General features: G+C 44.9%; 3 protein-coding genes and 2 long non-coding RNA genes across 6 annotated transcripts; all 5 read left to right on the top strand.

The window, feature by feature from the left end:
• The first annotated feature begins 19,697 nt into the window (after window positions 1-19,697).
• LOC311429270 (uncharacterized protein) lies at window positions 19,698-26,605 on the top strand. Its single transcript, XM_084540366.1, has 6 exons — window positions 19,698-19,782; window positions 21,320-21,437; window positions 22,566-22,653; window positions 23,051-23,235; window positions 23,742-23,850; window positions 26,575-26,605. Exons 1-5 carry the CDS (start codon window positions 19,725-19,727, stop codon window positions 23,830-23,832), a joined length of 540 nt encoding a protein of 179 aa, XP_084396492.1. The 5' UTR covers window positions 19,698-19,724; the 3' UTR covers window positions 23,833-23,850; window positions 26,575-26,605.
• A 13,596-nt stretch (window positions 26,606-40,201) lies between these two features.
• Window positions 40,202-42,100, top strand: LOC311429269. Its single transcript, XR_014688211.1, has 4 exons — window positions 40,202-40,315; window positions 40,806-41,030; window positions 41,522-41,663; window positions 41,976-42,100. It is a non-coding gene; the product is annotated as an uncharacterized lncRNA (long non-coding RNA).
• Window positions 42,101-43,504: 1,404 nt separating this feature from the next.
• LOC311429267 (uncharacterized protein) lies at window positions 43,505-47,113 on the top strand (the record flags this gene model as incomplete). Its single annotated transcript, XM_084540364.1, has 7 exons — window positions 43,505-43,616; window positions 44,017-44,154; window positions 44,812-44,994; window positions 45,097-45,291; window positions 45,736-45,884; window positions 46,858-46,898; window positions 46,992-47,113. Exons 1-7 carry the CDS (start codon window positions 43,512-43,514, stop codon window positions 47,111-47,113), a joined length of 933 nt encoding a protein of 310 aa, XP_084396490.1. The 5' UTR covers window positions 43,505-43,511.
• On the top strand, window positions 46,997-51,643 carry LOC311429268 (uncharacterized protein). Of its 2 annotated transcripts, XM_084540365.1 has the most exons (9): window positions 46,997-47,164; window positions 47,553-47,687; window positions 47,785-47,928; window positions 48,018-48,219; window positions 48,305-48,445; window positions 49,790-49,916; window positions 50,170-50,309; window positions 51,001-51,447; window positions 51,537-51,643. In XM_084540365.1, exons 3-8 carry the CDS (start codon window positions 47,851-47,853, stop codon window positions 51,213-51,215), a joined length of 903 nt encoding a protein of 300 aa, XP_084396491.1. In that variant the 5' UTR covers window positions 46,997-47,164; window positions 47,553-47,687; window positions 47,785-47,850; the 3' UTR covers window positions 51,216-51,447; window positions 51,537-51,643. The 2 variants fall into 2 exon arrangements, 1 of the variants encoding a protein (XP_084396491.1); XR_014688210.1 differs by lacking the exons at window positions 46,997-47,164; window positions 51,001-51,447; window positions 51,537-51,643 and adding an exon at window positions 48,805-49,000 and having other exon boundaries at window positions 47,554-47,687; window positions 48,018-48,445; window positions 50,170-50,259.
• Window positions 51,644-52,956: 1,313 nt separating this feature from the next.
• LOC311429271 lies at window positions 52,957-54,864 on the top strand. The gene is made up of 3 exons (XR_014688212.1): window positions 52,957-53,082; window positions 54,106-54,339; window positions 54,765-54,864. It is a non-coding gene; the product is annotated as an uncharacterized lncRNA (long non-coding RNA).
• Window positions 54,865-55,056: the final 192 nt, after the last annotated feature.

Here is a 55,056-nt window from a genome sequence, read left to right as displayed (position 1 = left end):
CAGGTTTCTGCAGATTTATGGGTTACCTGACATCTTTGGGCCAAGCTTTCATCTTACTAGCCCCAGCCCTATTTTTGTTAAGATGGGGCACTAAAATGCCCAGAGCGTGTTGTACCTTTTTCCACTGAGGTTTGTGACCTCTTCAGTGTCACTCTGTAATCGAGCCAAGAGTGAGCATCAAATGATGCTGTTGGCTATGGGAAGAGTTTGTGTGTATGCATGCTGATGAGATCTTTTTAATGGAAGAAGGAGGGAAGACTCCTTTCAGGAAAGGGGCAATTGGGTGAAAACATCTGGATTATTGCACTTCATTTCAAAGGATGTGATAGGTTACTGTGGTACTTGAAATAAAGCTGTTAAAAAAAAAAAAAATCTGTAAAAAACATAAATAAGGACAAGATATCCAGGTGCATGCCAAAAAGTACACAAAAGGGCTGAGCTTATTTCTTTGTTGGGTCTGAATGTGTTTTTAATGCAGTATTAGAGCTGAATGGATTTGTTTTTCCCCCTGACAGTGTAAACAATTCCTATGAAAGAAACATCCAGGCAGCACTTAAGGAAGCATGGTTTTCTGAGAGATTTTGATATAGTTGCCTTTACCTCAGACTCGAGTTTTGTTAGCAGTTTGTTTTCTATTAATGAACCTTCATGCTTCCTGATTTGAAACGAGGAAGGCTTACAAAGCCCCTGAGCCTGTGTTTACTGTAGGCTCCTTTGAGCTTTATATTGGGCTTTTATTCCACATAAACCTGCTGAAAAGCTGCATTTTTGCAGGTTAATGAACACTCACAGGTGGCAGTGTAGCCTGAGATACTTGGGGATAATACACAAAGTGTCATACCCAAGTGACTGGGCCCCACCGATGGAAGGCTGAAGCAGCTGCAGTTAGACTTCACTCTGTTTGACCTGGTCTTGCCTCTGTGCAAGGGATGAACATTGAACCTGGGCGTAGGATTTGGATCTTTTGGATCTCTAAAATCACAGGCACTAATTCACTGTGGTGAAGGCTGCTAAATATCTGGGGCTTTACATTCCAGCTGATGCCAGTCCTGTTGCAGCAGAGTGCCCCAGACCTCCCTAGTGCACGTGGAGCTGCTCCAAGGTGACTTTGTGCCACAGATGTATTTGCTGTGGAGCTGATAGATACAACACGAAGAAGAGGTCATGCGTGTGTGTCCTACCTGCCGCAGTGTAGCCCTGGAGCATTGATGTACCCCTGCAGAAACTAGGTGACGTAACAGCATCCTGCAGGACTTTCAGAGCCTCTTGCCAGATGCTGCTGCTCCCCAAATCCCCTTGCTGGTACGGCGATGGTGTTGCCTTGTGTAATCTGTCTGTGGGCTGAATTGCTAGAGAAGTGGAACAAGGAAACAAAAGGCTTTTACTGTTCAGCATGCTGTCTGTTTCCCCCTGTGACCTCCCTGCAGCACCTAACGCGTTTGTAAAGAGACTGCTGACCTGGGGCTTGTTAATTAGTGTCCCCGTGTGATCCGAGCGGCTGGCCTTCTGCTTGTCAGGTCAGGTAGGCTGTAAAACCAGGCAGAAAGTGCTGCCTTTCTAATGAACTGTTAAAAATAAGTACCAATTAAAGCATTAAATAAGCTCTTCTCCTGAACCAGCCATTTTTGTTGGTTATTAAATTAGATTGCAACACAAGAAAAGCCATTAGCAGGGACCATTTGTAGCAGAGGGGTATTGCTCTTTGTTTGCATTAGCCTAAGTAGACAAGAGGAGCTGATAGCTTTGTGGGTTTGCTTGGGAGGTAGGTTAACAGCAGGAAGGTGAATGCCTGCCATGCAAGTGTCTGGCGTGATTGCTTCAGATGGGCAGGTGGGGACCCAGAGCCACATATGGTGTGCACAAATTGATGTGATGGACCTGAGGCTCTTGAGGGCTCGCCCATCAGAAGAGCCTGGGGGGGAAGCTAGGAACTTTCTTCACTGCTGTGGGGCTTGTTTAAAATCTTAGCGATGGCAGTGATGTGCCTGTAAAACAAGGCTGTGTGAGGCAAGCAGTTAGGAAAGTTGGGGGATATGAAGCGAGGTGGAAGCATTAGCAGGAGTTGTATGTCAAGGGATGGTTCTTCTGTCTGATGTTCTCAGTGTGTTGTGTAGTTAGTATCATCTTCTCAGCTTGGGGAAATGAAGACATCCTGTCTGACATAATTGATGTTATTGCAGAACAGCGAGGGAAGGACCTGACTTCAAGCTCCTCAAGAGCTACTAAATCCGAGCCCTTAACACCTCTGGCGAGGCCACATATCAGTACCATGTTCAGTTTTGGGCCCCTCAGTACAAGAAGGACATCGAGGTGCTGGAGTGTGCCCAGAGAAGGGCAACGAAGCTGGTGAAGGGCCTGGAGAACAAGTCTTGTGAGGAGCAGCTGAGGGAGCTGGGGTTAGCTTAGGAGAAGAGAAGGCTCAGGGGAACCTTATTGTACTTTACAGTTACCTTAATGGGGGTTGTAGTGGGGTGGGGATTGGGCTCTTCTCATCACTTGGTGCTTGGGAGGGGAGATGGCCTCAAGTTGTGCCAGGAAGGTTTAGGTTGGGTATTAGGAGAAAAATCCTTACCGAAAGGGTTGTGCAGCACTGGAACAGGCCGCCCAGGGAAGGGGTTGAGGCACCACCCATGGAGGAAATACATAGAGGTAGGACTGAGTAGCATGGTTTGGTGGTGGACTTGAGTACTAGGTTAAAGGTTGGACTAGATGATCTTGGAGGTCTTTCCCAACCTGAATGATGTATGGTTCTATGCTTCTAAGTGCAGTCAGGCTTTTGCTCATTTGAGTTCCTGGGGATAGAAGATGGTTAAAAGTGGAGTGGTGGCAAGTGGGTGCCTTGTAAACTCTCAACTGAAGCAGTTTCCTAGCTTGGCAGCTCAACTTGCCTGGGATGATGACAAAAAGCTGTCCACTGATGGCTAAATCAGCTCAGCTTCTGTAAGCGGAGGACTGGGCATTGCAGCTGTTGATGCTGCAACATTTAAAGCAAATTCACAATAAAGCTGAAAAATTTTCAGGGATTCAGGATCTGGAAGGATATAATACTTGAGGGAAGAGAAAACCAAAATGTTACTGTGGCAGGTCTCTTTACCTTCTGTAGATACACACCTCTGGGGTGACTTTTCTTTGTAACTGCTGTGTATTGAGACTCCAGATGTCATTGAAGTCTGTGGTGCTGGGCCCAAAAGGAAAAGGACTGGAATTTAATAGGAATTGAGACTCATGCAATTTTTATAAAGATGTAATCAAGTTGTCTAAATTATTTGTTTAAATAAAGCCTTGTAGAGTTTAATGGAAAACATAGTTCTCTACAGGCCTTACTGATACACTCCTGGAATTTCTGCAGCAGGGGTTTGCTCTGTATTAAATTTGAAAGTCTTATAGCAAGACTGGCATTTTCCATTAAATTCTGCAAGGCACTACAGGAACGCCTCATGGTATTTGACAACTTTAAAAATACTGCAGTGCATTCTTCTCTGAGGAGCTCAATTGTTGTCTTGGAACAGCTGGTGTTTTTGAAGGTCCCTGGGCTCTGTCACTAACCTTTGGGGAAAGGTTGCTTTTTCACGGAGCTCTACCTTTGCACTGCTGATTCCAATCCCTTCTAGGGGGGGAAGGCAGGCTTTGAGGAGTGGCATCTTGCAGTGAGTTCTCTATGGAAGATGTAGCTTAGTAATTGTGTCCTGGCTGGGGGCGTTCGTGTGTGAGTCTTTAAAAATTCACTCACTCGGTAGAGAAGCAGTACCTGGACTGATGCTGATGTTATATATGTAATCCAAAATGTCAACTTAGGCTTTTGCTTGCTCTTCATAGTAGTAACTGTTGCCACCTTCTATTAGATTCTCTTCTGTGGCTTCTGTACAGCTATGAAAACATAACACACATTAAGGAAGCTTACCTCTGAACCTAATTGTGGTATGTGAAGTGTCTTTTGCTCCTCATGTGTTTCTTTTAGGACAACTATCAGTATTTCTATTCTACTGAGTGAACACAGAGCATAAAGCAACTTACTCAAGGGCGCTCCAATCCCTTTGTGAAATAATATTCAGTGCCCCCATCCTGTGCAGTCCAGCCCAATTTTCTTTGTGTTTACTTGGCATGTTAGAATGATGCTTCCAACTTCACAGATCATCAGCTGGGGGCTGAAAAATCAATTCTGTCTCCCTGTACTCCCACAACCAGAGATGGATTTTGTCTCCATAGGTGAGTACTAATAGAAGCTAGCAAGATGGACTGCTTCATGCTTTCAAGCATGCTAGCAGTGATAAGGATGGGTAGTGTGATTGGCCTTGCAGAGTTTCCATTTTACATGACTGTTGTAAATGGATGCACATTTCTATCCATTGAATTTTACCTTTGACTTGAATCAGGGCAAAACAGTTCTGTGCATGCATAAAAGGTGCTGGGATGATGGATGTGCTGTTTTTTTTCCTGTCTACTCATTGCATCTATCAGTCAGATCACTACAGATTAGACAATGTTTCAAGTACTCAACTTTGACCTGTAATAAGCATTAATGTTCACTGGCTCATTTAGTCCTTGGCGTCTGTTTACCAATAAAACCACTGATTGCCTGTTTTGGGGAAGGCAATAGAAGCTTTTTTTTATTGTGAAGTTGCGTACAACTTCATCCACTGAATAGCTATCATATGGTAAACCTTCTCGTCACTACTGCTGTGGGCTAGTTTCATACTATGACCATATGCTTCTAGGAATCATTTCTTAGTGTCACTCTCCTGAGTTTGTGAAGCTGTGTCTTCAACAGAACGCACACATGCCACTTCTGCTGCCCAGCCAATGTCACCATCCCTACCAGCACCAACAGTAAGTGCGATGGTTCGAGGTGTTGCAGGCTAAGTGACACTTTCTTCTGGCTTGCAAAATGTTGGAAGGCAGTGCTGGTTTGAAGTTTTGATGGTGTCGTGAAACGCCAGCTGTAGTCTGCTGTGCATCTAAATAGATCATGAAAGGGAAACTAGGTTCAAAGCCAAATGGGTTTTCACAACAAAAGCCACACCATTTGGTGGCATAACAAAACATTTTGGCTGTCATCTGACTTTGATCTAATACAGCTTTTCAAAATCATGTTAAATTACTTGTACAGGCTTAATAAATTGAATGACTTTGTTAGGATTGGAACGGTACATTCCTAATGTTTGTGTCACCTGATCTACATCATTGTGTGCGTGTATTATCCTATTAAATGTGAAGGGAACCTAAACCCAAGAGATGAGGTTGCAGGCTTATGCTGGTGCTGTTGCCACTGTACAGAGCAGTGTATTGCGAAGGTCTTCAACTGTTGATAAAAGAAGCAACTGATGGTATTATGTAGGTTGGCTAGATCAAATATTTGTATGCTACAGAAGCATTGTTGTTCTGCTGAGACTTGGGTTGTCTACCCAATGTTATGCTTCCCTGTATATCTGAGTCACAGAATATCATGAGTTGGAAGGGACCCATAAGGATCATCAAGTCCAACTCCTGGCACCGCACAAGTCTACCGAAATGTTTATACCATGTGACTAAGTGCACAGTCCAATTGCTTCTTAAATTCAGACAGGCTTGGTGCAGTGACTACTTCACTGGGAAGCCTGTTCCAGTGTGCAACTACCGTCTAGGTGAAGAACCTCTTCCTGATGTCACAGAATCACAGAATTTCTAGGTTGGAAGAGACGTCAAGATCAGTGAGTCCAACCTCTGACCTAACACTAACCAGTCCTCCACTAAGCCTTGTCACTAAGCTCTACATCTAAATGTCTTTTAAAGACCTCCAGGGATGGTGACTCCACCACTTCCCTGGACACCCCATTCCAATGCCTCACAACCCTCTCAGTAAAGAAGTTCTTCCTAATATCCAACCTAAAATACCCCTTTAGCCCGTTCCCCTCTCGTCCTGTCACCAGGCACGTGGGAGAATAGACCAACCCCCACCTCTCTACAGCCTCCTTTAATGTACTTATAAAGAGTGATAAGGTGGCCCCTGAGCCTCCTTTTCTCCAGGCTGAACAAGCCCAGCTCCCTCAGCCGCTCCTCGTAGGACTTGTTCTCCAGGCCCCTCACCAGCTTCGTCGCCCTTCTCTGCACCCGCTCAAGCACCTCGATGTCCTTCTTGTAGCGAGGGGCCCAAAACTGAACACAGTACTCGAGGTGCGGCCTCACCAGAGCTGAGTACAGGGGGACGATCACCTCCCTAGCCCTGCTGGCCACGCTGTTTCTGATACAAGCCAGGATGCCGTTGGCCTTCTCGGCCACCTGAACACACTGCTGGCTCATATTCAGCTGACTCTCAACCAATACTCCCAGGTCCTTCTCTGCCTGGCAGCTCTCCAACCACTCATCTCCCAGCCTGTAGCTCTGCTTGGGGTTATTGCACCCCAGGTGCAGGACCCGGTACTTGGCCTTGTTGAACTTCATGCAGTTGGCCTCAGCCCATCGGTGCAGCCTATCCAGATCTTCCTGCAGAGCTTTCCTACCCTCAAGCAGATCGACACACGCACCTAACTTGGTGTCATCTGTGAACTTACTGAGGGTGCACTCGATCCCCTCATCCAGATCATCAATAAAGATATTAAAGAGGACTGGCCCCAGCACCAAGCCCTGGGGAACGCCACTAGTGACTGGCCTCCAACTGGATTTGATTCCATTTACCACGACTCTTTGGGCCTGGCTATCCAGCCAGTTTTTAACCCAACAAAGCGTACGCCAGTCCAAGCCAAGAGCAGCCAGTTTCTTGAGGAGAATGCTGTGGGAAACGATGTCAAAAGCCTTGCTGAAGTCAAGGTAGACCACATCCACAGCCTTTCCCTCATCCACCAAGCGTGTCACTTTGTCATAGAAGGAGATCAGGTTCGTCAAGCAGGAAACTGAACTCCCCTTTGTGCAGGATAGGCATGTCCACTGTGTCCTGGGGGCAGCAAGATGAGCCTCAGTCTTTATTTCAGGTTTTAGTTGCCTGAGCATCAGGTAGGAACTTGTACTGAGTAAGTAGAAGAAAGAACCCGTGAGCCTTATCTCTCAGGCAGCTGCTCAGCTGGCAAGCTGCAGATGTCCCCTAAGAGGGATGCTCTTAGAAATTTCATAGACAAACAATAATTAAAGCAATAACCATTCTGAATATAAATCTGTTCAGAGCTGGCATTTAAATTATTTTTCCCCTGAAATAGGGATGGGGAAAGGAGAACAATTAAAACAATCTTCATAGCAAATGCTGTGTGAGTGATGTTGTGGCTTTCTAAAGGAAAACTGACCATCCAAAAATCTAAACAATGCTTTTTGGAGTTCTGACATTCATTTTTCAAATGTAAATAGAACGTGTCATAACACAGGGAAAACAAGGATTTGGGCTTTGTAGGTTGTGTTGTGTTTTGTTTTTTTTTTTTCTACTAGGTATTTTTGACCCAGTGAAATTAAGTAATCCCTTTCCTCCTTGAATTTCCAGTAAGAGAATCTAGCACATGATTGTGTTCTTGGAAATTGGTCGTACAAGCTTTCTAGGTAAGCTGGTGATTTAGAACAAGTCCAGCTGTGAGCGATGGGTATTTCCTGTAAGAGACTGGCTGCTGGGATCTCTTGGAACAGTAACACAAGTCATTCAGTGCCAAGTGTTGCAAATACCTGCTGGTTAAGGAGCAGGTGGAGGGTTGGGGAAAGTCTGCTTCAATTCTGTCCTTGACTAAATATTCTAATGAAGAGATTTTAATAAGGGCCCAAATTCTGCCATTCTTATTCAAGTGGGTAAAAATAGCTAAAAGTACAAAGTGGCTTCTTGCCCGAAGCAGTTTAATTGACGAGGAATGTCCAGGTGTGCTGCCTTGGCTAAAAGCAGTTGAAAGTGATGGTGAAGCATGCGAAAGGCATTCTTTGCTACCTTAGTTCCACAGAAGCAATGGTGCATAATTTGGAATTCAGCTGTACAGAATCACAGAAGGATTTGGATTGGAAGGGACCCTAAAGATTATTTAGTTCCTGCCCCTCTGCTGCAGGCAAAGACCCCTCACATTAAACTGGGGTGCTCAAAGCCCCATCCAACCTGGCATGACTTCCTAGAAAGGAGAAGTGCTTGCTCAGGTAAGGCTCTACTCCCCCAGCTCAGAATATCTTGGATTTTTCCAGTTGTGCCGGCATAATAGAAAAATGAAAACAAGCTGCTTTGGCTCTTGTTCCAGCTCCTTTCAGCCACCCTCTTTTCTATGAGGAAAGCAGTGAGACAGGGAAGGTAATGCTGTAACAGGAGGAGGCCAGTGCAAGATAAATGGGAAGGAGCTGAAAGGAGAGAAGCTGGCTAATTAAAACGTGACAGCAATAACCAGGCAACTAAACTAACCCCTGGGTTAAACTGTCACAACACTGAAAGTTAGAAAACTAAATGCAATCCCTGCGCTGCGTCAATGAAAACCACAATTTGGCCCCTTTTTAAACAAAAGGAATCCTCCTGCAGAGAGGATTCTCAGGAAAATGCAGTGAAAAATGGAAGGAATGCAAACTAGGGAGAGACAGGTTGTTAGTATGCTTTCTACTACAGACGTGAGATTATAAAGAATGAAATCAAAGCACTGACCGTTTCAGCAGAACTCATAAGATGTGACAAATTACCTTGTTTTGCTTGGGTTCACACCCTTTTAATTCCTAATGATGTGTACATGCATATAGTTTTCCTCTTGATGCTGAAAAACTCGGGCAGTAGAACAACAGCATCCACATACACTTCTGCTGCCGAGCTCTCTAGCAAGCAGGAGATAAGCAGTGTTAGTAGCCCCACTGTAGATGAAGGGAAAAATGACCTGGACAATCTGTAGGATTCTGTTAGTAGTGCATCTTAGTGATAGGACTTGATATCAAGCCTGGTAAGTTGGAGTAGGTGAAAATTTTGCTATTGTCAATTGCCCCACATTCCATTTTTCTTGGTGTCTGCTGATCCTTCTCACGTGAAGTGCTGCATGAGAACATCAGATCTCTTTCTATGCCACAAATGCTTCCTTGGCTTTGGTTCTTAAGTCTGAGGAATGGGTGTGTTACCCTGAGTTCATGAAGTGAGAGTTCTGGAAACATCTGTAGCCCAGGAAAGTGACCATTAGGTCAGCTAATTGACTTCGTGCAGCTCAGAATTTGGAGTCCAGTGGGAGTTGTGTCTGGGTCAAGCATAGCTCCTAGGAAGGCACCTACATTTGGGCTGAATGCATGGAGACGGTCATCTGGTCACTTCCTTCAAACTATAGTGGTTTTTTGTTGTTGTTGTTTTTTCATGGAAGTCCTCAGTTTAGACGAGTTTGATTTAAAGGTTATCAATTCTTGTTATGTCTTAGGTTAAAATTCTGTTAGTACCATATGCTTTCTCCCCATGAAAATAGTAGGGTGCTCAAGTGACTTTGGCCTACTGTTGAAGATTACCAAATTTCCTCAGCCTTTCTCTAAAGTCTATTCTCCCCCTGGAAAAATAACCATCTTGTGCAGTGTTCTGGTGTAACAACTCTCATTAGAAGTTGGTGTTTAGTTCAGTGCTGTTACTCCTTCCTAATTGTGTATGCACAGGTCTGTCATCAGCCCCAAAACTGCAGGACGTTGGACTCTTAGTGAATGTCAACAGAAAACTGAGCAAGGCATCTGGCATGAGATGTGAAGGCAGGCCCTCGTGTCCCACTTGCTGAGCACTTTATGGCCTGGTGACACCTACCCTGCGTTCAGGGTGGACCACCTGCCCTATAAATGTAGTGTAAGACGTAGTGTACTCAAAGTATGAAACAAGCCTTTGCAATCAGTATGAAAGAAGCTAACAGTGAGCTTGCAATTTTTTCTTTATGCTGTATGCTACTCTGTCCATTTTGTTTAAGAAGCTAAGCTAACATACTACCTCCAGACCACACACGAGCGAGTAAGAGATGCTGTAAGTGATGGGAGATGCTAAAGGGCTTGTTTGACACAGCTGTAATGACACTGCTGATAACAGGGAAGCTGTGGTTCAGCATAGTCTTCTCAAACAGCACATTACTCAATGAGTGGGAAACGTTTCAGCAGAATTAATCACTACCTAGAAAACAATTTCATGCTAGGGTAAACAGGAATTTTAAAAAAAATTAAACAAAAATCATGTGCTGGCTCACAACCCAAGCCTTGGCTTTCAGGAACAAATGGAAAAAAAAGGAAAGATGGGTACCTCAAAGTGTGGCTGCACATCTGCTCCACAGATGATGTTTTGGGGGTGAGGTAAAGATCAGTGGGACAGTTGCCAACTGATCATAGTTTTATAAAGTACTTAGCTTCCTGCAATAATTGACTGGGTAAATACACAGCTTAAGCCATGGGGAAGGAGGGATAATTGTATTAAGAGCGAATGGGAGGACACATTAGCACCTTGCAGGTTTAGGATGCAACACAAAAGGTCCAAGCGTACACCCAAATATTTAAAATCAGTTTATCTACAAATAAGTTTATCTGCTAGTCTCTGAAGGGCTGTGCAGAGCATTTTAGCCTGTGACAGATTTTTCTGTATAATAAGCTCTATTAGCTAGAGGACTACACAGATGGAAGAAACTTTGAAATGCATCACTTCTGTGGATCAAAAGCTCACAGATAATAGCCCCAAAGTCAATACTCTGGTGCTCTGATGCTTGCTGGATCTAAAAAGCTTTTTTTTTTTTCCTCTTTTCTTTTTTTTGAGGTATTAGTCTAATGCATTCAGTCAGGTGCTATGGTAAAGTGGGTAGCGGCTGAAACTGCTTGTGTGCAGAGGAACCTGGTTCATGTTGAACCAGGAGGAGGTCCTGAAGCTAAGGAGTTCAGTGACTTAGACTTGAGTTCAGTTCCTGCTGTGCTGTATGTGTCCTTTGTGGTCTTAGACAAGGCAATACAAGGAAGATGAATGGCAGCTTTTACTGTTGTCCTATAACACTGCCACTTGGAGAAGGTTCATGGCCGTGTAATGGAGCAGGAGCCACAACTCCAGACAGCTGCCTTCTGCGCTTCAGGGCAAGTCCTTTACAGATGTAAGAAATCAGCTTGGTAGAAAATGTGTAAGGCTACAACAGCACGTTGTAAATGCCTAAAGGGTTAGATGTATGGTTAGCATATGATGGCATAGAAGCCCTGAAAATTCCTCTTGGTGTTTGCATCGTGTGCCTCAGTATCTCAAGTACAAGATGTAATTGCTGCCCTGCCTCATGACATTCATGTGGAAGAGTATGCTAGGTAAAGAGTTTGCAAACAAATGTAATAGCTCTCACATTATACTGGGAACGCTGTTCCCTGCCAAATGATCTTGATTTCTGCTTCTATTAAAAACTTGTGTCTAAAACTGGAAGTTCCCATTGAACAAGTTTTTTCATGTGTCACTTTGAAGGATCTTCCAGACCCACAGAAAGGATCTTCCAGGAGAAAGTGTATACTCTGCAGTGCTGCTTCCTGAATGAGCCACAGAACAGAATAAACACCAGTATATGCAGTGTAGCTGTTATTGAAAGAAATAGGTTATTCTAACAATTGTGGAGCTAGGGCAAGTGAAGAACTCTTCAACTCATCATAACCAGACTGGAGATAGCTCTGGAGGCTGTGCTATGTTCTTCTTAAAAATACGATTGCGATTCAGAAAGGCGGTGGCAAAAGCTAGCTGAAGCTATTGAAAGGGAGAAGAGGGTTGAATTCAAGCACTTGAATGAAAGGAGCCTACACAACTGGAATGATCTTAACATCTTAAAATACTTTTTCTTCAATAGGTAAAGTTGTGTGACACCTCTACAGAAAGTAAAAGTAGAAAAAAAATGAAGTAGCTATTGAGATATTTTAGCCTGTTAGAAATGATGATTCTGAACTATTTCAGATGCTATTCTGGAGGGTACATCAGTATTGCATATAAAGCTTAGTTTTATTTCTTCTGTGTTCTTAACATTTCTACCTGCTGCAAGGCATCTCTTGAACTCCACCTGTAGTTATATGATACAGGCTGTATAAACCTCCCAGGAATAAACAGGCACCCAGCCACCTGTGAGTGGCAAAATGAGTCATATGCTGAAAAGACCCTGAAATCAGGATCCTGTGGTTGTTTACTAGCTTCAGGAAGCTAAAGGCGTTATTTAAATGTCTGCTTCCCCTCATCTCAGGTGAGATGGGGAAAGGCATGAATGCAAAACCAAGCTAATGGGGTAGCTAAGTCGTTAGATAACTCGTTAGAGCTCATATCCTTGCTTTGCTAACTGCTTTCAGACTGCTGTTGTTGTAACAACCTGTGATGAGAGGCAGCAGAGTTGCGAGGAAGAAGAGGTTCAACTGACTGCATCCCTGCTTGTCGATGCGTGTGTGCTAGAAGGCCAGGCTCTGCTCTCCTCTCTGCAGAGGTGCCTACAAAGCCATGCAGCACTTGGAGTGGTTTCTTTAGCATGCATAAAATCCAACCTTCCCAGGCACCCTGGAGGTGTGTGATGGTAGTGCTATGACCATCTCTGACAAATCTTGTGCTGCCTGGAAGGTGGTAGTGTGTTCAGTATCTCTGCATTCAGCTAGCTGCGCTATTTAATATTTAATGGTTTTGCCTTTCAATTAAATTCCTGATGGGATATGACTAGCCTGAAGTTTTCTTCCTGGCTGGACAGACACAGTGGCTTCGTCTGTCCTGTTAGAAGCCATTTGTCACTTTAATGGAATTCTCAGATTCAGATAGCGAGCATCTAATTTTTCAATACTTCAGGATGAAGAGACTGAGAAATCATTGAGTGCCTCTGATGGGTTATGTGAGGTCCCTTAATATAACACTTGCAGCCTTTGATAAATTACTAGCCTGATGTTTTTGAAAGGCTAGTTTTTTCTTGAAATATCTTTTCAGTCACTCTGTATGCTGCTGCTGGCACTCACTTCAGTCTTCTTTTTTTCTAGGCTTTGACACTTGAGCAGCTGCTTTGGCCTTGGAGACTTCTGACAGCCCAATTTCCCAAACTAAAACCTTTTTGCAAGGTCTGAGCAGGCTTTAAAAAGGGAGTTACTTCAGCTCCTGTGTGACAGGATCCAGATTTCTAGAGGGTGCAATAGGCTTTAAGCTTATTCTCATCTGGAAGAAGTAAGACTCCCTTTTTCCTAAGGGCCACTTGCCCCATTCTCTTGAGTGTAAGTCAACAGTGATCATATTGTGGTCTTTTAGTACTTAGAGCAGAATGATGATTGTACTAATTAAGAATTCAGGCAAAAAGAATATCTAATGGAAGCGGAGGGGGCAATTTCAAATGACATGTTGCAAACTTTTCCAGGTCAGCAGCTAATGCTGCTTTTCTGTTTCAGTAGCATTTTCTAATAAAATGCATGACAGTGTCTTACCGAGGAAAGCTCTGGTGCTGCAAGGAGCCTTTGAAGTTAAGATCCTTCCTGGACTGCACACCACTTCATGCATGTTACAGGAGTGGGAATCTGTTGTTTTGTGTTTTTTTTTTTTAAACCTCTGCTTTGTTCTTTTGCAGTTTGCTTTGTACTTTTGAATCCCGTACCTTTCCATAGCTGTATTTACTGGAGGAGACCATGCTATTACAGCACCTCATTCACATCCACGCAGAGAGGAGGGGAATAAACAGCTGCAGCTGGCACAGTCAACGCGCAGTTGGGTTTCCACTCTGTGGAGATTTGCATTAAATGACCATGTTTGCCCTATCTTCTGCTGTAAAAATAACAAACAGTTTTCTACTCCTGTTTCATAGAAAATATGTAAATAATGGCACTGCCAACCACCCAACTGCAGCATTCTGTAACAGGGCTACTATAAAATGGCCTCTAACCTGTAAGAGAGAACATTCCTTCTTCAATACTGCTGTACTGTTACACCCTAGCAGCACTTAGCCCCTATTTACCCATCATACCCTCTCCAGGTACTGGTTTTACAGCCAGACTGATCTAACACTGGGGGGCTTTTGCTGTTTTCAGAGTCAGAAAACACTGCTCTGATTTCAATTATGGGAGATAAAATTAACAAGGCTGCAGCTGTTTAGTGGTACTTTTTATTAATCACAAACATGGTGTATTTTATTAAAAATATTAAATGAAGATCTACTGCAGTACATGTGGGCATCACTTTAATAGCACCAACTGTTTTATTACCCCAGTCTGATAAAATTGGAGATGAAATTCAGCTATGGACTTAAAATTCACACCCAATAGCACTGTTTTAGTTCAGCCCTTTTCTGATTCTAACCTAGAGTGATTTTTCTGAGCTGGGCCAAGAGACAACAAAGCATTGAGATCCTTGAAACATGCTCAGAGAGTAGCCAAAGATCTCTTCTAGACCACGAAGTCTGAGCAGAAATATTTTTGCCTGCTTTGTGGCAAAATCCTAGAATCCCAGTGTTGCTTTTCCAAAATATTTTCTTCTTTGCTGGTCCCATTCAAGGCTAAGATTTCACCAGCACACAATGGAGGTGTAGCCAACCCTGTTTATTATTCTGTAGGCTCAGAAATATTCCCCGTGTTCCCTTTAACAAGCCCTCTGTATGTTTGTCCTGCTTTTTCCTGTAGGTAATTTCAGCATCAGGTTGCTTTGGTAGCTAGGCACTGGCCCGCTTCCTCTCATTTCATTTTCTGAAGAGTCAGCTCTGATTCAGTGAGCTTACAGCCCAGTCCTCCTGCTTAAGGAACAGGCAGCAGCACCAAGTCAGCATCACTGATTACATTTCTGTCTATTCACTTACTTCAGAGCAACGAACAAAATGCATTTGTTAACCTATCCCTCCCTACACCTTCCAGACCATGTTTAATATTGCAGCAGTGGAAACTTCAGAAGACAGCGTTAGCTGTTCAGTGTGATTTTGGAGCTCCTTTTTGACACCAAATCTGTGCAGGATGTTAACCAGGCTCAAGAAGAGGAAGGCAGCAGGAGTCATCCTTGCTGCTGGGCACAACAGGAGCAGAGGAGCCATGAAAAATGGGGGTTAAAAAGCAAAAGGGGCCTTGTCAGGCCCCTATACTAAGGGCACTAAGAAATACAGGGCTTTGAGCATTGTCTTACCAGAGTATAATTCTCATAAATTGCAATGTAATTATGTAATATTTTAATAAATGCTGCCTGAATCCACTCAGAGTGCAGCTATCTAGGACTACCAACAGAAGTATGTGTGGTGGTGAAGCAGGCTCTATGAAATTTTGGAAGTCTTGCCTACCCTGCAATGCTGTCCAGAGACAACAGCTCTGAGCTGGAACAGGAATAGGCCAGGCGCTGTGAGATTGATGTGGTGTGGGACAGGAGGCAGGGTTGTCTGCTCCGTGGGTATGGGTACTGAGCAGACCAAGCACATCTTACCCCTTTGAGAGAAGTAGATGACGTTTTTTGTCGTTACTTTTTGCTTAAACTATAGGAGCACCCCTTGTTAAGACAGCTGCTCCCAGCTGAGCCCCTTTGCATGTCTTTGCCTACCTTTGCTGCCCCTGATGCTGTGTGTATGTGAATGCTACAAGGCTTTGCTAATACAGCAAATCTGGGTTATTTCTTGTTGGTCCTAACACTTTCGAAGTTGATGAGCAGTTTTGGTATTAGGTGTGCACACTGTTGGGTGAAATCTTAGCCGTGTAGAAATCCAAGAGTATTTTGCTGTTGATTTCTCCAGAGCTGGGATTTCCTCCCTTATTTTCTGCCTCCTCACCTTTCCCTACCGCTGCTATTAAGCTGCTCTAATCCGTTGGCCACCTACGTTGGGTCTATTGGTGGTGATTTGGGAAAGCTGTTCTGCATCTTAATCTACATTTGCATGAAGATCTTTGTGTTATTCTATGTTATACCCATTTAACTTCACTCTCTCTCCGAAGTTTATTGCCTTTATAAATTTACCATTTAATTTTGTTAGTTCGGTAGGGATAAAGTTTAGCATGCAAAACAGCATGCAAAATAAAGCTATGAGATGATTTTACGCTGCTATTTTACTGCTGTTGTTGCTCACATAAGGAGAAAAACTTTAATTTATCCGTGAAGGATAGCTGAGCGTTGGGCGTGTGTTGGCACCCTGACTGTGATGGTGCCTGCTTGTATCTAATGTGTCACTGAACTTTGCAGTACCTTGTTTAAACCTCACAGCTTTTTTTTCTGCAGCACTCGACGTGTTCTGGGACTGTATAACAGGAAAATAACCTCTGTATCACTGCAGCATCGCTGAGTATCTGCAGGCTCTGTCTTGGGAGGTATTGCTGTCTCGTGACATCCAGCCCCATGTTAAGGGGTATTAATGAACATATGGGCTGTGTGCATGGTGGGGCACTGCAGCAGCCCCTAAGCAGATGTGAATTATGCATGTGGCTTACAGGTGTCAATAGCAGGGGGTTGCAGTTATTTTTGATGTTGTTTTTTTTTTGTGTGTGTGTAAATATATGCATGTGTTCATGCAAGAAAGATGTGGCCCTGACTTTGCAGCTCTGAAGGTGGAATATTAATGCATTAATCCTTAGGTATGTGAGCAGCGCTGTCTGCACAATAATAAGGAAAAAAAGAGAGAGGGAAGTGGATGGGAGGAGACTCCACCCTTAGCTGTTTGCATAATTCCTGCCATTTTATGAGATAAGTGGGGGAATAACGTTGGAATGTACTTGTTTATGTACAGGAACAAAGCATGGTTTTGATTCAAACTCACAGATCTTTTCCTTCTGTGTTAATGAGAAATTTCTAAAAGCTGTTGAAGAACTTCAATCTGTGCAAATATAAGTAATGAAACTATTCTCAGTGTGATTTCTACTTCCTGCCTCTCTGCGCAGTTTTCAGCCCATTGTGCCTCCTTTTCCCTCCCTGCTCCTTTCTCCCCAAAAGACTTGCTGTGGGTAAAATGAGATTTGCAAATTTGCGTATTTGCATACTTTTCATTTAGAAAATGGACTTTTTATGAGGTTTGATGGGTGAGGAAAATTGCCTACACAGAAATGTGAACTAATTTCAGCGTGACTGATTGCAGCTTTCTGCAAGGTGAGATGTATTCCCTGACACTACAGGTGAAGAGCAGGGACCACAAGAAGGTACTTTTCTGCTACGGGGTAGGTAGTGATGCTTCTCAGACTTCCATTGGTTTATTGCTATCGGCAGTGAGCTGAACAGAATGAATTTTGGTGTTCAAATCAAGGAAAATAGTACCTCTTTGTTTTGTGAGGGACCACTAGCATAATTTTGGGACTGAGCAAATAGATCAAGAAAGATGGGAACCCTTTTAATATACAGCCAGGTCTGCTGAAGCAGTAAGCAAGTCACTGATGGAGGGAGGATGAATATGTCAATTATGGAAAACAAACTGTTTTGTTCTTTTTTTCCAAAGGAGTCAATATGCTGATACTTGCCAGCCATACAGTCTGCAATGCCTGCAGCCAAGAAGAGGACACACCTATTTATTTTCCATGCTGGAGTCTTCTTCATGTATCTGTACATTACTTCTATCAGCCCAGATTTAGAATTCAATCTGCATCTATTTGTTTTTTGACAGAAGAGGAAAAAATAATAACAAAACTGTTTTCTTTATAGTCAGGAATGGATAGCTACAGCTTACCAGCCGGTGCAAACTGCACAGGGCTTTGTGATGTTTCAGATGGATGCTGCTGCTGCTCTGTGAAAGTAAATTGCAGCGTCCTGGATCGAGTCCCAGGTTATTGTGCTGGTCTCCCAGCAGCTCATTCCTGTGGCAGCACAGAGAGGTGCATCAGGCCAGATTCAGCTTCTTGCTAACGCAGAGAGGGACGAAGTGGGCAGATCCCAAACTGCTGTGGACCCCCTGGATGTCAGAATCTGCACTGAGACGTTCAGAGTCCCGAACCAGGCAACCTCTGTGACCAGATAATGCTTCACGCTGTGCCAGCAGGGTGGGTGACCTGCCGTGAGCCACCGACCTGCCCAGAGCTCCAGCTCAGCTCAGCTCCAGCTCAGTCGGAGGGAGGACTGGCCATTTCTGTGCACCAAATCAGTATTTCATTCCCCAAACGAGTCCCCAGACAGGTGGCAGATGCTTTCTGTGTCTTAGTCTAGCACATGCCACAGGGGTGGGTTTGACCTGCGCGTTATCTCATAAATCTGATAATTTCACAGTTTATTAATAAAATGGAAATGAGGCAATGCGACTCTAGCCATTTTTCTTGCCTCTTCTGCCTTCTACTGCGTCTCCTGCGTTTTCTGAACTTTTGGAAGTACAAGGGGCAAGTGGGTCGAAAATGGGAAGAAAATTAGAAGCAATTGGCCTGGTGCCTGCCTTTACACTGCGCTGATTAGGTTTTAATTGGCAATTCTTGTCTGTAATATAAGATAATTGCAGAGATTTCCAGGAATTGTGTGCAGAAGAGGAAGAAACAGATATATCTGAGTTCTACTGGAGGAGTTTAATTAAAGACTTTATAAAGTGCAACAGATGGTGCTTTGCTAGTTAGGAAGACGGGCATCAGGCCTGTTTGTAGACACTGCCACCGTGGTCAGGGCTTCTGCGCCCTCCTGGCCGGAGATGCTCTGACACAATTTGTCATTAGAGGACTCAAGGCACTTCATATTCTGGTCCAAGCTTTATAAGGATCCTGTTCTGAAAAGGGAAATTAAACAGTCACAGAGTGAAATCTCTTGGGCATGTGGAAGGACTGCTCTTCTCAGTGAGCTTTGCTTTCACTGAACTCTCCGGTTGTCCTCCTCAACTGCCCTCTTAAAGGCTTGCAGAAATGAGAAGACACACGAGTGGCCATACAGATTTCTTAATACAAACCCCAGTAGTACAGAGGATGGAAGATTTATTTACTTATTTATTTGGATAGAAGTTCTCCCCAGTAACTCCATGTGAGCCAGTGAGCATTCTTGGCCTGGCTCATGTGTCCAAGTGGAATTGTGTCTGTGAAAGTTGGAAGACGTTTTTGTTTCTGTTGCTGGTAACCGATAGGTTTCCAGAGCCCTAAGTAGCCTCTGGCTTCCAGGAGGTTCTACAGAAAGTTAAACGAAGAGAGGATATTGCAACTTCCAGGGGGAAAAAAAAAAAAAAAAAAAAAAAAAAAAAAGATCTCTCTGCAGTCTTCGTTGGAGCAGGTGCTGAATCCTGAATTTTTCATTCTACTTCTAAAAGTAGAAGAATTCTTTTTTAAACAGAAGCCTGCTCTGAAGTAGGACGTGCATGAAAGTGCTTCAGGATATATTCTGCTTGTTTTGTGCTTGCAGAAGAACCCAAAGTTCTGTTTGCTCCTCAGTGCTGCCATAGCTTTCATGAAGTTTAGCCTTGTGCATCAGCAAAGGGTATTTCTTATAACAGGAAAACTTAGCTAGAAGATAGATTCTCCCCTGTAATGTCTCCTAATTTTATGAAGAATTCACCTGGGTTTTCAAATTCCAGGAAGAACCTGAAACTGCAGAACAAACAGACTGCAAAAATATTTCACATAGAGGCTGAAGAAGAATAAATTTTTGACCCTGTGGTGTCCTTTTCATATGGTTATCTTTCTGAGCAGCCAGACGGATCTGCAAGTTAATGACAAGTAAATGTGAAAGCTCCCTGCCCACAGGACACTTGGAAAGTAAGCTCTATCTCATGTTTGAAGGAGTTCTCTCACTTTTTAGCACCACTAATGCTAGAGGGGAGTTTACACGGGATTAGCTCTTTGGCCATCCTTTCTTTCTGCTGCTTGGTGTTTGTTTCACTTCAGGCTGTACTGGAAAGTAATTACGTGGGAGGGATTTTGTTACATTGGGCTTCAGCAAAAGCGACACCAGATGTTCAAGAAATGTTTTCAACAGAGCCTCCGAGCATTTTCTTAAGAGCGGTTTACTGGCCCCCATGGCTAATGCTTTGAGTTGGTTGATTTTATTCTGTAGCTTCAGGATCTTGCTGACAGGTGAGTGGATAACTTTTTTATTCAGGCAAACTTCTTGTTGCTGCTGTTGTATTGGTGCTGACACTGTTACCTTCTGAGAGCCATAAGGAATTAGACCTGACAGTTGTTCAGCTCATTCTGGATATAAACTGATAAGTCTGGTTGCAGTTCATTCAAAAGCATAATTTTTTTTTCAATTCAGTCAGGGAGAAAACAGGCAGAGAAAGGGGGTTGCTTCAAGTGTTAATCTTTTAAAAGACAGAAAAGAACCCATGTGGCCATGTTTTGGGGTAACGATAACACTAAGATGTTCAAGTGTGGAACAGATGGCTTAGTCTGAAAATGAAAAAAAAATCAGAACAAACTAGGTATTTTAGAAAATCTGAAATGAGAACTTTTCTGCACACCTGCACACTCATTTTTGGTGCTCAGGTACAGGCACATGGAGAAGGCCTTTGTGCAGAACTTCATGTATAGTCCTTCCTGTTACTATAGCAAAGTTGACTTTTCAAAACAGACAACTGTATTAGGACATTGGCACCAGAATCTAAATCTAATAGACCTGCAAAATTAAGCTAAGAAATGCAAGAAGGGAGCTAGTAACTGTGTTGATTCCATGCTCTGGAGGTCAGGTTTCGCATACCTTACTCCTTACTGAGCTTTTATTACCTTTCTCTGACAGAACATGATGTTGAGTGACTTCCTCTAAAGGGATGGTTAAAATTGTCTTCGCTGAGTAGACTAGATAACTAAGGTAGAGAAAGATGAAGTGACTTGGTTGAGATCACCCAGCACTGCAGTACCTCTGTCATCTTTTGGCTCTTTCCACCAGACTGTGTTGTGTGCACTCTGATGAAAACTTAGGTTTCCAGCTTTCTGGCAAAGATAACATGACTTTTTTTTGGAGAATTATAAAGGTATCTCTGCCTACAGAGAGCAGTTTGATTTAGTTTGATAAAGCATCTGAAACTGGAGTGCTGATCTAAAGTCTGTTGGGATTTCCCTCAGAATTTTGTGGTTAGAGTATTTACCCACAAGTCTTACAGAAACAGATTTTCATGCTGGAAAAGAAACCTTTTCCTAATTTTAACCACCAAATCTTCAGAGTGAGTGTGCTAATGGACATAATGGAATATAATGTTGCTGAAAAGCCAACAGTTTAGGTTTATTTCCAGTTTTGGTACTCTCTGGGTGGCTTTGGGAAGTCAGGTAATTCATGTAGGTGTAACAGTAATAATAATGAGGCACTTGTTTAACAGCGGAACATGAGATTTCCTGATTTCGTTTTCTTCTAACGAGATGCTTAGAATATTTCCAGTTTGTTTTTTAGTCATTACACTGCTGGGATCCTGCGTCCCATTCATTAACTCCACTTCTCTATAAAGGCAAAGCAGCATTGTTAATGCTAAAATAATCATATTAGTAGTGCTGCTGCTAATAACACCAGTGATAGAATTGTGCAGATACATTATGGTGTAATAATAACTGGTAGTTTAGCTTGGAGGTTTCAGTGTTTGTTCTTTGCCACCTTAAATTTCTTTCTTCTGCTTTCTTACAGGGACAACCTCCCTCTCAGCAGAGTGCAACGTAGACTGCCAGACCCAGTGTCTGATCGACTGCAGGCAGGGCCATTACTACACAGCTGGCAACTGCTTGGAATGCCCAACGGGCTCCTAGTAAGTCTCCTTCCTTCCCTCTCGCTCAGTGTTTCTACTCCTGCAATAAGAAGTTAAACACTGGGGCGTTTGCAATGTCCTCTTACGTTGAGAAAATTCTGAGAGCTGTCTTGTAATGAAGACCAGGAGGTGGGGCACAAAGTGTGCTGCTAGTTCCTCATAGATGAATAATCAGCTGACTAGGAAAACCACTACCTTCAGGTAATTAGGCTTCTGGGGACTTTCTGCAGTGATTGGCACATTCACAGTTCCCCTTGAAACAATGGAAGTGATTGTTCTGCAACACAATAGTGCTATAGTCCCATAAAAAAGGTAGGGAGCTGGTGTGTTCCTAGGAAGCGTAAGCTTCATGAAACCAAATTCCCTCTGAGATTGCTTAGGACATCTTCTGTGTATTCTGTGTTGCGTATTTAGGAGGAGCAGGGTAGGAGTACTGTCTGTATTTGTAGTGGCAACAAAGTCTAAGCTGAGTTTCAGCTTAAAAGGAGCACAAGGTGTCTGGCACTTGGTCCAGGGAAACCTATCTTGGCGTATTTATTGTGTGTCCAGGTTGCTTATTTACTGGTATGCCAGTCAGAGCATGTGATGTTAGCACAGAACAGTAGCCTGAAAACAAGGACGTCTGGGTACAAAGAGCAACAAGTTGCAGGGGGCTGGTGGCTGATTTCTAGAGGTGCTGAACCCTGGATGCTTTTGCCTTCCTCAGGAGAAAAACCTTCAGGCTGCTTTCTCTACCACAGCCAGCTCACTTCAAATGCAAGAGGTAATGGTCATCTTGGGAGTTCTCAGACACAATCCCAAACCAAGACTGTGAAAGACAGGCTTTGCACAGACCATCTTGAGCCTAAGTTCAGGTTGCCAGGTCTCCTACTGCAAATTCTCCATGTCTGTGGACATGCGGTCCAAGCAGTGCACCTTGACCTCCCAAAAGACAATAAATGTTAGCTTCCTCTGAGGTTCTGGAGTGATCTGACTTGAATTCACCCTTCCATGGCTGAAGAAGCTTTTTGAGCAGTTGGTAATGGGCGTGGTTCTGTAGCTACCGAACACCCATACTGGCTTTTAGGGGATGGAATTCCAAAGAAGTGGAAGCATTTAGTTTTAAAACTGTAATTCTTTTTGTTCCAGTTGTCCAGGGGGTCGAGCAGCTCCAAGGAAATGCCCGCTGGGAACAGCGAATGAACTTACAGCTCAAGTGAACATCACAGCCTGCCAGGTAAGCTGGGAAAGAAGAACAAACAGGTGGAAGTAGTATTTTCTACCTCTACTGGCATGTGTTTTGAATCATTTGATTTTAAACTTCATTATATATTTTGCAGACTAGTTTGAAAATTTTCAGGAACTTTCTTCTTGGTATTTGTCTTTGATTTGGCTCAGAGCAATCTGGTTGTCTATCCAGGTAAACAGTGAGCAGCACTTTCTCTATTAATTCTTTGCACTACATTCTTTTGACAGTAAAAAGTATGTGTTGGGAATTCTCAGGAGTTCATAGGCCAGATTTTGAAATGCTCTCTTTTTAGCACTTGAGCTAAGGATGTTTGAAACTTTCCTCTTCTACGTTATTCATGCAAAGAATATGTTGTTGTGGATCTGACACTGTGATCTTACTGCAGGTTTGTCCCGATGGCTATCTCAGCCTAGAGAATGGAGCTGGGTGCTGTGCGTGTCCAGATGGCTATTCCTGTGATCCACACAGTGGTGTGCAGAGGAGCTGCAGTCCTGGTCAGTATTCTCCAGAGGGAGAGTTGGAGTGCCTGGAATGCCCAGATAATTACATCTGCCCAGATGGACGAAATAGGTAGAGAATGGGCATGTTACTTTTCAATGGCAAATTTTCATTCTTTCTGACAGGCAGGGCCTGAATGTGATTGTATTGTCAGGAGAGGACAGCCCTCTGGTTTAATAGGAGGATATTGCTGAACTTTGTCCAGCAAAGAAGAATCTGAAACAGTTCGATGGTGTAGTAGATGTAGGACTTCCCACAAATGGCCTGTATTAAGAGGAATAAATATTTCTCATCTAAAATCTGAGAGTGTTAGCGCTCACATCGTCTGCCTACCACTAAAACCCTCGCTGAGGCCCCAGAGGAGCTTGGAGTTCGAAGCATCATTTTTGCTTCTAAAAATTAGCCCCGAAGAATATCCCTGAAACAGTGCTGGGAAGGAAGAGAGGGCAGAGAAGGAGGAAGCACAAGACAGAATGCAGCACTGGCTGATGTCCTGCCCCAGGTGTCCCTGGGACATAGGTTTGGGCAGAAGTGGCCTTTTGGGCCCATTGGGATGATTTTGTCTTTTTTCCCCGTAGCGTTGTTTGGTTGGGCAGGAGCCAGATCCAAGCCGCACTCATTGTGTTACCTGCACTCTTGGATCTTTCTCAGCTGAAGACACTGGGATAAGCCAGCCCTGCCCAGCAGGTAAGTACATCTCCTGTGCATCTTATTTAGTCATTAAGATGTAGAACTTGAAGGAGACTGTAATGACACTTGGCTCTGGTGAAATTTAGCCTGCAGTATTGGAACAGAGCTTGACTCCTCCTGATTACAGCAGAATTCGTGAGGTTAAGAAGTAATTCCTGAGATAAAGCAGGGTGCTGTTCCGAAGTGCTCATGAAAAACAAAGAACAAAGATGAGAGAACACTGAGAATTGCAGCTGCTTTGGTAGTCATCACACTTTCTGGGTTTATGGGAGAATCATAGAATCATAGGACATCCCACGTTGGAAGGAGTTCACAAGGATCATTGAGTCCAACTCCTGGCTCTACACAGAACTACCTAGAATTAAACCATATGTCTGAGGTCCAGCCAAGAGGTCCAGCTGAGGTAGCCTTGGGACATAAAGTAACAGGTCTGAATGTGCAGGTGTTGCTGAGCAATGAGAGAAACTTGCTTTCCCTTCCCAAACAGAAAGCAGCTCGCTCTCTGTGATTTTAGCTTGTCAGCTGTAAACTTGCTACGCACACAGAGCTTTCACCACTTCAGAACCTCAGTTCGTTGGCCATGGCAACTTTGTGGTGGGTGCTCTATTTCCCAGGTGAAAACTGTTTAGGTGTTAGGGATGAGATATGGGTACAACGCGGTTCTTGTATGTAATTTCTGGTTCTGCTTGACACTCAATAAAATCCAAATAATCCCATGTTTAGGAAATTGCAGTGCGTCACTGTTGGGTGTGTCACAAATCCACCACTGATGCAGAATCAAGCAACAAGGAAAACAGGGTAGGAGGGACCACGCTTTTGTTGCAAAACAATTCTCTTCCAAAATTATGAAAGGCGTAAGATGTCGTTTCGCATGGTCAATTAGCCAGGAACATCCTTCAGGGGAAATGATGGAGTAAGTTGGGAAGCTTCCTTAGGTTGCATGCTGTGGGTGTTTGCTGTTTGGGAAGACGCCTGGTACAAAAAACAAACCTTGCACTTGCCCAGGCTGGTGGCCTGCCAGTCTTCACTGAGAGTACAGGTTCAGCCATTCCTGTAGTGAACGGCTGCTTGGTACAGCAGGGGGGAAGAAGAGTTTTCTATGTTAAAATCCTGGTACGTCCTTCCTACATCCTAGAGAATGCTTACAAGCCTTCTGAGAATTTGGTAGCCCAAGGTTAGCTTTCTGTTGGGCGGTTTTCCTGTGAAAGGTGGGTTCTTTGGTGTTCCTCTGAGGCCTTCCACAGAAGTTCTGTTCGGCTCATTTGTACAGCACTCGGTAACAGTACGAGTGTGGTGCTGCAGGTAGCAGCAGTGTTGCTGATAATTCCCTCCACGTATCAGCAGACTTCAATTCACATTTCCTGGCCCTACAGAACCCAAGCAAAATGGCCTGACAGGGAGAGCGTGGTGTAGCTGTGATTTTGCAAAGGAATATTTAATGTCACTACAGGGATGCAGTTCACAATCTGCAGTCCTACCAAGCTCTCCTCTCTCCTACGAGCCCCGTACTGCATGTGAAGATGAAGTATTTAATGAGCAGCTCCAGGTGCCTCCTGCGGAGTCACTGAACCCAGCAACTTAATTCTTACATCTGTAATTAGAATCCTTTTTATTAAATAATGAAGGGTTCCTGTGCTTTGGGTACGTTACCTCCTAGTAGAAGGAGAAATGGAGTAGCTACAGAGATCGTGCTAGACCAAAGCCTCAGGAGTTTAGATCCAGCTATAATACACAGATGAAAAAACAGATGAGTTCCCATATTTCCTGTGCCTGGAATTAGGTGTGAATAGTAAGCCATCTCTCATACATAAATCATCTGTGGGAAGTGATGGTGGCTTTGTGGTTGTGTATCACATATCATATTGCACTGAATTGTTCACAGTGCTCTGGAGAGAGCCAATGAGCTAATTTTGGCTCCATTAAAAATAATAATAGCCCAGGAAACACTGGCTTCTTTGGACTTAGGAAGCATTTATAAACTCTGCTTACTAAAAGTTTAAACAAGTGAACAGATGTATGGTAGTGCATGGATTTTACAGTGACAGATTTGCTACTGTATGATTGTTTAGAGCACGAGATCACCCTAAGCTGCAGTCAGATTTCAACTCCAGTCTATCAATCACAAAACCTGGAGAGAGCAAGTGAAAGTCTCTCAGTAGATGATCAATGGGTTAAATATATAGAGCATTCCAGGCTGAAATTGAATGTTTCACTGTTAAAATTAGTCCCTCTTGTGTTCTAATGGGTAGGATGCATGTTCTCCATCAGTTCTCATAAAGCTGAATAAGTCATCCAGCCCAATTGAAAAGATGTTAGATGGTAAGGAGTTTCAATACCATCACGAGCAGGAGAGGCTTGAGGATCCTCAGCGTTCTTTTCCACAGTTTGACTGACTTTAATTATATATAATCTGTGTACTTAGTACTGCGTGCATGTGAATGAAATATCATCGCTATGCTGATACATAGCAGTGTATTTCAACACAGCAGTGGCAGTTTTATGCCACAGTTAAATCCATATATTCTTTTAACACTCTTCAGATAATCCATCTGGACTTTACCAAAGCATTTCATATTAAGTCTTACAAAATCTTACTTGGAAAAAGTACTTCATTCTAGCTGGACACAAGTATTTCATCAGTAATGTACAACTGGCAAAAGGATTTTAAGTGAGGTGTCTAGAAAGTTGTTTCTTAACTATGTCTTGTATTCTTCCCTGCAGGTCACTTCTGTGTGGACGGCCTTACAGTCACTCCTCCATGCCCAGCAGGGAGTTTCAAGCCCAGAGAGGGACTTCACACAGCCAGCAGCAGTTCCTCATGCTTGCCTGGTCTGTATCGTAAAAAATCTTAATTTTGTGCACTGGGAATAGTAATTCTTACTCTAAATCACACTAGGAAGTACATGCTTATGGAGGTGGTTGCCAGTTAGAGTACTTATTTACTAGGCTCTGTCTAAGGCATTACTAGAGCTGGGAACACCCATGGAATCTCCTACAAATCACCAGATTTGTAGTGAAGCATTCAGTAATTACGAGCATTTTACAAAATAAAATATACTCAGGTTATAAATTTTCTGGAAGGGATGAATGATGAGAATTAGCAGAGACATTGACTAAAACTCCATCTGTTAAGTCTTGGGGGTTGCTGTTTTTGCTGAACTGCTCGATCACTGCATCAGAACAGTGTAAATGTTAACAGGACTTGGGCCACAGAGTCTGCTTGTGTGCAACTGCCCCTTTTACCCTAAGGACAAGAGACAAGACCCCCCTGATACAAGCAGTCAGTATCCTTGTCTGAAGTTCGTGGTACCGTAGGCTGAGAATCCTTCCTAATATTAGTGCCAGCCACCTAATATCAGGTGGCTATGTTTGAAGTGCAACTTCCTGGGGCTAGAGGGCCTCAGACTGCCTGCACTGTTAGAGCTTTAGAGGAATGGCTGCCCACTTCCCTAAAATGCTCTCAGCCAAAGAATCTGTTCAAGAAACAACTGGTTTATCAACGCAAGGTGCTTGCATCAGTTAAATACCAGTTTACAGGTTGGGAACCTGTTGAGAGGGGGCTGCAAATAAAGTGCCTCCTGTATTTGTAAGCAGTTTATTGTCAATCGTGTTGCCTTTGGAGCTCAACTGGCACTGTGCAGGCACTGCCCTCATCTACTTTTTGAACAAGGTGAGCGAGTCCCCGGGGCTACCACATTCATCAATACTAAAGGCAGTTTGTCTAGAACTATCCAGGCTGTAAAATTAACCTTTCACATACAGGACAATGACAGCAAGGTTTACAGCATCCTCCTTTCCAGCTTTATTTAAGCTACTTAGAGATAAAAGGAGTTTCGGAGACTGCCTATTTAGTGAGGTCCTGGAGGGAAATTTCTCATACCACTGAAGATTTAAGGTGAGGTAAAGGGAGACGCTTGGAGTGAGGAAGGGAAAGGTAGAACAATGTGTCTTGGTAATTACCAACATTCCTCCTGCTGGGTGTGCACTCAGGTAGTAATTGGGCCGTGATGCTCTAGGCCACTGTAGAATAATTCGTGCTGGTGCAGGGGGCTTACAAAAATGCAATGCTTGACATAAGATGCCTTTTAAAATAGTGCAGTAAAGGGGAGAATGGGCTTCCTATGCACCTTGTCTGCTGGGTGGTTGCACCCAACAGTGTGCACAAGTCAGTGGGTGTACAGTGTTGTATGTCAAATTGGTGTTAGATGGTTAGCTTGATTTCATCTACTGTGTCAAAATCAGCCCCTCCAGAAAGCAGGGCACAGTTAGAGTTCCTTTTCCCAATTGTGTGAATGCAAGGAGAGGGTCCACAGCTGTCACTCAGCTGTCTGGGTCTCCCTGGTGTCAGGTGGCGATGCATGCAGAGCACTGTGAGTATTTCTGCAGGAATGCTCTTGGTGTGCTAAGGTCATTCCTGCCGTCTATTCCATTATAAAACGAGTTTATTTTACTCACTAGTGACATCTGGTAGGACAGGAGATCAGTGATTCAGCCAGCAGTCTCTGTCACGACAACTGTCCTAGCGAATGACACCTTCAGTGAAATAAACCCTATTTTTAGTGGAATGGACTGCATGCGCAGCTACCTCTGAAAGAAAGGACACTTCCATGAATATATATGCAGCAGTAGAAGTGAGCGTTCAATCCAGGGAACCATTGCTGACCCTCAGTTTATGAAGCATAGGTGAAAGCTTTTCACTATCTCAGTAAAATATTTCAAGCTGATAGGGCTGGAGTACCAGGCCTGGAACACCTCTTGGGGCACCACTGGAAAGTTTAGGGTAAGGCCATCAATTGACTTTTATGTTAGCAGGAATTTTTAGGAGCAGATTCTTTGTGCAACTGTGTTTTCCTTTTGCTGCTGAGCCTGAAGGATACCACACAGCTTTCCATTCTGTAAAAGACACAGCTGGCAGAACCAGCAACCAGATGGACTTGTCTCAAATAGAAATCCATCCTATATTAAAACATGACCTTGAACAGTCCTGTTATTAGCAGTACAAATACTAAGTGTAGGTCTACATCCAGAGGTGCTTACTAGCCACTTCTTTCATTGGAATTGCCTGTATCCTGATGGATGTGGACCTTACTGTTTACACGTCTACCCTATGCAGAGATTTCTAAGAGGTTTCACCAAAGGCAAAAGGTGATTATTGTGCTTTCAATAGAAAGAAATAAAGTATAATTGAAATGATCTGCCCAAGATAATCCAACAGGTCAGTCACGGAGTAACATAATAACGTAACTTGACTGTATGCTTTCCCTTTGAGAAAGGGATTTTCTTTCTGTATGTTTATGAATCAATCACAATAGTTGCAAACCCGTTTTTGCAGTGAGGTGAAATTAGGTTACAGATTAGTCTAAGCTTTTTTTTTTATTACAACAGTAAATAAGCACTCATTTATGGCTTCAGAAGCTGTAGAAGCCCTGCCCTTAAGAACTTCGAAAGTGCTGGTTAGATGAAGGCACAGGTGACACTTGCAAGGGTATAAACACAAGGCTTGCACAGACTTCCAGCCCTGTTTTCTGTGGCATTTTTTTCTAAGCATTTTTGCTTTGGTTTGGTTTTCTAAATGAGCAGAAATTCATTTTGTATCCAGTAGGACTAAGTGTCATGCTGATGATTGAGAAATGTGTTAAAAATGGCTAGACTTCGCAGCTCAGCAGTGGGTTAATTAATTTAAAAGGACAGCATAATGCGTGGGAAACTGATTAATTTTTAATTGTCTGATTTTTACTCTTTGAAGTTCAGAGGTGGCTGAAATGTACTTTGTTTGGTGAAGGCATTTATGTGAAGTAATAGAGAGCTTAGCTGAAGTCTTCCTTGCTACTAAGTCTTTGGTAAAATATAGAAAGGGAGACCTGGCTTTCTGCTGTGACAATCACACGTTGCTCGGGCTAAACCTGCCTGGCTGTCAACATTTCAGGTACCTCACTGTCTCTCACAATGATATAAAATATGCCACTCTCTTCTTAATGATGCTATACAAATTGGAAAATAGAGTCAGAGATAGATTCAGGGGATGAACTCCATTCACTAAGCTTTGGCCCAAGTCCAGAGTGTTTTCTCCAGGGTCACAGATCACTGTTAGGAGCAGAAACCCAAAGTTCAGTTGCTCAGTCTCCCTTCACATCTGCTGTGCTCTTTGCCTCAGAGAGGTACATGCACTAAGAAAATAATTATCTCCTTCAAATCGAGCCATGTATTTTTCTATTTGATCATTTCTTTTTTAGCGAATGACTCAGCTGCTAAAGCATCTTGACTGTTGAATGATTTTTTGCTCACCAGCTAAGACTAGGAAATTGCTGCTTTCCGCCCACTTCTGAAATTAAAACCAGAATTGCATTTACATGGTGCAGCAAGGAAGAAACCTCACATCTCATCAAGACAGCAAAATTCGGCAGACAGGGCCAGTGGCACCTGAACAAACACTGAAGAAGCTGCAGAGGAAATGAGAGTTCAAAAACACTTTCAGTTTAATAATGTAAGCTGTTATCCTATGCCTGTACTACCTTATATAATGATGTTGTCAACTCTCCGAAGGAAAACGTGGCAGAGCTAGGACAATGCTCGCTGAAAAATAGGCAGGGGACACAAGAATAAACTCTGACAAGGCAGAGAATATTTCAAGTCATACTGCCATGGGGTAGATGATGGTCTGAGCCTGTCTCTTCCATCTGTGTCACACAGTGAGTGTGATGTACTTAACCCTCAGTGAAACCAAGTTTATCTGCATCACATTCATGGCCTGGCAGGTACGTGGGCTAGCCTGGTCCTACAAAATAGATAATATGCTGTAAATCCGTGCCCTGCTTGGTTTTCTATGAAGTATCCAGGTAGCCACGCTCTTCAAGTCTGTTCTGAGCTCCACAGTACGGGAAGCACTACCTACAGAAAGTTGGGTAGAAAGCCTAAATTTTACACAAGCAGAGTCAAGTGGCATGGGTTCTGGTTATGTAAAACGGCAGTCCTGCTGGGTTTGCTATGCGTGCAGATCCACATCACGAAGCTGTTGTCAGCTGAGGCAATTTTTAAAAGTTCCCTATAGGGGAACCCTACAGCTGTGTGGGGTTACAGCCCCCTTCAGGTGTGTGGGTTCCAGCTCTTAGAGCTGGGGAATGAGGCAGCCTGGAGAAATCCCAGTCTTGTGCTACTGAGGTTTTTGAACCTTGTGTGTCATGTAGTTCATGTTTCTGAGGGGTAGGAATGAGGAGGTGGGCAGAATGCCAGGGGAGAGGTGCCCCTTGATCTGGCTTTGCCACCTGAGGCATCCTGGCATCCTAACCTGTCTTCATGGGAGCCTTCAGTCTGTGGAGAGGGAGATTTTAATGCGTCCTGATCATCTTGGGCATGCTGTAAGGTTCTTCTCCAGCCTTGCAGCGCCTTGTATATACCACACACACTGGTGTAGGCTTGAGCCTTGCTGTGATAAGCACTTGGGAGGCAGCTGGGCTCAGCCTGGACCTATTCCAGGGAGCCATGATAACACCGAGCCAGTGTTTTCCCTGCACAGCCCAAATTGCTCTATTCTCTTTGTGCTGTTGAAAGTCCTGACTCAGGAGGACTGCAGCTACTCCTGTGCTAAATTTGTGTTTCCTTATCACTGAGTTAATGTCGTGGTTTAACCCGGCTGGCAGCTAAACACCACGCAGCCGTTCGCTCACCCTCCCCCCTCCCTCTCTGGGACGGGGGAGAGAAATGGAAAGTGAAGCTCGTGAGTTGAGATGAAGACAGTTTAATAAGACAGGAAAATAATAATAATAATAATAATAATAATAATAATAATAATACAATGATGATAATAGTACTACTATTAATAATATGTACAAACAAGTGATGCACAATGCAATTGCTCACCACCCGCTGACCGATGCCCAGCCTAACCCCGAGCAGTCCGGCCCCCTCCCCCCGGCTAGCCACCCCTATATATTGTTTAGCATGACGTCAGATGGTATGGAATATCCCTTTGGCTAGTTTGGGTCACCTGTCCTGGGTCTGTCCCCTCCCAGCTCTTACTGCACCCCCCCAGCCTGCCCGTTGGCAGGACAGAGCAAAGGCTGAGATGTCCTTGGCTTAGTATAAGCACTGCTCTGCAACAATTAAAGCATCGGGGTGTTATCAGCACTCTTCTCATTCTAAGCCAAAACACAGCATTCCACCAGCTACTAGGAAGAAAATTAATTCTGTGCTAACTGAAACCAGGACATCTATCCACCCCTTATTCCATACCATTTATGTCATGCTCAGGTTACACTCTTTTCCATACATTCTAATTAGTCACCTATAGTAATCATGGTAGTGATAACATACAGTATAATATACTATTTAACATGGTGCAATTCAGTTCATGGGCTATTCTCACCCAGTATTAAATCTCCTTGAGGTACACACCGGACCTCTCCGTTCTTTTGCATCACCCACCAAGTATATCCAGGTCCCTGAGCGAAAACAATTCCACGAATAGGTTTGCCTTTTCCTGAGGCAGGAGTAGCCCAGACTGTTTTACCCAGCATATTTTTTACATGCACTACAGGAACTTTATCCCCATCTACAGTACGTAACAGGTTTGATTGGGCAGGTCCAGCTCGGTTGGTAGATCCCCTAGTATTGACTAACCAGGTGGCCTTTGCCAAATGCGTATCCCAGTTTTTGAACGTCCCAGCGCCCATTGCTTTCAAGGTAGTCTTTAACAGGCCATTGTATCGTTCAACTTTCCCGGAGGCTGGTGCATGATAGGGGATGTGATACACCCATTCAATACCATGTTCTTTGGCCCAAGTGTCTATAAGGTTGTTTCGGAAGTGAGTCCCATTGTCTGATTCTATTCTTTCTGGGGTGCCATGTCGCCATAGGACTTGCTTTTCAAGGCCCAGGATGGTGTTCCGGGCGGTAGCATGAGGCACAGGATATGTTTCCGGTGGTTGCTTCCACCATTGTAAGTACGTGGCGCTTGCCATTGCGAGTTTGAGGGAGTGTGATGTAATCAATCTGCCAGGCCTCTCCATACTTATATTTCAGCCATCGTCCTCCATACCAAAGAGGCTTTGACCGTTTGGCTTGCTTGATTGCAGCACATGTTTCACAGTCATGAATAACCTGTGCTATAGCGTCCATGGTCAAGTCCACCCCTCGATCACGAGCCCATCTGTATGTTGCATCTCTACCTTGATGGCCTGAGGTGTCATGGGCCCATCGGGCTATAAATAATTCACCTTTATGCTGCCAATCCAGGTCCACCTGAGCTACTTCAATCTTAGCAGCCTGATCCACCTGCTGGTTGTTTTGATGTTCTTCAGTAGCCCGATTCTTGGGCACATGAGCATCTACGTGGCGTACTTTCACAGCCAGGTTCTCTACCCGAGCAGCAATATCTTGCCACAATGCAGCAGCCCAGATAGGTTTGCCCCTACGCTGCCAGTTGTTTTGCTTCCATTGCTGTAACCATCCCCACAGGGCATTTGCTACCATCCATGAATCGGTGTAGAGATAGAGAACTGGCCATTTTTCTCGTTCAGCAATGTCTAAAGCCAGCTGAATGGCTTTCACTTCTGCAAACTGACTCGATTCACCTTCTCCCTCAGCAGCTTCTGCAACTCGTCGCGTAGGACTCCATACAGCAGCCTTCCATCTCCGATGCTTCCCCACAATACGACAGGACCCATCAGTGAACAGGGCATATTTCTTTTCATTCTCTGGCAACTGGTTGTACAGTGGGGCTTCTTCAGCACGACCCACCTCCTCCTCTGATGATATCCCAAAGTATTTGCCTTCTGGCCAGTCCATGATCACTTCCAATATTCCTGGGCGACTGGGGTTTCCTATTCGAGCCCGCTGAGTAATCAGTGCAACCCACTTGCTCCATGTAGCATCAGTTGCATGATGCGTAGAGGGGACCCTTCCCTTGAACATCCAGCCTAGTACCGGTAATCGGGGTGCTAGGAGGAGCTGCGCTTCAGTACCGACCACCTCCGAAGCAGATCGAACTCCTTCATATGCTGCCAATATCTCCTTTTCAGTTGGAGTATAGCGGGCCTCAGATCCTCTGTATCCCCGACTCCAAAACCCCAGAGGCCGACCTCGAGTTTCCCCAGGTTCTTTCTGCCAGAGGCTCCAGGTGGGGCCGTTCTCCCCGGCTGCAGTGTAGAGCACATTCTTTACATCTGGTCCTGTTCGAACTGGCCCAAGGGCTACTGCATGGACTATTTCCTGCTTGATTTGTTCAAAGGCTTGTCGTTGTTCAGGGCCCCATTCAAACTCATTCTTCTTACGAGTTACTTGGTAGAGTGGGTTTACAATCAGACTGTAATTTGGGATGTGCATTCTCCAAAACCCCACAACACCTAGGAAAGTCTGTGTTTCTTTTTTGTTAGTTGGTGGAGACATAGCTGTTATTTTGTTGATCACATCCATTGGGATTTGACGACGTCCATCTTGCCATTTTATTCCTAAAAACTGGATCTCCCGTGCAGGTCCTTTGACTTTATTTTGTTTTATGGCAAAACCGGCTTTCAGAAGGATTTGGACTATTTTCTTCCCTTTCTCGAAAACTTCCTTTGCTGTGTCACCCCACACAATAATGTCATCGATGTACTGCAGGTGTTCAGGAGCTTCCCCCTGCTCTAGTGCAGACTGGATCAGCCCATGGCAAATGGTAGGGCTGTGTTTCCACCCCTGGGGCAGCCTATTCCAAGTATATTGGACTCCCCTCCAAGTGAAGGCAAATTGTGGCCTGCACTCTGCTGCTAGAGGGATGGAGAAAAATGCATTAGCGATATCAATTGTGGCGTACCACTTGGCTGCCTTCGATTCAAGTTCATACTGAAGTTCCAGCATGTCCGGCACTGCAGCACTCAGTGGTGGCGTGACTTCGTTCAGGCCGCGATAGTCCACTGTTAGTCTCCACTCGCCATTAGACTTTCGCACTGGCCATATGGGACTATTGAAAGGTGAATGAGTCTTGCTGATCACTCCTTGGCTCTCCAATTGACGAATTAGCTTATGGATGGGAATCAGGGAGTCTCGGTTGGTGCGATATTGCCGCCGGTGCACAGTTGTGGTAGCAATTGGCACTTGCTGTTCTTCGACCCTCAGCAACCCCACAACAGAGGGGTCCTCTGAGAGACCAGGCAAGGTAGATAATTGTTTAATGCCCTCTGTCTCTAAGGCAGCAATACCAAAAGCCCACCGGAACCCTTTTGGGTCCTTGCAGTATCCTCTTCTAAGATAGTCTATGCCAAGGATACATGGAGCATCCGGACCAGTCACAATGCGGTGCTTTTCCCACTCATTCCCAGTCAGACTCACTTCAGCCTCCAATACAGTCAACTGCTGAGATCCCCCTGTCACTCCACAAATATAGATGGGCTCTGGTCCTTTATAGCTCGATGGCATTATAGTACATTGTGCACCGGTGTCTACTAAAGCCTTATACTTCTGTGCGCGTGATGTGCCAGGCCATCGAATCCACACAGTCCAATAAACTCGATTGTCCCTTTCCTCCCCCTGGCTGGAGGCAGGGCCCCCCTAATCCTGGTCAGAATCTTCCTCGTTTCTGTGTTTGAAGGACTGTCTGCTGGAAGTTGGAGCAGCAAACTTTTCGGAGAATCCCTTTTTCCTGATTGTTTTCTTTTGCAACTCACGTACCCGTGCCTCTAGGGTTGCGGTAGATTTTCCATCCCACTTTCTCATGTCCTCTCCATGGTCTCGTAAGTAAAACCACAGGGTGGCACGGGGTGAGTACCCACCATATCGTCTTCCTTGTGTGGGTGAACGCCTACCCCTGACAGCTGAGACACTGCTTTGTACAGGTGCGAAGGAGAATAATCTCTCTTCAAGTTGGTGAACCTTTTCAGAAAGTTTCTCCCAAGTGTTCTCCTTTGGTCGGTGGGCACTGGTTGGTTCAGGTGGGGAGGACAATAGATTCTCTTCAAGTTGGTGAACCTTTTCAGAAAGTTTCTCCACAGCTGAGACGCAGGCCTGTAAGGAAGAGGAGAGACTTTCTTCGTACTGCCGGAGTTGTTTAGCCGCTTCACCCACTGTGGGTTCCTCATCCTCTTTCCAGGCCATTATTGCCAATGAGCTGGCATATGATGATGGTGCACTCCGTACAAACTTCCGCCACATGGGTCGTGTACACTTGACTTCATCTGGATCTGTGGATGTTTGTTTGAGGTCTGGATCCTCATAAATCACTTCCCGTACGGCTAATTCCCTCAGGTACTGGATTCCCTTCTCCATAGTGGTCCACTTGCCTGGTAGACATAAAATATCTTCCTTGAAGGGATACCTTTCCCTCACAGCTGAGAGGAGACGCCTCCAGAGGCTGGTGGGTCGTGCTCCATCTGCAATTGCTTTGTCAATGCCGGCGTCTCGAGCAAGGGATCCCAGCCGCTTGGCTTCCCTGCCGTCTAATTCCACACAATTGGCTCCAGAGTCCCAGCACCGGAGCAGCCAGGTGACAAGCTGCTCACCTATACAGCGACCAAAATCTTTTCGCACATCTCGTAGCTCGCGCTCGTTTAGGCTTCGGGTAGTTACTGTTGCTCTTTCGGCATCCTCATCTTCCTCCTCCTGAATCCTTGACGGCCCAGCGTCGTCATCATCTTCGTCATCTCTATACTTAGTTTTGGCAGAAGCCTTACCTGGATTGGCAGAAGACTCTCTGCGTTCTAAACGACTTGAATTTCTATACCATATTTTCACCTTCTCTACAGGGGCAGCTTGCACTGCTACTGCTCGTTTCTCTGACTTTGTTACAGGGTCTGCCACAGGGGTTGGAATGCCCTCTGCAGGGTCAACTTGCACTGCTACAGCTCGTTTCTCTGACACGGCCACAGGAGCTGGAGCGGCTACAGGAGCTGGAGTTGGAGCTGGAGCAGTTGCAGGAGCTGGGACTGGAGCAGCAGTAGGAGCTGGAGCTGGAGCGGCTTCAGGAGCTGGAGCTGGAGCGGCTTCAGGAGCTGGGACTGGAGCAGTTGCAGGAACTGGGACTGGAGTAGCGGCCGGAGCTGGAACTGGAGCGACTGCAGGAACTGGGACTGGAGCAGCTGCAGGAGCTGGAGCTGGAGCAGCTTCAGGAGCTGGGACTGGAGCAGTTGCAGGAGCTGGAGCTGGAGCGGCTGCAGGAGCTGGGACTGGAGCGGCTGCAGGAGCTGGGACTGGAGCGGCTGCAGGAGCTGGGACTGGAGCGGCTGCAGGAGCTGGGACTGGAGCGGCTGCAGGAACTGGGACTGGAGCGGCTGCAGGAACTGGGACTGGAGCAGCTGCAGGAGCTGGAGCTGGAGCAGCTTCAGGAGCTGGGACTGGAGCGGCTGCAGGAGCTGGGACTGGAGCGGCTGCAGGAGCTGGGACTGGAGCGGCTGCAGGAGCTGGGACTGGAGCGGCTGCAGGAGCTGGGACTGGAGCGGCTGCAGAATCCACCGTAGGGGTCACAGTGGCCGTTGGATCTGTCACAGGGTTTGGAGTGGCCGCAGGGTCTGTCACTAAGTTGACAGCAGTATCAATGGCAGCTCGATAGGCATGAGCCAGGCCCCAGCACGTTACAATGATTTGTGTTACTTTGGAACTGCCAGAATCATTACACCTTTTTTTCAAGCATTCTGCCAGTTTTTGAGGATTTTGCCATTGTTCAGGGGTGAATTTCCAACACACTGGGGGTGCCAACTGCTCTAGATGCCTGCCCATATCTACCCATACTCCCTGCCACCCACAACTATACTGCCTCCGGGCAGATCTCCGGATGAGCTTCCTAAGTAGTTGTTTAACTTTAAGCAGAACTTGAAGTGCATTCAGGAGGCAGAACAACAGGACTATGCTGGTCTGAGTATCCCAAGGATATTCAATATCTTGGAGAGCTATTGTAATAAACTCGGAGGATAAGAGGGTGGTGAAGGAGGAAGGGAGAGTGATCAAGGAGGGTACAGGGGTGGTGAAGGAGAAAGGGAGAGTGATTAAGTAAGAAAAATTATCTTCCCCTTTCCCCTCCACAGATTGACTCCCTAATGAAAAAAGGCAACAGATACAATTGCTAATAGTTTCCAAAATACAGTTTCCAAAGTATAGAATCGAAGATGTTACTGAGTACAAATACCAGGTTAGAGTCATGGCCAGATATTTCATCATCTCATAAGCCACTGATACAACACACAGTACCATAACGGTCTGAAACCAGGGCCCGGAGAGGATAAACAACATGACAGAGAGCACATACGGAAAATAACGTGCTATAATACTCAATTTGGAAAACAGGCGCAGCACAGTTGAGATTAAAGCAATCAGCATTATGACAAGTGACTATTAAGCAGGTCTAATACTTATACCAATTTTAGTTTAACACACTCTGGTCAGATCTGCCGTTATCTCAACCTTTCGAGCCCCACGTTGGGCGCCAAAAAGACTGTCGTGGTTTAACCCGGCTGGCAGCTAAACACCACGCAGCCGTTCGCTCACCCTCCCCCCTCCCTCTCTGGGACGGGGGAGAGAAATGGAAAGTGAAGCTCGTGAGTTGAGATGAAGACAGTTTAATAAGACAGGAAAATAATAATAATAATAATAATAATAATAATAATACAATGATGATAATAGTACTACTATTAATAATATGTACAAACAAGTGATGCACAATGCAATTGCTCACCACCCGCTGACCGATGCCCAGCCTAACCCCGAGCAGTCCGGCCCCCTCCCCCCGGCTAGCCACCCCTATATATTGTTTAGCATGACGTCAGATGGTATGGAATATCCCTTTGGCTAGTTTGGGTCACCTGTCCTGGGTCTGTCCCCTCCCAGCTCTTACTGCACCCCCCCAGCCTGCCCGTTGGCAGGACAGAGCAAAGGCTGAGATGTCCTTGGCTTAGTATAAGCACTGCTCTGCAACAATTAAAGCATCGGGGTGTTATCAGCACTCTTCTCATTCTAAGCCAAAACACAGCATTCCACCAGCTACTAGGAAGAAAATTAATTCTGTGCTAACTGAAACCAGGACAGTTAAGCATTTGGGGACATCTTATAAATAAATGCACTTTCTGAATGTGACAACACAAATAATTGTTTTATTACCTATTGATCTTGCCAGTGTTTCCTTTAATGTACAGTTAGAGCACCTGTTAACACATGAGATTTTCGAGGTGATCACAGCTCAAATGGTTGTCATTCCAGCAGGTATCTCTGTGTTTGTGTTCAGTACATCTCCAGTCTGCAAAACCTGTTCAGCTCTTGGTATTCAGAATGCAAATATGGAAATGGCCCAGCTTCCGTGGGAACACCAGGCTCTTCTACAACTGAGGTCCAGGCATTCTGGTTGTTAAATCTACCTGCGTCAGTGTGTTTTCAGGCTGATGTGTTTATTTTTTAATGCATCTTCTCACATTATCAGCTCAGAACGCAGTCCATGTGGTTCTGCTGCTTCCAGGAGCCACTCAATTGCAGTAATAATCAGCTAATCCAACACCACCACCTTCTGGCTTTGCAGTAACTTCCTTGCTATTATGACTGAACCTCCATCATACTTTCTTACTGTAGGTGAAAGCAACGGGATCAAGTTTGGAGGACCCTCTGTTTTATCAGCAGGTCATGCTCCCTTTGGGACCCTAAATGTCTTCTTTCTCTTTAGGAACTGGGTTGTGTTTGAAGTGCCCTGCTGGCTATTTCTGTCCTGCTGGAGCGAATGACCCAATGCCATGCCAGCCAGGCACATACAATCCTCTCCAAGGACAGGACGAAGCCACTGACTGCAGAGCCTGCCCGGGAGGGAGAGCTTGCACTCAGGCTGGATTAGTGCAGCCTGACTCGGAGTGCCTACTGGGGTGAGCTTTGCTTGTTTTCTGTGCTTCTCTTTAAGTCTACACATACAGTTTGCCTCCACTGTTGGGGTGTTGTGCACAGGGACACGCAGTGGCATTTCCTGCAGTGTTGAGAGTTGATGACATTTTCTGGCAACTCAGCGTGATGTAGGCTGTATGGGTAGAGGAATTGTCTTAAACACAACGGATTTTGCTGCCTTCTATTGCCACAGAAAAAGTGGTGAGAAATAGTGAAACAGGCACGAGTGAAGCCCAGCCACAGATCCATGGTTATGAACAACACAACCTGGCTGAATAACCCCTGTTCTGTTGGTGCAAAATGTTTAGCAAAACCAATCCATTCATAGTGTTTTCTTCTCAGTCTGTGTTATCAGTTGTCAGTAACATTTCTGACAGCTGCAGTACCAAGTGCTTCAGCTTTTTTTTCCAGTTGCAGCTTTCTTCCTGATACGTTGGGAGGGCACAGAATTTGTGTCCCTGTTGCATCAAAGCGTTTGCCCCAAGTAGCCTGCTGTGTTTTATTAGGTTCGTGTGCCCAGAGGGGTCATCCAGCCCTCATTTTCCCAGCAACGCCTGTCCTCCAGGAACAGTTGGCAATGACTTCAACATCTTTGATAAGTCCCAGTGTGAAACATGCCCTGCTGGATTTTTCTGTGTTAGAGGTAGGTGGCTTTATGACAAAGTGAACTCTACTCTGTACCTCGTACCGTGAAGCTCCCCAGTAAGTACCAGAGCAGATCGCTGAGGTATCACAGTGCTGGTAAATGGGGAAAATGGTGTCTGTGTAGGGTTTAGTGTTACTGCAGAGACTGTTCTGCTCACTGGAAGGGTTGATTTTAATTTTACTGTGAGGTTTTTCCCTTATGCTATCCATAGTGACTGTTTAACTTCATGATCTGGAAGCAGCCAGTTTTTACAGTCTCCACATTTTTTTGCCTGTTGGTGGCTTCTTAAACTTGGACACAAAGTTGGTGGCCATTCTTGGACACAGGCACTTCGCAGGATTCTCAAGTTCAGAAATAATTACTTTAGTAACCAGTTATGTGACAGAACCTGTCATCAACAGATGAGATAATTATTGTCTCATTTTAAATGGATGAAAGGTGCAAGAACTTCATTGCTTCTGTTAAAAATTTGGGTTTGTTTTTACAGGAACAGGGGGAAGACAGAAGCCTCCTGCTCCATGCCCAGCTGGTCACTACTGCCCACCAGGCACAAAGCACTCAACGCAGCACAAGTGTGCCCCAGGCACCGGGAGCAATAGGACAAGGCTGACATCAGAAGATGAGTGCTTGCTGTGCCCTGCAGGCTGGTTTTGTGTAGGAGGAGTTCATGTCCCTTCTGGCATGTGCAGCTCAGGGCATTACTGCCCTCAAGGTAGGCAGTTTTATCCAGAAATGAAAGAAATTTAGTTTATTTCTGTCTTTAGGAATTCTGTGGGCTCTGAGTCATGTGCTGAGTTTATCAGCATATTTTTTTGCACCAGAGCATTTCAGTGTGGAGTTGGATAGCAAACTGTCTATTCCAAATGATGAATACTTTTAACCTTCACTGCTTGAAATGAGCATGTTGATAGCATTATTTTCTTTCCTTTAATTTGCAAAGAATTAAAATGCACAGTCAAGTGTCCAGTACAAACACAATTATAATTTGAAACTTCCTGCCAAGTTACGGCAGTATTTACTAAGTGGTGACTTTTTTTGGTTGGTTGGTTTGTGTTCAGAGTTGGGGGCAGTGATTTAAACATATATAAATACATACTTAACATGTAGCTCGTGTAAATACTTAATAGCAATGAAGAACAAAGGGCATTACTGCCTTCTCTCTTCAAGGCTTTAATTAGAATTGGGATGGTTCTCTTTGGAAAGGTACAAGGAGAAGCACACAGTACCCCTGCCCTGCTGGAACTTACAGTACCAGGCTGGGAAATGGCAGAGTGGAAGACTGTGCAGCCTGCCCTGCAGGGGCTTTCTGCACCAGGGGAACCTCCAAGCCAGTTCCTTGCCCAGTGTAAGTACACTACACATGCTGTCATAGCATGTGGGTCTCTGTGCACACAAAAGGACTTGTATGTAACATTTCAGAACACTTCTTATAAAAAGAGATCACATTCTGCTCCAAAAATGTTTGCAAAGTCATTTCACCTTGTATGTTCCTGGGCAGTCTGGGCAGGTTTTTTCTGAACTGGCCTGTTTCTTGCTTTCAGAAGTGGCAGATATCCTCTGTACAAGAGGCTAAGAAATGCAGAGCAGAGATGCTCTGTCCTTTTCTTGGTTACTTTGCTGCAGTTGATGACTCCCTCTGTTCTGTTTTCTCCTGCAGAGGAACCTATTGCATGGAATACGGTGCAAAAGTGGCTGCAGATTGTGTCCCTTGTCCTGGAGGGTACTACTGCCCTGAGCTTGGCACTGTTACTCCCCGAACATGTGGTGCTGGCAACTTTTCAGTAAGTAGCAGTAGTTTTATCTTGGCATCTGTTCAGCGTAAGGACTCAATTTTGGCAGAAAGAGGAGCTGCAAGATATACTCCTCAAGGGAGGCACTGGAATGAGCCCATCTCCTTGCATTATGAGTCTGCTTATTTGGGATGATTGTGTGTGGTGTTTTAAACAGTAGTGCCCACCTGTGCTGAGCCTGTAAGTAATGAGAGAAAGTGCTAGCCTAGAGAAAGCACTGGGAATGTTCCTGCATGGTCAGGCTTGGAGCTGCTCCAGACATGATGCCAAAAGTGCATCACGTGCCTGAGGTTTGCAGTAGCAGTAAGTTCATGTCGTGCACCCAGCAGTGGGTAGTTGGGTAGATGCTTGCTTTGAATTTTGGTTATTCAAAATTCAATATTTGGTCTTGCATTGTTAGTGTAAGTACTGCAGGGGAAGAGCAGAGCAGGCACCTGTATTTAGTTCCTGCCTCAAAGGATGTATTGGATTGCAATGCAGTTAAATAATTGTTTGGCTGTGGAAAGTCAAACAATGAGAGAGAGGCATAGAAAGGAGCAGTGGATGGCACATCGACTCTCACAACAGGGTTCTGAGACTTATTTTGTATTTATCTGCCCCAAAACTGTAGTGAATAATTCTAGCAATATGTGCCAGATTTCACTATTGAGGGGAAAATGGCATGTCACTGCTGTCAAATGAGCCCAGTAGTTCTATTCAAGCTGGTTTTCTATCACTGTGCACAATTTTTGTAGTTATCACTGGATGATTCATTAAGATAAGAGGGGAGATAAATGATGAATGGGGATGTATGTGTGACAAATGGACCTTGATTATCTTGATTATCTCTCTTTTGCACTTCGTAGTTCAGCGTGACAAAGAAAGATGAGGGAATGTGTTTGTTTTTTTCTACTCCTGCTGGCAAAAGATGTTGGATTGACTGTTGTGGGGGTCCTTCTGCATGGATAATCCACGGGAAGCAACAGGACCTGCTTCTTGTCTGTGAAGCACAGGCTCTCTTGCCTGCAGGGTGAATACACTGAATTACATACTGTTTGTTGTTAGGTTAGGTGGAATTTTTAAGGGGAAACCTTTCTGTTTCCAGTAATGTTGCTGAGCATAACAGGGAATGGTTTGTATGAACAGGGTCCTGTCATCAGTTCCCAAGGGCGATGTCTTTGCTCAGTGGCTTTATTTTTGTAGACTGTTTTATTTACTGGTGGGCTCCACTGCAGTGTTGGTTGCATTTATTTCCTTTGTATGTGCCTCAACATGTCAAACGTGCAGGGATTCTTTTCCCCTCTACAAATGGGAACCATGTGCCTTTCCTGTTGTAGGACCAAGGTTGAGCCTCCTGCTTGCCGTGTGTTGTTGGACATTACTGTGCTAGTGAGCACACCAGCCGGGAGGTGATGCTGCGTGCCATGATTTGCCCGGCAGCTCTCCTGTGTCCAGAAGGACAGGCAGTCGCTCCAGATACCAGTAAAAATGCCCGCCCAAGAGGATACTACTGTCCCCAGGGAGGTGCTGTAAGTGCTTCTGCTGTAGTCCTTTGGATTTTCTCTTCTCTCATTGTGTTGGTTGTACAGTTACAGGCTGCACTGGAATCTTGCTGTGGGAACCTTTCCTAATTTTTTATTTTACTGATTTCTGTTCTCTTTTGGTGCTGGTATTTGCCCAACGTAAAACTTAATAATACCAGGGTAACATTTTCTGAGCTGCTGTATAAAAACAACACTGCTGTTTGGATCCCCATTTTGTTACAGCCTCTCTCCAGCATTCATACCTGCTGCCTTGTGTTGCTTTTCAGTGTTTGTTCCCAGTAACTGGAAAGAAATATTTTTCAGTTTCAGCTGCTGTGTGTTTGCATTATGGTATGCAGCAGTCATGTTAGCATCTTAAAGACCCATTTTTCTGTTTTATTTCAAGGACTTGCCTGCTAAACCTTGCCCCAATGGGACCTACGGTGAGCAGAAGGGACTAAGCAGTGCTGAGGAATGCTTGCTGTGCCCTGCAGGGAAGTACTGCTACAGAGCTGGGATGGAGCCTCCGGGAATTCCCCACCCTGTAAGCACAGCCCAGCTTCTCCCAACCTTTCTTTTCTAGAGGCTGCAGCTCTAAATGGAGCCTAATTAAAACCTGTCTTTCCTTTGCCTTCTGCCTGCCAATGCAGGTTATGAAAGAGAGTTCAAATGTCAGGAGTTGGTGTTGCTTTGTCTCTAATGAATTTGGGGATCTTTCCTTGTCATTGTCTTGTCCCTTGAAAGAGTGAATTCTTCAAGCATTAATAGCAGTTTAAAAAAAAAAAAAAAAGCTATTAAGAGGAAAAAGAGCAGTCAAGTTTCTTCAATGTGGATGAATCCATGGTCTTATGTAAGAGTGAGGTGACAACTCTTACCAATTACAGCTACTTTCCAGGTACATAAGAAGAGCATCTTTGCCATGACTGCACAGGCGAAGGATAGGGGCTGTCTTAATGACAAGATTTTCTCTTAAGAAATTCTCACCTAAAGTGATTATCCTACACGGTCAGAATTTTACAGGTCTGTAATTGTAAAGGGATTATGAATTCCCTTCCTCCCCCTGCTTTTCTCCCCCATTTTCTTGCAGCAAAAATTCTAGGTTATACAAATTGCAGATGAAGCTTTGCTCGTTCTGTGTTGAATCTTAACAGATTGTTCTTCCCTACCCAAAGCCACCCTGACTGCCTTTTTTGCTTTCTAGACTGGGGATTGCCCACCTGGCTATAACTGCCCTCCAGGGACTGGATTCCCTTTCTCCTTCCCCTGTGCACCAGGCTTCTTCTGGGATAATTCCAGTGCAGAGGGTGAAGACAGATGCACACCATGTCCAGCTGGCTCCTACTGTGACTCTCCTGCCATGTCAGAGCCCAAAGCTTGCCCAGCAGTGAGTTTTTCTCCTGCAGTCCTCTAATGCAAGAAGCTGAATGTGGAGGTTTATTTATCAGAAGATTCTTAAATGCTATATTCAGCTGGCTTTGTTCTGCAGGGCTTTCACTGTGGCGAAGGCAGCTCTAAACCTGAGCCCTGCCCAGAGGGCACCTACAGTAACACAAAGGGGCTGTCTGGGCCATCAGAGTGCAGCCCGTGTGGCCGTGGTTTCTACTGTGCTGCTCCAGGACAGACTGAGCCAAGCGGTCCCTGCCAGGCTGGTTTCTACTGCCAGGGCAGGGCTCTGACTCCAGTAAGTCTCACGACAAGCTTTTCTCATTTTCTAATTGTCTTCCACTGTGGTGTTTTTTATTAACCCAGTGACTTTCAAGAGCCACAATTTTGCACTGCACACATTCAGGGTTTTGGTGTGAGAATCCTCAAAGGCTGTGCGACCATTTCATAGTTTTCCCTCTCTACACGAACATCCCCTTAACTAAAACTGTAGCTAGGTTTATATCCAGATGCAACATTCAGTGGGTGTGAATCACAATAGGATTGCTAGTTTGAAAAGGCCGTCCGTATTTCTTCTTTCTGAGTTTGCTATATTTGCCTTAAAGAGGCGTTATCTGTCCTCTGTACAGCAGAGTATGTCTCTATTTTTCTTCTTGGTCATCTTGAGCCCAAACCAGTATGATGCCTTTAACATTTTAACCAAGTTTGCTCCTTTTTTACATGCTGCCTTTTCCAATTTCAGGTGCCCACAGATGGTGTGACGGGAAACGTGTGTCCCCCTGGTGCATACTGCCCACCTGGGTCCCCCTTACCTGTCCCCTGTCCTCCAGGAACCTACAGCAACAGGAGTGGATTGAGAAGCCTCCGTCAGTGCTTGGACTGCCCACCCGGGTGAGTGTGATATTTGCTGAACACGGCTCAGTTCTGCCCCATTGCAAAGGGATTATTTAACCCTCAAATTTCCTTCCACAGCAGCCCATCCTTACCTTCAGCCCTTTTGAAGAGGAGTCCCCTCTGGTCCCAGGGCTCCAGTACAAATGTTCTTGCATTCTCCATTGCTATATGCCTGTATCAGTCGATTTGAAACAGGGAACTTGAACTGTGTGAGTTGTATCTCAGCTTTTACTGTTCCCTAGCATCTGTCAAGACTCATTATGTCTGTAGTGCTGGATGGCTTGACCTAGCAGCTCTTGCTTAAACATTCTCGTTAATACTAATTGGGTAGTCCTTTTTATATTACCAGATTGTGTTGCATCCCTTTTAATGATGCCAGAGTTACACATCTGAGTCTGAAGAAAAAGGTAGGGATCTAGCGTAGGCTTTCACCTCTCCATGAGTGTGCACTGAATAAGTGCAGGTTGTTAAGGCTAGTGATGGACAGGCTGCCTTTCAGGTGGTTATGTCTTCATGCTGCAGTGACAAATGGAGCATGAAAGATCATCTCAGGATTGGTGGCACAAAGTCTTTGATTTCTGTGGTTCACTGTGAAAGAGGATGCTATTTAGGATAGAGTTGTATGTCTCTGTGGGAAAGAACCTGATTTTTTTTTTTCACTCCCTGATTTCCCTGGAGAGGTAGGCAGAAAAACAGAGCAAGAGACAGCACTGGAATTCATGTTCTGTCCAGAAGATGAAGGGAATGCCCTCAAAAGCTCCTTTTTATTCCTTTATATTTCTAGTCCAAAGAAGCAGAAAAGGCTTAAAGAAAAACACCATTTGGGTGTTTGTGTGATCTATATGCAGATGCTACTCTCTTTTTATAGAGGAGGGTATTCTTTCCAGGACAAAACTACTGAATCTGAGGGGTTATGGTCTTTAAAAAGCATGTGTGACATGATATGTGTACTTTTTAACCTCCTTTCAAGGCCTGTAAGCAAACAGGAACTAGGTCTCAGTGAGATCCCAGGTAGACTGCAGGGAATTTTTTGTATTGCAACCACACTATCCAGTGACAAAACAAACTACCCAAGATTTTTATCTTTTTCTCCCCTACACATAGCCTTTATTGTGATGGGACAAACAGCCAAGCTCCCTCAGGACCATGTGAACCTGGCTACTTCTGTACAGGAGGTGCCAAAAGTGCTCTTCAGCAGATGGTCATGGAGGGGCGTTATTCCTTAACAGGAGCTTTCAGGCCAGAGCCATGTCCCCTTGGCAGCTTCCAGCCTGTAAGTACATTAGAATTCACTGTAAGATGCTTGTGGGGTCATCACAGCCATTGGCAACTGTACGAGTGTGTAAATAGTCATTTGTGGAGCGTCTGTAAGCAGACAGCTTAAAAAAAGAGGGACTTGGGTTTTCTAGTAAGCAGAGTAATCACCGCCACTGTCTTTGCTTCCACCCTGCAGTGGAAGAACTCTTGGCACAACCAGAAAGGTTTGGGACAGGATACCAGATCTATCAGTCTGGCACTCCTCCGTTGCTAATCTGGCAGTTTTCCCTAAATTTTGCATAGTGCACATTTATTAGTGGCCTGAGGAGGCTTTAGCCTAGCACAGGTGAATTAATCGTGCAGCAACACTGCACATCTGCCAAGTTCTTTGTTATGTCCCTTTTTTAGGGCCGTGGGCAGTCTGTTTGCAGGGACTGTCCAGCCGGTACATTCTGCAATGAGACCAGCCTGGCTGAAGCCCAGCCTTGTCCCAAAGGGCATTTCTGCTTGGCTGGAAGTTCCCTGCCTCTCCCATGTCCAGTGGTAAGAATCCTTTACGGCTCTGTTTTTCAAGTAGCACTTTTCAGTAGTTTCCAGTCCCTTGGTGAAGGGCATTCACTACTTCTCTGTCTTTGTGCAGGGAATATACACGGATGTACCCCGGGCCGGTTCATGCAAGCCCTGCCCAGCAGGCACATACTGCAGCATGGCTGGGCTGACCGAGCCAGAAGGACGTTGCCAGCCAGGACATTTCTGCACTCAGGGGTCCAACAGCTCCTCACCTGTGAGTACTGAGCATCGTGCATTGCTGCAGCCCCTTCAGCACTATAAAAACTTTCAAAAACCATACTCATCTTATTTCCTTTGCTTCAGGTGGGGCTTTCCTTTGGAGATCTTTGCCCACCAGGACATTATTGCCCTGCTGGCACGACGCACCCAAAAGAGATGCTGTGCCCTGCTGGCACCTGGAATGGACAGAGGGGAGCCCAGGATGCCACTTGGTGTCTTCCTTGTGCCCCTGGATTTTTCTGCAGTATGTCTGGCCAAGATGCTCCTGGAGGATCTTGTGCACAAGGTAAGACAAAACCAGAAGTTCTTTAGCTGCTCAGAAATGGTTTTTTTTGCATGACACAGAGAACTCAAATGCTTTCTGCTTTAAGGCTATTACTGCATGGGAAGGACAAAGACTGCAAAGCCAGAGGATGGTGTCACTGGAAATATCTGTCCTCAAGGATATTTCTGCCCTGCAGGCTCAGCAGCACCTTCTCCCTGCCCCAGTGGAGAATACAGTAATGCAACAGGTCAGGAACTGGATCTCTGCAGCTTCAGTGTGACTTGGGAAAGCTAGATGTGGATTGTATCTCCTGTCTATGTCCAATAATGTCTCAATAGCTGCTGACTGCTAAGAGTTGTTCAGTATTTTGCTTGGGACAGAGAAGGGGTTTTCTTTTTTTTGTTTTCTTTTGATTTTTTTTTTGGTTGGTTGGTTTTGTTTTCATACTTTTTTTTTGTGTTTTTGTTTTGTTTTGTTTTGTTTTTCCTGATGTCACATGGTGGGGGGAAAAGGGATTCTTTCACCCCTGCAGCAGGTCAAATAGTAGGATTGCAGCAGTGACAGTGCACAGAAAGCTAGTAAGCAGTTAACCTCATTTCCTTACAGTTCTTCCTGCCACCTACCGGTGAGATGTGGAGGTTACTGTGACTCTGAGTTTGGAGTGGGTTTGTGAAGCTTACTGAATCAGATGCTCTTGGGAGAATGTACATATTTGAAGACCAGTCATTCCAGGAGGGCTTGCAGAATAACTTTATTTCCTCTCCAAGTGGTCCCTGCTGGCCAGGATTCTTCTGCACAGCAGGTATTGAATGGAGCATTCACAAGGACAGAAGAGAAGTGGAAAAGTAGAAAGCTGTGGTCTCGAGGATTTTCTTATACATTCTCTGTGCAGTCTCTCCCTGGATTTTACTGGAGGGTGTGCCAGGATAGCCCCGAGGAATGAAGCTCTGTAATAAGGTTATACTTGGTCACAATAGATTTTTTTCTAGTCAAAACATGCTTTCTGAGGCCAGTAGAAGGACTTAAGAAAATACACAAAAAGTGGACTCAAGGAGTCCTGCTGTGTTCTTCCAATATCAGCTATCAGCAATTCAAGAACATTTTGAGCTAGAGTTTGGATCTAGGACCACCGTGTATAATAGTTGAGTTTTCTTTCAGGTCCTTACCAGTTTCTGTGCTCTCTGCATGGCAGATGTCCTGAATGCTGTAATGAGAACAAGTCCAAATTTAAGATACCATTGGATGCAGTCCAATTTAAAGGAAATGCTTCCAGGCAACTTTTTGTTGTTTGCCACACCTGTGCAGGCAGAACTTGCATTAAAAAGAGGCCTTTTTGTTTCTAACTTTCTGTTTGCCAACTAACACATAAGCCTGGAGACTGCTCTGAAACAGACCTATCAAGTGTGCTGTGATCTGCACTGAGACCCATGCTTGGCAGTGTGGACAACAGCTCTTTGAAATAACTTCATGCTTGCTCTGCATATTCTCACATAAAAAAGCTTCCTGCTATAGAAATTACTCTTTAGGCATGGGAGGGTGACAGACTGTCCTATATCATTAAGGAAACCTTTGGTCTTTCTTCCCGGTGTAGGAGCAAGTGTCCCAAACCCTAATGGAGCCACAAACATGAGCACTGGTTGCCCATGCCCACCTGGCCACTTCTGCCCAGCTGGCACAGCTATCCCTCAGCAGTGCCCTGTGGGCACTTACTCAGACAGGTGAGCTTCTTGGTTCTGATGGTGCTAATCTGTATTTTCCTTCCCTTTTTATCTTTCTCTTCTACTGCTGTCTACTACCTCCTTTGCTTCCCTACAACGTCCTTAAGCTGCAGCCCAGTATGGCTCATTAGACACATCTCTGGATTTATTATAAAAGCCTCATGGTTGTTTGCCCTTGGCCAGGGGTGTAGGCATCGGGGACCTCCTGCTGAACTTGCACACTTGCCAACAGAAAGCTTCTGCCTCTCTACAGGCTGTACATCGGGCAGGAGTCCAGCTGCACAGCGTGCCCATCTGGCTATTACTGCCGCTCTGCTGGCCTCACGGCACCCTCAGGACCCTGCTCAGCTGGGTATTACTGCCTCTCTGGAGCTTCCTCGCCATCGCCACCTGGTGAGCTGCCCTGGGTGAATGTCAGTGTCTCCTCTTAGTTGTGTCCGATAATTAAGGGTCTTGACAACAGAGAGCTTTGAAAAATGGCAGTTCTTCCCCCAGTCCTCCTGTCCCTGCCTCTTCTCAGTCGTTTAAATTTTAATATAATTAAACCCTGTATTAATTTTGTTTGGGGTATTCATACGTCTGCATACATAGCAAGGATGAAAAAGCAGGCAGTCCTCCATCTGTGTTACTGAATGAGACGCTTGCACTGAACACTGGAAAGTTGTGAGTACCAGCCTGTAATGGAAGTAGCCTGATTCCCCCTTATCATTTTACTGTGTACCAGAAAGAATAACTTCCAGGGGAGAATTCCAGGTCAATTCCTGTGGATATTTAAATATTCTCCAAAATTCTTGTTACATATGAAGCAGAGTATTTAGAAAGCTGATAGGAGAAAAACATGTTCAGTGTGGCTTTGCCTGTGAAGCTAGGAGGAAAAAGACACGGTGACACGGTGTTGAATAACTCCAAAGCTGAGACGACAGTCGTTTTAGATACTGTGTTGTGCCTCCTCATGACCTGTCTTCTGGGATCCCAGTAAACATAATTAAGAAGAGATCCTCGTCAGTTCACTCCCTTTGTGGGCACTCACCCTCCCTCATAAGCTGCCTTTTTTTGGCTTTGTCTTCTGCTTTTTGTGTCCTAGGTGTGTGGGAAAAAGGAGGCCCTTGTCCTGTGAGCCACTTCTGTCACGAAGGAACCAGCTTTCCCTTAGCGTGCCTTGCAGGGACTTACAACAACCTCACCAGACAAGCTGCATGCTTTTTGCAGACAAGCTGCAAGCTGTCATCTGCTACCAATTCGCCACTTCCCCACGGTTACAAGCAACTTCTCCACTTGATGGCCATCATTTATTTCTAGACCAGCGGTGGCTCTGCACCACGCTATAACAAATGATTGTATTTCAGTATGTATGCTGAAACCTCTATCTTCATGCCTATTTTTTTAATACAGTTGTGTGCTTTTTGTATGTTGTTCTGTTTTATAGGAGACTGTGCTGAGGGATTCTGGTGCAAAAGTGGTGCCCGAGTAAGAAATCCTCAAGATGGAGAATCAGGACTTCCTTGTCCACCTGGTCGTTACTGTCCAAAAGGTAGGGTGCTTTGCTAAAGCACATTTTTTCTTATTTCATGTAAAGCACAAGGTGGCATTTCCTCCCTCTGGTGCCATTCGTTTTCCCAGGTGCACCACTTCCCCTAGAGTGCCCTCCTGGCACTTGGTCTGGCAGTGAAGGCAGCAGCAGTTTGCAGCAATGCCTGCCTTGCCCTGGGGGATACTACTGCAATAGCTCTGGACAGAGGGCTCCCACAGGACCCTGCAGCCCAGGGTAAGAGAATAGTGAACACATTTATGTACTCTTTATAAGGAAAGGTGTTCTCCAAGTGGTCTTCTTCACCATCTTGATATAATGACAGTATGCTCCTATACTCGCTGCTGCAGGTATTACTGTGTCACCAGAGCCCAGACCCCAGCACCCACAGACGGCCTCTCGGGAGCTCCATGTCCAGTCAATCACTTTTGTCCTCTTGGATCCAGGAGTCCAGCACCATGTCCTGCTGGCTCCTACACCAGAGGGTGAATACTGTGCCCCTGGGGAGAAGCCAGAGCCATGTCCCCAGGGTGAGTTAGGATTCCCCTTACACGCCTGGTTTGCTGTAGATTTTCTGAAGACTGCTAATGTTGACCTGTTCTTTCTTTTCCAGGGCACTTCTGTCCCAAGGGCACAGCTCTTCCAGTGGCTTGTCCAGCAGGGTCATACAACCCCTCACAAAGGCAATCCAGCTGCCTCCCCTGTCCTGAAGGGTAAGAGTGAGTCCGTGACCTGAGTGTTGCATATATGAATAAAGGACTATGGGAAATAATGGTTTATCACACCACCTTGGAGCACTGTGCAGTGGAAAAATGACTGACCTTACCACTGGAAAGCACTTAGATCTGACAGGAAGCAGGACAACTATTGAATGCTGTTAACAACACTAGAAAATTGATTGTGGCACCAGGCAAAGTCCTAAACCCAGGTACAACTACTGTGGAAGAGGATTTAGATCAGAAGTCTATTTAAAGCAAGGGAACTATTGGCACCATAAACCTCTTTCATGTCTGAAGTAATAAATGGTTCCCTTGGCAACAGGCTGGCATAGCTGTGATACAGGGGAAGAAGGTCTTGTGTATCACCTGATGCTGAGGCTGGCGTTCCCTTAGGGGATTCATCTCCAATTACTAACTGGATTTGACCTTGATTAACTTTTACAAGTTGATGATTCGCAGCCTAGATGTGTTATGACTCAAGTTAAGAAAATTATGTCTCTGTGGCTTTTGCAATTATGCCATCAATTTGGCATACAAGGAAACAACTAAGAATGTGGCAATATACCTAAGTAGGATTCTTTTGCGGTCAGTACAGCACAGTGCAGCAGCCATATTAGACTACCTTCTGCCACCATTAACTCGTTATTCAGGTGTCTGTGGATAGAATAGTGCTAGAAATTCCTCCCCCTCCCTCCTTTTTTTAATCGGACCTCCTTTTTTTTTTTTTTTTTTTTTTTGCCTCTTTGGACTAGGTTCTTCTGCCCCAAAAATTCCTCTTCATTTTTGGAAAATGAGCGTTCAGCTGGCCACTACTGCCCTACCGGTACTGCTGCTGCCACTCAGTTTCCATGTCCCCAGGGAACTTACAACCCACAAAATGGAAGCAGCCTCCTGTCTCACTGTACCCCCTGTGACCCAGGTAAACGGCGTGTAAACGTATCTCAGGGTAGGACAACTTACAAAAATTTATTTTGTATGTTCTTGAGCTTCACTGGTAGCATTTTCCTGGTTCAGTGGATGAATGACAGGCTACAGTGTCTCACACCCAGTGTGTTATGTGGAAATGAAGACAGGGAAATATTCAGCTGCCTGTTGATCCTTAGGGGTTCTAAAGGCATACACTGAACTGGAGTTGGAAACACTTGGCAATTGTCTTGCTTTTTTCCTTGGTATGACTGGAGTCAAGCACTTCAGAGAACAAGCAGAAAATGAGTTACTCCTTAAATCTAAAATGTACCTTAAAGAGATGTTATATGGAAAAATGTGGGAGAAAAGTACTTGTCCAGGAGACTGTCATCTCCATGTTTCCACAGGTACCTTATGTAATGCTTTATAAACTTAAATAAGGTGATCTGTGGAAAAGAAACTTAGAAGGCAAAATTTCACACTGTGCAGATATACTCAAGTGAGATGAAAACCAGAAGCAATATGACCACAACGTCATGCCCTGCTAAGAATTAGCTTAAATTACCTTGGGCAAAAGATCTTATAAATTGATTATACTATCTGCAGCCTTTGAGACAGTGTTTGTATGCAGCACTGTATTGTTCAATGCAAATACTATTTTAGCATGAGATTTTTGCCACTTTTAAGTTGGGAATCGAGGTGAATCCCATCAGGTAGGCCGTCTGGTCAGGCAAAAAGAGAGAGAGGTGGGATTATTCTTCTAGTATAGACATCTGATTGATGAGGAGGTGATTAATTTAGGCTGCATGCCAAACTTAGAGGTACAAAAAAAAGGAAGAAATACCCTAGTTTTCATTAAGCCTGCTGTCGCTGGACATCACCTGCTGGTTGGTTTGTTTTCCTGAATCATGGAAATGAATACCCTTTTGCACTTCACTGTACATGTTTTCATGATTGTGTAGGCATGTAGCTTGTTCTCTGCAGCAGCTTTCTGATGTTTTCTGCCCGTACTGATGCCAGTGCGTTGCTTTCTCAGGGCACTACTGTGCACTGCCAGGGCAGTCACACGTTACAGGAGCCTGCTGGGCTGGGTTCTACTGCAGTGGACGTGCTTCTAGTCCAACACCTACGGATGGTCTCCTGGGGAACACATGCCCCAAGGGAGCTTACTGTCCTGCGGGCACTGCCTTTGCACAGCCTTGTCCTCCTGGTTACTACAGCAACTCAACTGGGAATACTGGGATCGAGGACTGTCTCCTGTGCGATGCAGGTACAATACTGAAAGGACTAATGAGGTTCCAGCATTTCTAGGGCTCCTGAGAAGCTTTGTGACTGTAGAGCAGGTAATCGTGAACAACAGTGGTCTTGGTGAGAGATGTTAAGTAAAGTATAGAAAGACTAAATCTGCAACTTTCCTATGTAAGTGGATACTCACAGTGAGGTGCAAACTTCTGCTATGATCTTCATTTTCCACTCTTTCTCTACATGCTGTCATATGCTGAGATGATGCAGAGAGCAGTTTGTTCAGGCATGTAAACTCTGAACTGCAGCTGTTCTCAGTGAAAGCATCTTCAGGAGAACAGAAGTGGGTGACATCAAACATGATGGCTGAGTGATTGTTTCCTAGTTACATACTTGCTATTGTCTCTCTTGCCTGGCCAATGTCATTATGGTGCTTTTGGGTCCCTTTTTCAGGGTATTTCTGCAATGGGACTGGACTTTTATCTCCAAATGGATTATGCAAAGCTGGATTCTACTATAGTGGAGGAGCCATTTCTCCTAAACCTCCCAGGGTAAGCTGTGCTCGTGAAAGGAAAAAGTGGTGCCAGTTTCTAAATAGGCAGCCCAATGAGATTTGTTGTGTGCAAAATTCTGATCCCTTGTCTTGGAAAAGGATAAGTGTGCAGCCATAAAGACTAAGCAATGAATGCAGACCTTCACACTATTTGAATCCAACATAGTTATTTTGCAAAGCTGTCCTCTGAGT

This window comes from Aythya ferina (assembly GCF_964211825.1).
Source record: "Aythya ferina genome assembly, contig: HAP1_SCAFFOLD_482, whole genome shotgun sequence".
Taxonomy (NCBI): Eukaryota; Metazoa; Chordata; class Aves; order Anseriformes; family Anatidae; genus Aythya; species Aythya ferina.
The sequence above is the reverse complement of the archived record's forward strand: the minus strand, read 5'-3'. Positions and strand labels throughout refer to the sequence as shown.

Excerpts from the sequence above, each read along its gene's own strand:
- LOC311429270 (XM_084540366.1), top strand. The coding sequence starts at position 19,725 with ATGGCTAATGCTTTGAGTTGGTTGATTTTATTCTGTAGCTTCAGGATC. Across the intron at positions 19,783-21,319 it reads CTTCAGGATCTTGCTGACAG|GGACAACCTCCCTCTCAGCA; the intron begins GTGAGTGGATAA and ends GCTTTCTTACAG. Across the intron at positions 21,438-22,565 it reads GAATGCCCAACGGGCTCCTA|TTGTCCAGGGGGTCGAGCAG; the intron begins GTAAGTCTCCTT and ends TTTTTGTTCCAG.
- LOC311429268 (XM_084540365.1), top strand. The coding sequence starts at position 47,851 with ATGGCTGGGCTGACCGAGCCAGAAGGACGTTGCCAGCCAGGACATTTC. Across the intron at positions 47,929-48,017 it reads GGTCCAACAGCTCCTCACCT|GTGGGGCTTTCCTTTGGAGA; the intron begins GTGAGTACTGAG and ends CCTTTGCTTCAG. Across the intron at positions 49,917-50,169 it reads GTGGGCACTTACTCAGACAG|GCTGTACATCGGGCAGGAGT; the intron begins GTGAGCTTCTTG and ends GCCTCTCTACAG.